This window comes from Dasypus novemcinctus, chromosome 20 (genome assembly GCF_030445035.2).
Source record: "Dasypus novemcinctus isolate mDasNov1 chromosome 20, mDasNov1.1.hap2, whole genome shotgun sequence".
Taxonomy (NCBI): domain Eukaryota; kingdom Metazoa; phylum Chordata; class Mammalia; order Cingulata; family Dasypodidae; genus Dasypus; species Dasypus novemcinctus.
In genome coordinates, this window is record NC_080692.1 from 44962627 (window position 1) to 45034715 (window position 72089).

Below are 72089 nucleotides of genomic sequence, written 5' to 3' on the forward strand. Positions count from 1 at the left end.
ACATTATTTCGATCTGGAGGCGGTAGAATCAAGGCCTAATCCCACAGTTCTCATACCAGGCTGCATATTAGAATCACCAGTTGCAACTTGTAAAATCTGCTGCTGCCCTGGCCTCACCCCACAGACTCTAACTGAATGGTTTAGATTAGGGTCTCAACCTTGGTGACTTCTTAAAATGTCATGTTCTTGTCAACCAGCTTTGAGTACCACTGGCCACCCAGCCTTTCTATCTCACCTCCCTCTCTCCTACATAGACCTCTTTGGATATGAATCCTGGAAGCACACTGATTGTTTACCTTAAAGGAAGAAGGGGGTGGGGAAAGGACCAGATGGATTAGTTTGCTAATGCTGTGATGACAAATACTACAGGATGGATTGGCTTGAGGAACAGGAATTTCTCGTCTCGTGGCGGCTGGAGGGCCAGCAGCAAGGCCCTGGCAGGCCACGCTTTCTCCTGGAATCCGTAGCCTCTGGTCTGGCTCGCCTCAGTCCCTGGGGCTCCCTGGCTTGCAGCTCTGCCTCTGTCACGTGGCCATCTGCCACATTCTCTGGCTTCTGCTCTTCTGACTTCTGGAGTCTTCTTCATGAGTCTGCCCGGATTTCCTCTGCCTTGTAAGGATTCTGGTTATAGCTGTTAAGGCCCACCCTCACTCAGTTTGGGGTCATCTAAACAGGATCTCTGAAGATCCTATTCACACACGGGTCTATACCTTAACTGAACGTAACATCTCCAAAAGACCCATTTAACAAATGGGTTCACTCCCACAGGACCAGTGGTCAGGACTTGAACGTGTCTTTACAGAGGACGTGGCTCACTGCCCAACAAGAGGAGACCAGGTTTCAAGAGACACCATGTGTCTGCCTGCCTAGGGTATGAAACAAGGAGGCGAGCAGTGCCTGGGTCCAAAGACACGAAAATCCTCCACCACGAACAGGGTTCCAGGAATGCCTGAAGTTCTGACCATGACATTCACGACCCTTCATTCCTAGGAAGGAGCAGGAAAGGGAGGGGCAGAACAGGACATGTACCAGACAGAAAGCCCATGCCCATGACCCCTTAGCCACGAGAGACCAGACATGGGGCTGGATTCTGATGTTTTTGTAGGATTCCTGATGAGGTCTGGGGCAGTAACCTGAAACACACCAATATCTCTGCAGTGAAATGTATTAACATTTACCGTCAGTAGAAAATATAAAGTTTAAAAGTAGCCCTGTGTCAGTGCAGAAGAGATTTGCAGCTGAATGAGTTCAGGTCAGGTATTCCCATCAAAAGAGTTCAGAACAAAACCTTCCATTTCCAGAGCTTTATGGAGTTCAGAAGTGCAGATAAGGGATTAAGACCTACACTTTGAATATTACCTAAATCGGCACCACTCTCCTGAAGGCTAAGAAAGCCAAGATATCCTACCATGTAATAACAATCTCCTAAGCACCCACTCTGCTTCAGGTACTGCCAGGGTTCCTGGGCGTAGGAAGAACGCCGTGTCAGGGTGTCTTTCCTCAGTGGGGCATACCTTTTGGTAAAGAGTGCTGGTGTGTCAAATGACATGCAGTGAAGCATTCAAGGTGCTCTGTGGTGGGCATTTGTGGTGTTTGGTTAAGGCACAAAGGTCGGAGCCAGATGGCCCAGACCCAGCCTGGAAGCCAAATCCCCATACTCCACAACATGGGAACATCGTTCAGAAATAAATTGAAAAGCCATTTGTACAAAGGTAACTCCTGTTTAATGGTGAAATGTTGTAAGATATTATACAGAAGACAATAAAAATTGCCTGTCATTCTCCACCCTGAAACAACCGCCATCATTGACAAGGTGCTCCCTCTTGGGTGCAGTGTGGTGGAGAAGAGTGTGTGTTTTAGACTGGCACTTCCTGGATTTCACGCTCTCTTCTCACTCTTCTCACCAGCTGTGTGGGCCTTGAGCAGGTTACGTAATTCCCCAGTGTCACATTCCTTTATCTGTAAAAATGCTGTAATAATAATGAATGCCATAGGGTTGTCATAAGGGTTCAAAGAGATAATACAGTGTAAAGCACTTAGAGCAGTGTCAGGCTCACAGCTCAGTGACTATGTGTTATTCATTCAACTACCTCTAAGCATGTGCTGGGCTTTCAGTTGCCAACTTCATATTGTTACCACCCGCTCCTAAGGCAGCCTTGGCATTGCAGCAGGGTAGTCAGATTTGGGATTAGACTCTGCTTCAGAGAGAAAGTGATCAAAGTTTGGAAGGCAGAAGTGTGGGGAGGCATTACTCTGGGGAAATTGCAGTGGCCAGATACGGAGGCAGTTGCAAAGCTCCTCAGACTTCTTGGCCATTCCATCCTGCTGCTGCAGATAGAAGCATTTCCAGAAACTTGTGCTGCAGCAGGTTCCCAGGGAACTTCCCAAAGCCACCTTCTAATTCCTATACTAAAACTTTTTATCCCTGTAATATTTAAAGCAGCTCTGTTTTCTGATAGATGCAGTTTTGGTACTAGAAGTGGTTGCAGGGGAAGGGAGATTTAAGAACAGGAAACCTGGAATTTGTTCTATACTCGATTAGATTTTGAAGGCAATAATGGTCCCACTGCCAATGGAACAGAGCATTACTTCTCCATGCCATCCTATAGCAATATAGTTACTTCAGTCATCCTCTCTCACTAGTCAATTTTCTATAGAAGGCAAAGACTTGAGAAGCCAAATAGTTGCTGCAATAAAACATTATAAAACTGTATATCCTAAAGTATGGACCACAATGTAAGCACAGATGTCACCTTGTTTGAAAGCTATTGTCTCAGAGTCTGTACATCAGTTTCAGTAAATATGATATGAATAAGTTATAAGATTATCGCTGTGGAAGGCAAAGGTTTTATGGTGGATGTGTGGGAGTACTGTATATTGTATACATGAATTACTGTGATCTAAGGCTCTTGTGAAGAGAAGCTCAATAATTAGGAAAAAAGAAAAGAAAAAGATAGGATGTAGAATTTTTCCAAATCAATACGTATTCTATATCTAACCTTTAAACTCATCGCTATATTCCATTTTACTAGTAAGGGAACCTGACATTATATTGGGCTTCACTTTTCAGGAAGTTTTGGATCACAGAGTGGTTCAACAATGGCAGCGGAGGAATACTGGTATGGGATGTTATTGACAGGCAATATATGGTTGACAGGAAGTTATACAGGGCATATGTCCAGGGTGCATGATAATGTTTGGATATACTCATAGTAGAAACAATTAAAAACAACAGCTGGGGGGGGTACTGGGTTACTGGCCGGGGGGAGCTCTGTCGTGGTCCCTAGGGGAGCAGCGGCAGTCCCCCAGGTGCAATGGTAAGGACCAGGAAGGAATGAGGGTCCAACAGTGAGCCCCTGATACTAATGACTATGCCTGTGAGCCTATACGCCTGAAATAAAAACAAGGCCTAGAGCAGCACTGTGCCTGCGAGTTTCCTCCTGACAGCCTTCATGTTACTCAAATGTGGCCAGTCTCGAAGCCAAACTCAGCATGTAAATGCAATGCATTCCCCCCAGCATGGGACATGACACCCGGGGATGAGCCTCCCTGACACCAAGGGATCACCACCAAGTACCAGCTGATGATGCAACTAGAAAATGACCTTGAATTAAAGGTTCAACGCGGACCAGCAGAATATCCCTGTCTACATATAATAACAGGAGTTAAAAATGCTGTTTCACCTAAATTAAGGGGGAAATGGAAAGGACAAATGAGTTTATATGGCTATGAGTCTCTAAAAAAGAGTCTGGAGGTTGTCAGAAGGGTTGCCCTTATGCACACCTGAGCAGAGTCTCAGCGACAGATAAAGTAGATACAACCCCAGGTATTGGTCCTTTTGAGGGCTAAAGAGACCCACAGGTTCTATGGTCATGGCAGATGGGGTTCATTGCCATGTCAGTTGGCCCTTCTTTGGAGCTGGTGTTTCTGCGAGATGGAGCTGGACTCAGATGGGATCCCTTTTCACAAGACTTTCATGCTACTTTACTGGAATTGTAGTTGGTGCTGGGGCTTAAGATATATCTAGGGGATTTGAATCTCTGGACTGACAATATGATAGCCAGGCCCTGAGCCTCAACAGACTCCAGCTCCTACAATCTGATTTATTGGACTCACCTCACTCAGCTAAGATGGAGTTGAAGAAGGACAACCACCACACCATGGAGCCTAGAGTGCCTACAACTGAAAGCAGGAGGATTGCATCCAATATCCATGTGGAATCTAAACCCCCTCTTGACATAGATATGGAATGGACACAACCAAGCCAAGGTCCACAGGAAGGAGGAATATAGTAAGGATCAGAGTGGACTTAATGATATCCTATTCATGAACTATTGTGGTTAATAATCGAGAAAATGACTGGAATTGTAGTTGGTATTGGGGTTTAAGTTATATTTAGGGGATTGAATCTTTTTACTGACAATATGATAGCCAGGCCCTGAGCCTCAACAGACTCCAGCTCCTACAATCTGATTTATTGGACTCACCTCACTCAGCTAAGATGGAGTTGAAGAAGGACAACCACCACACCATGGAGCCTAGAGTGCCTACAACTGAAAGCAGGAGGATTGCATCCAGTAACCATGTGGAATCTGAGCCTCCTCTTGACATAGAGGTGCAACGGACACAACCAATCCAAGGACCACAGAGAAAAGGTGGCATTGGAGTGGGAAAAGTGGACATGGTGGCTGATGGGTATGGGGAATGGCAGGAAGAGATGAGATGTGGAGGTGCCTTTGGGACTTGGAGTTGCCCTGGATGGTGCTTCAGGGGCAATCACCGGACATTGTAAATCCTCCCAGGGCTCACTGGATGGAATGGGGGAGAGTGTGGGCCATGATGTGGACCAATGACCATGAGGTGCAGAGATACCCAGAGATGTACTTACCAAATGCAATGGATGTGTCATGATGATGGGAGTGAGTGTTGCTGGGGGGGGGGGAGGGGTGCGGTGGGGGTGGTGGGGTTGAATGGGACCTCATATTTTTTTAATGTAATATTTTTACAAAATCAATTTAAAAAAATCGAGAAAATGTGGCATTGATGTGGAAAAAATGGTCATGGTGGCTGCTGGGTGCGGGGAAGGGGAGGAAGAGAAGAGATGTGGAGGCATTCTCGGGACTTGGAGTTGTCCTGGGTGGTGCCCCAGGGACAACTGCCGGATGTTGTATGTCCTCCTATGGCCCACTGGATGGAACGTGGGGAAGTGTGGGCTATGGTGTGGAACACGGGACATGGGGTACAGCGATGCCTGGAGATGTACTCACCAGACACAATGTATGTGACATGATGATGCGGGAGAGTGTTATTGGGGGGGGAGTGGTGGGGTGGGGGCGGGGGGGCGAATGGGGACCTCATATTTTTTTAATGTAATATCTTTTAAAAAAATGAATAAATTAAGTAGAATTTGGAAAAAAAATAAAACCATTATAGGAGGGAAGCAGACTGGGCTCAATGGATAAAGCATCTGCCTACCACATGGGAGGTCCATGGTTCAAACCCAGAGCCTCCTTGACCTGTGTGGAGCTGGCCCACGCGCTGTGCTGATGTGCGCAAGGAGTGCCCTGCCACATAGGGGTGTCCCCCACATAAGGGAGCCCCACGCACAAGAAGTGCACCCAGTAAGGAGAGCCACCCAGCGTGAAAGAAAGTTCAACCTGCCCAGGAGTGGTGCCGCACACATGAAGAGCTGATGCAGCAAGATGACACAACAAAAAGAGACACAGATTCCCAGTGCTGCTGACAAGGATAGAAGCAGACACAGAAGAACATACAGCGAATGGACACAGAGAACAGACAACTGAGGCGGGGGAGTGTGGGACAAAATAAATAAAAATAAATCTTAAAAAAAAAAACATTATAGGGACTACAATGGAGTAGAAAGCCTGGGACGGACTGGCTGCTTCTCACTGTGCTAGACAACTTAGAGGAAAGACAAACGGGTGAAATTATTCAAGGCCAGGTAAGAAAGCAGAACTCATCTGTGGACTGACTAAAAGATTAACTTATTTCTTGTAGCACAAGATCAAAATTTCTGAACACCAAATCCAAAAACTGATTTTGGGGTACCAGGATTAGCATTCAAATTGCACTTGTAATCTTGAAATATCCTTATGGTAAAGTAAGGAAAGAAGTAAGATTCTGAACATGGGGGTGGTAAATGTTGGAGATTAAATGATGTCCCCCACAAAAGACATGTTGGAATCTTAACCTGCATTCCTGTGCTTTTGAACCCTTTTGTAAATACAACCTTTTGAAGATGTTATTGTTAAAGTTGTGGCCAAATAGAATCAGGGTGGGTCTTAATCGTTGTGACTGGAGGGCTTATTTTTAAAAAGAACATTCAGACATTTAGTCATTAAACAAATATTTGTTAAGCACTGATCAATAAGTCGGGCAAAAAACAATAAAGCTGCCACAAACTAACTAAATAAAAATATCTTCCCATCTAGAGGGTGGTATAGGCAATAAACAATACATGGTAAATAATATAATAATTGCTTATTTGTAAAATACATTACCATGTGAAATACGATAAGTATTGGTCAAAAAATAAAAAGGGAAGGTGTGACAGGAGAGAGCATGAGGGAGAAGCTGCAAGAGGCCTCACCAAATGGTTGACATTTGAAGAAAGACTCAAAGGACATGAGGGATATCTGAGCAAAGAGTATTCAGGAAGAGGGAATAGACCTTGAGCTGGGAGAGTGCAAGCAACAGAATTAGACCCTGAGTGCGAAGACCCAAGATGGAGCTAGGCTGAGAAGTTGGACGCTCAGCTAGGAGGCCAGGGGGGCTGAGCGAGGTGGGAGGGAGGAAGTTAGAAGATGAGGTCAGAGAGGTAGTGAGGGGTGGACCCTGTAGGAGCTTGGCGGTCCTTCTAAGGAGGTTGGCTTTTTCTCCGAGGGAAATAGGACGCCATTCGATGGTTTTGAACAAAGGAGTGATGCAATTTTCTGACTTATTTTGTAACAGAACCACTCTGGCTGAGCAGAGGGCAGAATAGGTAGGAGCCAAAGGCTGTAACCCAAGCAAGAGATGATGGCAGCTGGGAGCGGTTGGGAATAGTGTAAGTGGTGACGAGGGGTTGGGTTTTGGATATATTTTGAGATGGGAGCAATTCAGATTCTCCTACTTTTAATTTGCATTTCAGTATTACTGAGTTGATCATATGGATGGGCCATATGTATGATTTCTTTGTGATTTTCCAATGCATTGGTTACATTATAACAATTGAAGCCAAATGAAGAAAATAATTTTGCACTGGCTTTTATTTAATCAACAGATTCAATTCTTCAGAATCTCCAAGCAGGACACACACAGCCTTTCAAATTACATTGCATTTTGTCTTTGAAAGTCTCTTTAACAATTCTAGCCCACCTTAATCTTTACTTTAAAATACTTGGTTTGTGTTATACAATTCAGAACATAATATATAATTTCCTTAAACTATTTTAAATCCTTATATTCAAGGTCTGTATGATACCCTGCACAGACCTTGACATATGGTAACTGTTAAATAAAGTTTTGTTACACTAGTTAATGTTGAAAATTAAAGATAAAATCACCTGGGACAGTTATGGAAAAGAAGAGGCCTATGCTAGGATGGGTAAAAAGGATATTCTATGTGTAAGCATGAAATATTTACCTCCAAATATCCTCTATGTAAAAATTGTAATCTCAAAGATATTTTCCTGTAGGAATATGATACTAGCTAACTTCTCTGGGCAATATACTTTTTTGTAATCCATTCTCTGCCCCCAACTCCTTTGCCCATGATTATTTTCTCATTGCTGAAATTTCAGCTTAACCATTATTCACCAAAAAGCCTTTTTCTCTTTTTATGATATCTAATATTGGCCCCGTCACTTTGTCCCACTACTTCCTTTTATTTTCTTCATAGCATTTATCTCAATCTGAACTTATATTATATGTCTGTATCCTTTTTTCATTCCCTTTTTAAAAAATTTATTGAAGTATATCACTCATACATAAACCTACATAAACCTACATAACTGTATATTAATAGTTGTAAACTTACAAAACAAACATATATAACATCATACAGGACTCTCATAACTCACCCTACTACCAATAACTTGAATTGTTGTTAAACCTTTTTAATTAATGATTAAAGAGCATTGTCAAAATATTAGTACTAAACAAAGTATTTTCCCCTAACCAATACTATTATTATTATGTTTATATCATTTATATATGAACATACATAATTAAGTGTATGGTAAAAAGTTGTGAACCTACAAAGCAAACATGCATCCCATACCTCAACCTTCCACCTACACCTTGCATTGTCATGAAAGGTTTGTTACAAATTATGAAAGAATATTGTCAAAAATTTACTACTAATCATAGTCCTCATCTTACACTTGGTGTGTTTCCCCCCCAACCCACCCTATTATTATTTTTTAAATATATTTTTTATGACAGAAGTTGTAAACTTATAAAACAATCATGCACATGTGCAAAATTCCCAAATAACACCCCAATGTGGTGTGTCATTGGCTACAGATAAAATAATATCATCTGATTATTGCCATGTCCATAGTGTACATTTGGCTCACATTTTCCATACTGCCTGAGTATCAACACAGTACATCTTTTGCATAGATGCAAGAATATTATATTATTACTACTAACCACAGTCTATAGGTCACTCCAGCTGTATTTTTGCCATGCTTCTGCACATTCCCAACACCTTGCAGTAGTGAAATACATTTGCTCTAACTACCAAAGGACACTCATGCATCTGTACCATCAACCACATTCACCTCTTGGTTTACTGTGCTATCCAGTTCCTAGATTTTTCTCTAGCATTCTGTCAATTGGTATTTACATAACTGGACTACCATTTTCAGTCACATCCCCATTTATAAACTAGCTGTTATTCACTGTGTTACCATCCACTCTATACATTTGCACACTTTCACAGTAAAGCTAATTAAAGATACTACATACATTAAACATCAGTAGTCCACTCAGTCCTCCTCTTATCTCCTTTAAGAATCCACTACCTACCACCAGGTCTTGAAGATATTTTCCAATAATTTCTTCTAGAAGTTTTATAGTTCTTTTATTTTTAGTTTTTTGATCCATTTTGAGTTAATTTTTGAATAAGGTGTGAGATAGGGGTCCTCTTCCCTTCTTTTGGCTATGGATTTCCAATTCTTCCAGCACCATTTGTTGAATGGATTGTTCTGCACAAGCTGTGAGAGTTTGATAGGCTAGTTAAAAATCACTTGACCATACCTGTGGGGGTCTGTTTCTGAACCATAAATTTGGTTCCATTGGTCTGTTGTATCTGTCTTTAGGCCAGTACCATGCTGTTTTTACCACTATAGGTAGGTATTATGATTTAAAGTCTGGAGATGAGGGCTGACTTTTCATTCTTATGATGTTTCTGGCTATTCAGGACTCCTTACACTTCCAAATAAATTTAATGATCGTGTTTTCAATTTTTTCTTTAATGCTGGTGGAATTTTTATCGGGATTGCATTGAATTTGTATAGCACTTTGAGTAGAATTAACATCTTAATGATATTTAGTCTTCCAATCCATGAGCATGAAATGTTCTTCCATCTGACCCTCCTCTTGACATAGAGGTGCAATGGACACAACCAATCCAATGTCCACATAGAAGAGGTGGCATTGGATTGGGAAAAGTGGACATAATGGACAAAGGGTATGGGGAAAGGCAGGAAGAGATGAGAGGTGGAGGCGTCTTCGGGACATGGAGCTGCCCTGGATGGTGCTTCAGAGGTAATCACCGGACATTGTAAATCCTCACAGGGCCCACTTGATGGAATAGAGGAGAGTATGGGCCATGATGTGAACCAATGTATATGAGGTGCAGAGGTGCCCAAAGATGTACTTACCAAATCCAATGGATGTGTCATGATGATGGGAACGAGTGTTGTTGGGGGGGGGGAGAGGGGGGGTGGGGGGGTGGGGTTGAATGGGACCTCACATATATATTTTTAATGTAATATTATTACAAAGTCAATAAAAAATAAAAAAATTAAAAAAAAAAAAAAAAAAGAAATGTTCTTCCAGTTATTGAAGGCTTTTTAAATTTGTTTTAACACTGAGTTGCAGTTTTCTGAATACAAGTGCTTTACATCATTGGTTAAGTTTATTCCTGACTATTTGAGTTTTTTCTGTCATATTTTATTTTCACCACTCTTTTGACACTTTTAGTTACTTATATTGATATAGTTTTCATTTCTAGACTCTCTTCCAGGCCCCTCTCTCCTGTCTTTTCTTTTCAGGCTCCAGCACACCCTTTAGTATGTCCTGAAAATCTGGTCTGTTGCTTAGAAATTCTCTCAGTTTCTGTTTATCTGTGAATATTCTAATTTCATCCTCATTTTTGAAAGACGGTCTTGCTGGTTATAAGATTCTTGGCTGGAAGTTTTTCTCTTGTAGTATCTTAAATACATCAGACCACTGTCTTCTTGCCTCCATGGTTTCTGGTGAGAAATCAGCACTTAATCTTATTGGGTATTCCTTATATGTTATGCATTGCTTTTCTCTTGCTGCTCTCAGAATTCTCTTTTTGTCTTTGGCAATTAATATTCTGATGAGTATGTGTCTTGGAGTTGGTCCATTGGATTTTTTTGGATGGGAGTACATTGTGCTTCTTCAACAGGGTTGGGAAATTTTCTACCATTATTTCTTCAAATATTCCTTCTGCCCCTTTTCCTTTCTCTTCTCATTCTGGGACACCCATGACACGTATGTTTGCATGCCTTTTGCTGTCATTTAATTCCCTGAGACCTTGTTCGATTTTTTTCCATTCTTTTCATCATCTGTTCTTTTGTATGTTCACTTTCAGAGGACATTTCTTCAAGCTCACCAATCCTTTCTTCCACCTCCTCAAATCTGCTATTATATGATTCCAATGTTTTTTAAATTTCATTGATTGCAACTTTCATTCCCATAGGCTCTGCTATTTTTCTATGCATGCTTTCAAATTCTTCTTTGTGCTCATCCAATGTCTTCTTAATATCTTTAATCTCTTGCCATTTCATTGAATTTATTAAGGAGATTTGTTTGAACACCTGTAATTAGTTGTCTCAACTCCTTTATGTCATCTGGAGCCTTATCTTGTTCCTTTAACTGGGCCATAGCTTCCTGTCTCTTGGATGTGGATTGTAATTTTTTGTTGATGTCTTCGCATCTGGCTTACTAGAGTATTTTTTCTGAGAGCAGTTTTTCTCTTTAGTTTAGGACTTCTTACCCCTTCTCCTTTGCTGATTGTGCAGTAGGAGGCAAGCATGTATTTGGTGCTGGAAGCTGTGGAGGTTCAAGCTGCCCTCATTGTGCCAGGGACCAATGAAGTTTCTTCCAACTTTCTCCTTTGTAGGGGTAGGGACAGAGTCACAGCTGTGTGGAATAATCCAAATGCAGGCCTGGACTGTAGTTGCCCAGAGAGACTGATGAAGCTTCACATCCCTTTTTCCCCTGCCTGGGGCAGGGATGGAGCTGCAGGTGTGGGCAGCAGTCTATGCAGTGTGGGTCCAAGATGACCACAGTTGCCCTGAGACTTCTGATTTCAGTCAATGCCAGCCAAAGTTACCTGCAGTTACCTGTATAGGCTGGTGCAGGGCTCCTCAGGCTCCTGCCCACCAGAGATAGGAATGAAACCTAGGCTAGGGCTGCAGGCTGATCTGCATGAAAGAAACTAGTTCCTGCCAACACTGAGAGTTTCAGTCAGCCTGGCTTCCCCTCAGGCTGGGGCGGAGTCAAAATGATGGCCTCCGGCCTCTTTCTGACTTGGGCTGGTTCACACCTGAGCTGTTCCCAGGGTTATATCCCAGCCAGGTAAGTCCACCAACCAGTAGCTAAAATCAGCAGCCAACCATCTCCTCCTCCCCTGTTTCTGGGAAATGGAGCCTCCAATTCCCATCACAGAACAGCTCCTGGGGCAGCTCGTGCCACCAGAATAGGATAATCACCAGCCTCCGCAGCCGGTAACTTCCCGGAGAGGTTGGCGCAGGTCCCTGCAGCTTCCTCCCTGCTGGAGGTGGCACTGGGGCCCAGGCTAGAGCTGTAATCTGACCTGGATGGGAAGAAGCCGGTCCCCACCAGCACTGGGATGTTTAGGCCACCCCGCTTCCCCTCATGCCAGGCGCAGAGTTACAGTGGTGGCCACAGGCCTCTTTCTAGATTGGACAGGCTCAAATTTCAGCTATTCTCAGGATCGTACTGTAGCCTGCTTTATTTATTCATCAGTAGCTGAAACTGGTGCCCAACCGTCTCTTTCTCCCCTGTTTGGGGGAAGTGGAGCTTTCAATTCCAGCTGTGGAACAGCTCCCAAGGCGGCTTGTGCCTCCAGTGGAGGATGGGCACCGGCCTCCAGGGCGTGGAGCCTCTACTTACAAGTCTTCTCTTTAGATGGGCAGTCTCCTCCTTCCACTCCTTCAAGGATGTTGCAGGATGCTCTTCTGGTCTCTTGGAGCCTCCAAAGAGGTGCTTCAGCAAGCTCCGGAGAGCTCTGGGTGTTTGCTAACTGCCCTGTAGCAGGAGCTGACTCTAGGAACTCCTTCCTGCGCCACCATCCTTCTGGTTCTCTGTATCCTTTTTTAATTTTCTTGTCTTCCCACTAATATAAATTCTGTGTGACCTTGTTGTCTTACTCACTGCAGTATCACTAGTACCTAACATATATCATAGGGACTCAATAAATGTTATATGAGAGAAGTATTTTTGATCTACCTGCAAGAAACCTTAGAATCAAACTTATAGCCCACGCTATAGCCTATCTTTTGTTAATTAACTTCAATTCTTCCAACATTTCTGCTCTTATTTCCCTTTTGTATTATTTTATATCACTATGTTATATACATCTTTGTAAAGGGTCATAAACACTTTTTGGAGAAAGCAGTGTATAAACACACAAACAAAAATCAAGGTTTAAATATCAGGAGTTATTCTCTAAAAATGCATTTACTTTATAATGGACCTAAATTAAAATGTAAGTATTTAAACAATAAATGACCATTACATTTGATATTCTTTCTAATGGCCTATATATGCTAGTTTGTTTTTTTCCAACTATAAGAGCATCCCCCTTTGCATGATCCATTACCTGTTTGTCTTTGCCCTGCTCTCTGCCGCATGGGACTGCCCTCTAGAGTGACATCACTCAGGTGCCCTGGACATCTGGCTTGCAGCTGGTTTTCAGCCAATGGCAGGCACCAAAAGGAGGCTGGAGGATGGGAAGAGAGGGAGACTGGGGATTTCTCATCCTGGACTTCCTTCTTGCCTGTGTAGCAGTTTGATAAGTTGTGAATTCCAAAAATAGATATTGAATTATGTTTGTAAACTGGTCTGTCTAAAGTTTCACATTTACTTAATTAAATTATGATTAGGGCTTTGATTGGGCCACATCAGTAGGGTAAAACACATGGCAGAAGAAAAGTGTTGGAGTTTTGATGTTGGTGTCTTGAGCTGGAGCCCTGGGAAGTAAGCACACAGAGGAGGCTTGGTTGTGAGGAAAGAGAAACAAGCCCCAGGAAGAGAGGAACCCAGGAAGCCTGAACTGTGGCAGATATTGGCAGCCATCTTGCTCCAACATGTGGCAACAGACTTTGGTGAGGGAAGTAATTTATGCTTTATGGCCTGGTAACTGTAAGCTTCTACCCCAGATAAATGCCTTTTATAAAAACCAACCAATTTCTGATATTTGCCATCAGGACCCCTTTGGCTAACTAATACAGAATTTGGTACCAAAGAGTGGGGAAGTGCTTTTGCAATGACCAAAATGCTGGAAAGGTTTTATAAATGGATAAGAGGTATTTTTTGGAGAAATTGTGAAATGTTTGATGGAAAAGGCCTAGATCACTTTGAAGAGACTGTTGACAGCAATATGGATGCTAAAGAGACTTTTTATGAGGATTTAAAAGTAAATAATGAACCTATATCAGGAAGCGGGCTTGGCCCACTGGTTAGGGTGTCCATCTACCACATGGGAGGTCCGCGGTTCAAACCCCAGGCCTCCCTGACCCATGTGGAGCTGGCCCACATGCAGTGCTGATGCACACAAGGAGAGCTGTGCCATGCAGGGGTGTCTCCACGTAGGGGAGCCCCACGTGCAAGGAGTGCGCCCGGTCAGGAGAGCCGCCCAGCACAAAAGGAAGTTCAGCCTGCCCAGGAATGGTGCTGCACACACGGAGAGCTGACACAACAAGATGACACAACAAAAAGAAACACAGATTTTGGTGCTGCTGACAACAACAGAAGCGGACAAAGAACACACAGCAAATAGACAGAGAACAGACAACTGGGACAAGAAGGAGGGAGAAATAAAATGAAATAAATAAGTCTTTTAAAAAAATGAACCTATTGGAAACTGGAAGAAAGGCAATCCATGTTTTAAAGTGGCAGAGAACTTAGCAACATTAACTTCTCATGTTTTATGGAATACAGTATTGGAAAATGGCGAGCCTGGGCACTTAGCTGAAGAACTTTCCAAAGTAAACTTGGAGGATGCAGCTTGACTTCTTGCAATTTACAGCAAAGTGTTAGATGAGAGACATACACTGAGGAGTGAACCATTGGGCACAAAGAAATAAGAAATTGATTCTGGAAATGCCAAGCCTCTAGAAATTAAGTCCCCAGAAGACAGTGCTCCATTTGAGGACTTAACTAAACTTGGACCTTGTAAGTCAGGGTTGAAGAGGTAGTTATCTAGGAAAGATTTTTGGGACATCTTGCTGTCTGATGGCTTGGCTCCCTGCTTTTTGCATACTAAACCAACAAGCTTTTTGAGAGAGCTGTATGAACAAAACCACTGTCAGCTTGGACCAAAACAGACATGGAAAGGGGAGATTGAAGGAGAAATAGCTTTAAGAGGAAAACCATGGAAGCTGAGATCTGGAGTCAAGACATCACCTTGGGCCAAGAGAGGAACCCCACCCTTGTCTACAGAGGCTGAGTCTGCCCCAGCAGCTGAAGAGGGTGGATGTTCCCACGCAATGTTCAGGGAGAGTTCCACCTCCCCACCCAGGGTACAGAGAGGGTGGGGCACATTCCCCAAGGATTAAGGTGGTTAAGGTCAGCACCCCATAAGTCTGGGAAGGGTGTGCTTGTCCCCCATGGATTAGGGAAGGCCAGGTAGTCAACTCATTGCTCTGAGCATTTTGCATCAGCATCCCTCTTGCTGACTAATATACCTTGGCTGTGTTCTAGCAATGCCTAGTTCCACTGTAACATTAGTTCCCATCAGACCACCTTCCTGCCACAATTCCTACTTCCTTCAGGAACATCATTCCATCCCCTTATGATCAGACTTAGGATTGTAATGGCGTCCCACAGTTGCTAGCCCCAAGGTGACCTTATTGTCTTCCTTAGCCCTGCCACACTACTACAAAGTAGTTAAATCTTTTGTTATGCTATCTTCCTGCCAGGACCCTGACTAATTCAAATAATTAAAAGTTCCTGTCTGTGCGTTGGTGAAACAGGAAAGCAGTTAAACTGCTCCTAACCATATATCCATTCTTATTGAGCATATTGATTGTTCATGGTATACACAGGGCATCTTTACTCTGTTCACTACCCTGGTGCATAAGACACAGTCCTTCTCATCCAAGGGAGCATTTAAACAAAGGGAAAAAGACATAAATTACTCTATGTTCCCTGATGATAACAGGGACTGTTATCCATTGCAGCTGAGGTTCCAAATCTGAGAACAAGTATATTCATACCACTTTGCAGAAGGTCTATGAGATAACCCAGAAAATGACTGCAACATTTAGTCGTCATTACCTCAAGAATACATAAGGCAAGGAAAGAAGAGGATATCAAGAGAACTTTATTGCAACCTATTCCTGAGCCTGCTGACAGTTAAGCCCTTCAGGAACTAGTATCTGACTCATGTTTAAAAAACAGTCTAAACATGAAAGAATGTCTGAGCCTTTGTTGGAAGATTAAAAACAATTCACCACACTCAACAAGAATGGAGTAAAGGTTTATTTTCCCTGAACCCAAATGCAGACTCTGATGTAAGGACCTGGCTTAGAATGGCCTTGAAAGAAACTCTATCCAAAACATTAAACAATATAAAGTGGACTTGGGGAACCCAGAGATTGAATGGAAAGTACAAGTGGCTTGTGGATTGGAAACTGGAGCCAGAGTTATCAGTGCAAGAATCTCAGAGGAGCCTATTTGAGAAAAGATCAACACATGGACAGCTGCCCTCATGCCAAATTCCACTCCTGTAGGAGCCCCAAGACCACGAAGTGAATGGAAAGGGTTAAGTAGAAGGGCAAGGTAGGAAGAATAATAAGATTTCTCAGACTGAGGTGTGGGAGGAAAATAGTCTGAATTGAATGAAAGATGGAAGATTTAATATTAGATTGGACTCTCCTTTTCAATATGCCTAGAAAATGAGATATTTACTCCAAATGAAAAATGACAAGGAAGAATTTGGGATTAACCCAAAATATCACAAAATGTGAGAAAAGGAGATTCAACTGAGCTGGAGAAAATGCAGAGATATGAAAAAATAAAGTTGCTTTTTGGTTAGCCCCTGCCTCATCCACCATATTCAATAAATTGATTGACACTATAACTGAAGGAAGAATAAAATAAGTGTGATAGAAGAAGACCTTATGTTTGTATTTGGCTTGCGTAAGACTGGGACTACCCAATCAACAGATTTACCCACACTCATTAAATCAACCAGTTCCTAATTAACTATTGGTCAAAACCATATACAAGAGGAGACCAGAAGAGCATCCTGCAACATCCTTGGAAGTATTGAAGGAGGAGACTGCCCATCTGCAGAGAAGATTCATGAGTCGAGCACTTCACACTGCAGAGGCCAATGCCTATGGCACAAGCCACCCAGGAGTTATTCTGTGGCTGGAGTTGGGAACTCCATTTCCCAAAAATGGGGGGGAAGAGATGGTTGGCCACTGACTTCAACTACTGATTAGCAAACTCAGATGGCTAAAGTATAACCCTAAGAACAGTTAACGTTTGAACATGTCCAAGTCAGAAAGAAGCTTGTAGCCACCATTTTTATTCCACCCCACTCATGAGGGGAAGCCAGGCTAACTGAAAATCACAGTGAAGGTAAGGACCACCTTCTTTCACCCAGATTGGCCTGCATCCCTAGCTTAGGTTCCAGCCCCATCTCTGGCAGGAAGGAAGCTGGTAGGACCTGCACTGGCCTATCCTGGTAACTACAGGCACAGTCTGCCAGCACAGTCTGAATAATCAGACACCTGGGGCTGCATCCCCACACCCCGAAGATAACAGAGGAGCTGGGTTTCCTCAGCTTCTCTGGGCAAGTGCAGGCATTTTCATTCCACATGAACTGGTTTTTTGAGCACCTTCGATTCCATCTCCACCTCTGCCCCTCACACTAGGATAGGAAGGGGATGGAGTTTCCTCAGCCTCTCTGGGCAATGGCATTCACTTTCAGCCTACAGGAAGTGAACTGTTGAGCCTCAATATTTCAGATCCTACCTGCTAAAGGACAGAAGGGACAGAATGCCCACAGCCTCTCAGGGCAATCACAGGCATATTCAGCGCACATGGGTTAGATTTTTGGGCACCCCAGAGAGTCCATCCCTACCCCCAGTTGGAGGGAGGCAGTGCTATGTCAGTCTACCTGGGCAACTGCAGTCATTATGGACCTGCAAGGCATAGATTGTTGCCCATACCTGCAGTTCCATCCCACCCCAAGTAGGGGAGGAAGGGGTGTGAAGCTTTTTCAGTCTCTCCAGGCAACTACAGACAGTCTTGTCCTGCCCAACTTGGATTATTATACATGGCTGCAGCTCTATCCCTATGCTTGGCAAAAGAGAAAGGTGGGAAGCTTCACCAAATCCTGGGATAACATGGGCAGCTTCAGCCTCCACAGCTTACAGCACCAACTACATCCATAGCCCTTATTACACAACCAGCCAGGGAGAAAGGGCAAGAAAGCTCTAAAATAAAGAGAGAAACTGTACCAAAAATGAATACATCTGGTAAGCCAGATGCCAAGACAGCAACAAAAAATTACAATCCATACAAGAAACAGGAACAAGAGAAGCCCACAGATGACATAAAGGAGTTGAGGCAACTAATCATAGATATTCAAACAAAACTTAATAAATTCAATGAGCAGGCGGCAGACTTGGCCCGGTAGTTAGGGCGTCCATCTACCACATGGGAGGTCCACAGTTCAAACCCTGGGCCTCCTTGACCCGTGTGTAGCTGCCCCACGCGTAGTGCTGATGCGTCCAAGTAGTGCCCTGCCACGCAGGGGTGTCCCCGCATAGGGGAGCCCCACGCGCAAGAAGTGCACCCCATAAGGAGAGCCACCCAGTGCAAAAGAAAGTGCAGCCTGCCCAAGATTGGTGCTACACACACGGAGAGCTGACACAACAAGATGACACAACAAAAAGAAGCACAGATTCCCGTGCCACTGACAACAACAGAAGCAGACAAAGAAGATGCAGCAAAATAGACACAAACAACGGACAACCAGGGTGGGGGGGGGAGGGAAGTAAATAAATAAATCTAAAAAAAAATAAAGTCAATGAGATGGCTAAATAGATTAAGTATATTAAGAAGACACTGGGTGAGCATGAAGAATTTGAAACCATACATGGAAAAATAGCAGATCTAATGGCAATGAAAGGTGCAATGAATGAAATAAAAAATACACTGGAATCATATAACAGCAGATTTGAGGGGAAAAAAGAAAGGATTAGGGACCTTGAAGACATGGCCTCTGAAAGCAAACATACAAAAGAACATATTAAGGAAAGAATGGAAAAAATTGAACGGGGTCTCAGGGAACTAAATGATGGCAAGAGATGTGCAAACATATGTGTCATGGGTGTCTCAGGGGAGAAGAGAAGGGAAAGGAGGCAGAAGGAATATCTAAAGAAATAATGGTAGAAAATTTCCTAACCCTACTGAAGAACATAGATATCCATTTTCAAGAAGTACAACATACTTCCATGTGAATAAATCTGAATAGACCAACTCTGAGACATATACTAATCAGAACGTCAAATGCCAAAGACAAAGAGAGAATTCTGAGAGCAGCAAGAGAAAAGTAATGCATAACATATAAGGGATACCCAATAAGATTAAACGCTGATTTCTCATCAGAAACCATGGAGGCAAGAAGATAGTGGTATGATATATTTAAGATACTGCAAGAGAAAAACTGCCAGCCAAGACTCTTATATCTGGCACATTTTCTTTCAAAAATGAGAATGCGTTTAGAATATTCACAGATAAACAGAAACTGAGTTTATAACAAAGAGAATGGCTTTACAGGACATACTAAAAGGTGTGCTACAGCCTGAAAAGAAAAGACAGGAGAGAGAGGCTTGGAAGAGAGCCTAGAAGTGAAGGTTATCAGTTAAAGTAACTAAAAGTTTCAAAAGAGTGTTGAAAATAAAACATGACAGATAAAACCAAAAGTTCAAAATGGGTGAAATAAGAACTGCCTTTATGTAAAAACATTGAATGTGAATGGATTAAACTCCCTAATCAAAAGACACAGACTCACATAATAGATAAGAATATATAAGCCATCTATGTGCTGTCTGCATATAGAGCAAGGATACCAATAGACTGAAAGTGAAAGGTAGGAAAAAGATATTCCATGCATGCAATAATCAAAAACAAAGCTGGGATAGCTAAACTTACATTGGATAAAATAGACTTTAAAAGCAAAACTGTTATTAGAGATAAGGACAGACATTATATATTAATAAAACGGACAATTCACCAAGACAAAATAACACATAAATGCATGTGCACCTAACCAGGATGCCCCAAGATACATGAGGCAAAAACTGGCAGAATTGAAGGGAGAAGCTGATATCTCTACAATGAGTTGGAGATTTCAATATACTACTCTCGCATTGGATAGAACATATGGGCAGAGGATCAATATAGAAACAGAGAACTTGAATATTATGGAAAATGGACTAAACCTAATAGATATACACAGAACACTGCACTCCCAAAACAGCAAGATATACATTCTTTTCAAGTGCTCATGGATCTTTCTCTAGGATAGACTATGTGTTGGATCACAAGCAGATCTCAATAAATTCAACAAGATGGAAATGATACAAAGCACTTTCTCTGATCATAATGGAATAAAGTTGGAAATCAACAAGAGGCAGAAAAAGGGGAAATTTGCATATTTATGGAGATTAAACAATAAATTCTTAAATAATCAGTGGGTCAAAGAAGAAATTTTTAGAGAAATCAATAAATATCTTGAGAAGAGTGAAAACCAGAACACTATACATCAGAACCTATAGGATGCAGTTGAAGGCAGTGCTGAGAGGGAAATTTATAGCCCTCAATGTTTACATTAAAAAAGAAGAAAGAGCTAAAATCACTGACCTAACTACATAGCTGGAGGAACTAGAAAAAGAACAGCAAACTAATCTCAAAGCAAGTAGAATGAATGAAATAACAAAAATCAGAGTAGAAATAAATGAAATTGAGAGCAAAATGCAATAGAGAGATTTAACAAAACCAAAAGTTAGTTCTTCAAGAATATTAACAAAATCAACAAGCCCTTAGCTAGACTGACAAAGGAAAAAAGACAGAAAATGCAAATAAGTGAAGTAAAACCTGAAAACAGGGAAGTTACTACTGATGCCACAGAAATAAAAGAGATCATAAGAGGTTACTATGAATAACTGTATACCAAAAAACTAGAAAATGTAGATGAAATGGAAAAAATCCTAGGAACGTACAATCTACACTAACCCTTGAAGAAATAGAAGAACTCAACAAATCAGTCACAAGTAAAGAGATTGGAACCATCATCAGAGAACTCCCCAAAATGAAAAGTCCAGGATCAGACATTTTCACAGATGAGTTCTACCAAGCAATGAAAGAAGATTTAATACCAGTCTTACTTAAGCTCTTCCAAAGAATTGAACAAGTATGAGAACAAACTCATACTTTGAAGCCAATATCACTCTAATACCAAAACCAGATAAAGATATTACAAGAAAAAAAATTACAAATTCATTTCTCTAATGAATACAGATGTAAAAACCCTCAATAAAATGCTTGCTAATTGAATCCAACAACACATGAAAAGATTTATTCATCATGATCAAGTGGGTTTTATACCAGGCATGCAAGGGTAGTTCAACACAAGAAAATCAGTGTAATACACCACATTAATAAATCAAAGAAGAAAAATCACACGATCTTACTGATTTACACAGAAAATGCTTTTGGCAAAATACAGCATTCTTTCTTGATAAAAACACTACAAAAGACAGGAATTGAAGGAAACTTTCTCAACATGAAAAAGGCCATATATGAAAAACCCACAGCTAGCATTGTACTCAACAATGATTAAAGACTAAAAGCTTTCCCATTGAGATCAGTAACAAGACAAGGATGCCCACTGTCACCACTGCTGTTCAATATAGTGCTAGAGGTTCTAGCTAGAGCAATCAGGCAAGAAAAAGAAATAAAAGACATCCAAACTGGAAAGGAAGAAGTAAAACTTTCGCTATTTGCAGATGATGTGATCCTATATCTAGAAAGTCCCAAAAAATCTACAACAAAGATGCTGAAACTAATAAACTATTTCAGTGGAGTGTCAGGGTATAAGATCAAAATGCAAACATCAGTGTTGTTTCTGTACAACTGTAATGCGCAATCTGAGGAGGAAGTCAGGGAGAAATTCATTTACATTAGCAACTAAAAGAATTAATTATTTAGGAATAAACTTAACCAAGGATGTAAAGCACCTGTATTCAGAAAACAACAATGCATTGTTAAAAGAAAGCAAAAAGGCTAAATAATTGGAAGAATGTCCTATGCTCATGTATTGGAGGACTAAATATCATTAAGGTAACAATTCTACCAAAATTGATATACAGATTCAATGCAATCCCAATAAAAATTCCACCAGCATTTTTTAAACAAATGGAAAACATTATTATCAGATTTATTTGGAAGGGTAAGGGGCCCCAAATAGCCAGAGACATCTTAAAAATGAAAAGTGAAGTTGGAGGACTCTCACTTCCAGACTTTAAATGATATTACCTAGCTACAGTGGGAAAAACATCATGACATTGGAATAAAGATGGACACATAGACCAATGAAACCAAATTGATGATTCAGAAACAGACTCTCTCATCTATAGTCAAGTGATTTTTTACAAACCTGGAAAACCCACCTAGCTTGTACAGAACAGTCTATTCAAAGAATGGTGCTAGAAGAACTGAATATCCATAGGCAAAAGAAAGAAAAAGGACCCCTGTCTCACACCTTATACAAAAATTAACTCAAAATGGATCAAAGACCTAAATATTAAAAGCAAGAACCATAAAGCTCCTAGAAGAAAATGTAGAAAACATCTTCAAGACCTGGTGGTAGATGGTGGATTCTTAAACCTTACAATGAAAGCACAAGCAGTGAAAGAAAGCATAGACAAATGAGACCTCCTTAAACACTTTTGTGACCCAAAGGACTTTGACAAGAAGGTGAAAAGGCAGTCCACTCAATGGGAGAAAATATTTGGAACCACATATCAAATAAGGGTTTGATTTCCATTCTATATAAAGAGTGCAACCAATTTAAAAATGGGCAAATTTTAAAATAGGCAAAAGATTTAAACAGACATTTCTCCAAAGAGGAAATACAAATGGTCAAAAGCACATGAAAAAAATATCTCATATCACTAGTTATTAGGGAAATGCAAATTAAAATGACAATGAGATATCATCTCACACCACATAGAATGGCCTTTATTTAAAAAACAGAAAACAAGTCCTCTAGAGAATACGGAGAAATAGGATCACTCCTTCACTGTTGGTGCAGCTTCTGTGGAAGACAGTTTGGCGGTTCCTTAGGAAGCTAAATATACGACTGCCATATGATCCAGCAATTCCTCTACTAGGAATAAATCCCAAAGAACTAAAAACTGTGACAGGAGCAGACATCTGTACAACTATGTTCATAGTGGTGTTGTTCAAAATTGCCAAAAGATGGAACCAACCCAAGTGTCCATCAACCAATGAATGGATAAACAAAATGTGGTATATACATACGATGGAATACTATGCTGCAGTAAAAAGAAATGAAATCGGGACACATATGCTATCATGGATGAATCTTGAAGACAATACGCTAAGTGAAATAAGCCAGACACAAAAGGACAAATATTTCATGGTCTCATTAATATGAACTAAATACGAAGAGTAAGTGAATGGTGTTAAAACCTGGAGTATAGGTTATTAAGAGGAGGGCTGTGAAGAAGTACTGATGCTTAATGTATGTAGAAGTTTTAATTAGTTTGACTGTAAAAGAGTGGAAATGGATAGAGTTGATGGTAACACATCATAATGAGTAGCAGCTGCTTTATAAATGGGATTGTGGTGAAAACGGTAGCCTAGGGATACAAATGACAACTGTAAGAAAGCTAGAGAATAATCTATGGGCTGAATAACAGTGAATCCAGAGGTGGATGAGAATTGTGGTTGATGGTACGGATTCAAGAAGGTCCTTCTGTTAGCTAGAGCAGATGTCTGTCATTATTGCAGAGTGGAGAATGTGGAAAAGCATGGGAAAAATACAATTGGTGTGACCTATGGTCTGTGGTTAACAGCAATATTCTTGAATCCATGCCGAAGAAGTACTGTATTGATATTGGGGGTGTGGCAGTTTGATATTATTTATGAATTCCAAAAAGTGATGTTAATTATGTTTGTAAACTGGTCTGTTCCTCTGTGCATGAAACCCTTTCATTCAACAGTTTTATATTTACTTGATTATGTTACAATTAGGGCTTTGATTCAATCCTGTCATTAGGGCGAGCAGTGTTGAGTTCCCCCACCCCGCCCCACCTTGGTGGGCTATATAAACTCACTCAAGGAAAACACAGGAGATACAAAGAAGTAGATCCACAGACAAGATATGCAGAGGAAGAGAGCTCCATAGACAAAGGAGAGAGCTTTGATCCTGTCACCCCAGGAAGAGAAATGAGCCATTTGCCTTGTATTTTACAGCTGACCTTGTAAAGAGAACAGAGCAGCTAAACCTGGAAAGAAATGAGCCCTGGGAAGAGAGATGAGCCCTATGCCAGCCTATAGATGAGATCGGAAGAAGCTGGACCCACAAAACCTTAAGAGGGAAGAGGAGGGCTGAACCCTTGCAGATGCCACCTGCCATCTTGCTTGAACACATGGCAACAGAGTTTGGTAAGGAAGTAACCTTGAGAGGGACTCTTTAGAATGTTGTAACTGTAAACTATACCCCAAATAAATACCCTTTATAAAAGCCAACCGATTTCTGATATTTTGCATCAGCACCCCTTTGGCTTATAAAGGGGTTTATGGAGAAAGTATGCCAAACATAAGCTATGGACCATGGATAGTGGTAGTAGTCTGATGATATTATCTCATAATCTGTAACAAATATTTCACCACAGTGTGGTATGTTGGTGAAGGATATTGTATGGGAATTCTATACATTTGCATGATTATTTTGAAAGTTCACAACCTCTATAATAAAAAATATATTTTAAAAAAATAATAGGGTAGGGAAAAAATACACCAAATGTAAGACATGGACTATAGTTAGTAGTAATATTTTGATGACACTCTTGCATAGTTTGTAAAAATGTTTCACAACAATGCAAGGTGTTGGTGGAGGGGTGATGTATGAGACCCCTGTGGTATGTTATGCATGTTTATTTTGTAAGTTCACAACTTATACTATGCATTTTGTTTATATATGTTCATGTATGAATGATATACTTCAATAAAAAATCCTTTTTAAAAATTCACATACGAGATGAAAACTTTATTTAGTTTGCCTGTGAGAAAATTTTTTTACCAAATTACCCAAGGGATTCTAAGACGTTACTCAAGCTTATAACAAAATTTGGAGCACATCTTGTTATTGTTGCTGTTAGCACTCTACTTTTGCATTTTCTTGTATGTCAACAGTCTCATATGATTTTACATTTTCTGGATTCAGCATTCAGGACAGTCAAGCAGCAGGCAATAGATATAGTAATATTGCTTTCTATTCCTAGTAGGAGTATCAGTAGTAATAGTAGTAGTAGAAGTAGTAATAGCAAAAGGAGATTTAGCAAAAGTAATCATAATAGTCATAATATTTTTTAAAGTTTTAAGTTCTTATGATATAGTAGACATTGTACATGTCACATCTTCTAAAAGTTTAATAAGCCCGTAAGATACTAAGTAATATTGTTTTATTTTCCAGACATTTGATTTGCTATCAAATCTAAGTAAAAGAAAAAAGAACATGTCTAAACTGGAGGAGGTCATTAGTTTAAAGTCAAAGCAGATTTCAATGATTTTCCCTTTCCTAGCACTTAGCATATTATGTGAAATAACTGATATTAAATAGATTATTCAATCTATTTGTTGAATGAATTAATATTGAAAAATTTTTTAATGAATGTATAGGAGACTGAGTTTTCGTAATTTGGGGTTAAAGGTTATATAATATAAAATAGGATTTAAGTTCTTGAAGTTCTACATATCTAAAACAAATTTAAATTCCTACCAACTATTTCATCCCTTGCGGTTTAGCAATATATTTATTCACTGCTAAAAGTGATAATTGAGGATATTAAAATCTTGACAATGAGGATGGCCTAATTGAGGTTAATATGGGATCATTTAAAATCTGATTGAAGTTTTAACCGTGAGAGAGAGATTAACATTTGACAAGATTTTTTTCAACTTAAAAACCTAAGGCAACCCAGCAATAAGGATTTCATCAGAATGGATGAAAATAGTGAACCTGAAAACAATGGTTTCTAGTAACGGCTATGAAATAGTTGTAATGCAGGTGGTCCTTCTGCGCAATTCCAGAAGCCCACTGTGAGGTAACTTGCGCTGTCTGTCCATTGTGTAAATTAAGCAAACACGCACTCATCTCATGCAAAATTCAGCTTAAATTCTCACCTCCATGGAGCTTTCCCTGACAGGCACAGGTCCAAGAAGATCCATCCTCCGTGCTCTCACATAGCTTAGTTTGTACCTTTAAATAAGCAAAGAGCTGAGCCAAAAAAATAAAAACACAGGGCAACAACATTCAGCATTTCTGGAAATGTGTCATAAGTTCATCCCCAGATTACATTTTTAGGATGGAATAGTGCACACAACTACCAGATTTCCATGAAAAAGAAATGGAAATGACCAGCTGCTGACTTAACTTCCTTCCCAGGAAACCTGCAGCTTGCTTGTTGTTCTTTATACCCATATAAACAAAGCCAAATAGTAAAGGGCTGTGTTGGTATTTGGGCTGTGCGTGGCTGCTAAGGAGTCCTAGATACTGTGTTTGTTTTCCAGAAGATTGCAGATTTGTGAGAAAAGAGCCAGAGCTTCAGCTGCAAGGTCTCTCGCTTGTTTCCAGAAGAACGTGGAAGGCAAGCCCTGGTCGAGGCCCGGGCCCTTCTCCCTCCTCGCAGTGAGCGCTCTCCCTAACTCACGCCTGTCTGCATGCCCAGCTGACTTCACCTTCCCTCCGTTTTTGAAAGTGATGCGAACCAAAGGAAGTGCTATGTTTGCACACACACCTATTTATCTAATTAACTAAAATACCCAAAAGCGAACAAAAATTGTCCGCAAAGGTAAAATTGGGAAATCAACAGACTAAAGAAAGAAAGATCCTCACATCTCACAACATAATCTAAACATCAGACTGCAAGGAAGAAGAACTAAAAGTAAGGGAATAATTTTGTGCATTTCACTGGACTCTTTCTAATGGGGATAATAAAACCAAATGTCCAGTTGTACTTTTGAAATAGCAGTGATTTTTTTTGTGGGAAACCTTTTAAAATAATTTTACTCCTGTGGTGTACACACTATTTTTTTTTTTTTTTTAATAAAATGCTATCTCTATTTTGCAAAGGGAGAATCTGGGATAGGAAAAAAAACACAAAACAGTATCATCAGCTGGCCATGGACTCAAATTTCAATTATTCTAAATTTCAATGTATTGTCATATAATTCAGTTGTAAGTAAAAATCTTCCCTTGGAAACAAAGACACCTGGGTTTGGACCCAAACATTTGACTGCCGCTTGGACACTGTAGGAGGTTATTTTCTAATTTCTCTTAGCCTTTGTTTCCTGTTTGGGGTAATATTTTACAGAATTTGGGAGACAGTTTACAACAATATATGAAAAGCACTTAGCTACAGTGCCAGTTAGCAATAGCTATTGTGGCTATCTTGATTTGTGCTGGAAAACAATCACATCTTTTAGTTACATCTGATTCAACAAAATGATCTGGAAAAACAGTGCCTAAGGGAGTCACCATTAGATAAGATCTGAATCCAATGGTTCTCTAGGCTCCAGTTGTGATGGAGGCATGCCCTTAGGTTGCCTCTGTGGAACAGTTACAGCTATTACACTGATCCTAATAAATAATAAAGTGTGACTGATACAAAAGTAATTTATATTCATGGATTAGCTGGGTACATAGGTTTAATAATATTGACATTACAGTAACATGCTTAATAGCACATTGTCACAGTATCATCTGTTAAGTATTTCTTACCAATGCATTTCATACCCTGCCTAATAATAATTTGTTAAAGGCAATGTAGCTGCACATATTAATTCTTTCATAAATGTGAACATCACATTCTTGAATGGCACATGGCTTAATTCATGATAACTTGGGTTGTGATTATGTGAATAGCAGCAGCCTCATCCGAATGGGAAGATTGCACATTTGTAGCCTTATTACAGTTGGGAAATTGAAATGTGAAAGGAGTGACAACTGCTGAGATTTGCAATAGAAAACATTTGGCTAAACACAGTGTAACTGTCCTGTGTCACCCTTGCCACTTAGTCCTTGCTATTTCATCTTCTAACTGAGATGTATAGCAAGATGGGTAAGAATGGAATGAAGCTATGATTCTCTTCTTCCTAACCAGGATGTGTTTAACTGCTCTTTCACCTTGCCTGATTCAAAATTAATGGAGCTCAGTCAGGCACATTTTTGTCTATCTCACGTTACTAACAGGAATTTCTTACAGTTCATTCCCTTATTCAATAAGCATTAATTGATCACCTGATATTTGCCTGGCACTGAATTAGACACTTTCATCCAAGATGAAAGAGTGATTTTTTTACCTATAAAGTATCATAATCATGGATAGAGATTATATCCTTCAATAATAAAGGGCAGAGCTTGTATCCTTTCATCTAGAGACTGAAGAGAAAGATTGTAGACAAGATTCAGCAACAGCTGTCAAAACTTCTAGCTGTAAAAAATGCATTTACTTATGATTTTTACAAGCTTGTCAAGCAGGTTTTTTGCCTTCTAAGTAATCTTATTGTCACAAAATGCAATAAACTACAGGATCAAATAGAAGTGCTTTAAATAGTTGACATTAAATGTGGAGAACAGGTCTGATTCCATGTTTCCCTCATTATTCATCCTTGAAATCTTGCTAATAAGAACTACGAGATCCATTTCAAAATATTTTAATTCTTTATTACTTGTGGTTTTGCATACTTTATACAAATTATCTCCTGAGATAAAATTGATAATCTTGAGAATTAAACAAATTAATCCATTTACTCTTTAATTGGGATATCCCTATCTTATTGAGAAGCATCCGTAGAAAGGTAATAAATAATTCATTGTTCTTTTATTTGTGTATAAAGATATTTTTGTTGCTATCCAGTTGTGAATAATAAGAATAAGAAGAACAGATCCTATTACATCTCATTTTTTTCTTCTTTCCTCTTAAACAGTATCATTCCTTGAGATTTTCAATCTTTTCATGACTTTTTCACACTCTAAGCTCTCACTTATTTCTAGAAAAAAAAACAATTACCCATTAATCATGCAAAATAAGGAAAGAAAGTATCATTATTGATTCCATATTAGGCAAATTATCTCATTCAATCATCACACTTATTTCCCAAGTTATTTTCATGATGAACACCTGGGTTTCAATACTGTCTGTGTTACTTTAGGCAAGCTGCCCAATTTCTCTGAATTTCACTTTTATTATCTATAAAATGGGAGTATGGATCTCTAGTTTACAGCCTTGTTGTGAAATTAAATGAATTAGTATATCAAGGAGCTTAGCATACTTAGGGGCCCAAAATCAGCCCTTCATGCTAATTATGATTTTTATAAACAAACAAGGCAGACAATATAGTCCAAAACATATCCAGCTGCTCCTACAGCTTTGACAGATTACTGATTGATATATCATGAATTATAATAATCTCCATATAGTCTTGGTGTAAATACAAGAATTCTAGACAAATGTGTTTGGACTAGCCTATACCAAAGCTATATGCTTTGAGACCAAATTCAAGTCAACTGATGAATTTCTTAGTATGGAATTTCAGGCATCATTTTTCACTGGAAAAGTGATCATTCTTGAGGAAAGTGGGTTTTCCATCACCCTGTCTACAACTAAGTAGCTGAATATTGCATCAGTTCCTGAAATCAACTTTAGTGGCAAAAGCTTATAAAATAGGGAAGGTTACACTGTACTTCAATGGCATATCTAAAGAGAATGTGTCTATAGTCTTTATTTTAAACTAATGGAACCATAAAGATGATATGGCTTTCAGAAAGATCCCATTCTTCCTTTTTCCTTCTTTAAGATTTTTAGTGCAGAGAAGCAGATGTGGCTCAAGCAATTGTACTCCCGTTCACCTACCATATAGGAGGTCCAGGGCTCAATACCCAGGGCCTTCTGGTGAAGACAAGCGGGCCCACATGGCAAGCTGGCCTATGCGGAGTGCTGGCCTGTGCGGAGTGCTGCCCATGCAGGAGTGCTGTCCTGTGCAGAAGTGATGGCCCATGTGAAGAGCTGACACAGCAAGATGATGCAACTAAAAGAGACACAGAGGAGAGACAATAAAAGACGCAGCAGACCAGGGAGCTGAGGTGGTGCAAGAGAATGATCGCCTCTCTCCCACTCTGGAAGATCCCAGGATCGGTTCCCAAAGCTGCCTAATGAGAATATAAACAGACGGAGAAGAACACATTTGAATGGACAGAGAGAGCAGACAATGGAGGAAGGAGGGAGAAATAAATCTTTAAAAAAAGATTTTTAGTGCAGATAGTTGAGTTAGTTATATTTTCTCATTCATGATACAATATCATCACATTTGTTCATCTGCTATTTCGTATTATTGTTATTTTTCTATCTTTATTCCTCAAGGCCACTCCCAATCCTATCATTCCCATGGGCATCTGCTCTGACACACCATTTAAAAAAGCTGACCCTTCACCTTCACTCTCATTGTTTAATTTTTGTTTTTGTTTTTGTTTTTTTCCCCAAATTCTACTCAATTTATTCATTTTTTAAAAGATATTACATTAAAAAAATATGGGGTCCCCATTCACCCCCACCGTCCCCACCCCACCACTCCCCCCACAGTAACACTCTCCCCCATCATCATGACACATCCATTGCGTCTGGTGAGTACATCTCCGGGTATCGCTGCACCCTATGTCCACACCATAGCCCACACTCTCCCACGTTCCATCCAGTGGGCCCTGGGAAGACATACAACATCCGGCAGTTGTCCCTGGAGAACCACCCAGGACAACTCCAAGTCCCGAGAATGCCTCCACATCTCATCTCTTCCTCCCATTCCCCGCACCCAGCAGCCACCATGGCCACTTTTTCCACACCAATGCCACATTTTCTCGATTATTAACCACAATAATTCATGAATAGGATATCATTAAGTCCACTCTGATCTTTACTGTATTCCTCCTTCCTGTGGACCTTGGCTTGGTTGTGTCCATTCCACATTCATGTCAAGAGGGGGCTTAGATTCCACATGGATACTGGATACAATCCTCTTGCTTTCAGCTGTAGGCACTCTAGGCTCCATGGTATGGTGGTTGACATTCTTCAACTCGATGTTAGCTGAGTGGGGTAAGTACAATAAATCAGAGTGTAGGAGCTGAAGTCTGTTGAGGTCAGGGCCTGGCTATCATATTGTCAGTCCAGAGATTCAAAACCCCTAGATAAATCTTAAGCCCCAGCACCAACTACAATTCCAGTAAAGTAGTATGAAAGGCTTATGAAAAGAGATCCCGTCTGAGTCCAGCTCCATCACGCAGAAACACCAGCTCCAAAGAAGGGCCAACTGGCATGGCAGTGAACCCCATCTGCCATGACCATAGAACCTGTGGGTCTCTTTAGCCCTCAAAAGGACCAATAGCTGGGGTTGTATCTACTTTATCTGTCTCTGAGACTCTGCTCAGGTGTGCACAAGGGCAATCCTTCTGACAACCTCCAGACTCTTTTTTAGAGACTCATAGCCATATGAACTCATTTGTCTCTTCCATTTCCCCCTTACTTTAGGTCAAACAGCATTTTTAACTCCTGTTATTATATGTAGACAGGGATATTCTGCTGGTCCGCATCGAACCTTTAATTCAAGGTCATTTTCTAGTTATGTCATCTAATTTTTGTTCTTAGCACTACTAAAATTTGCCTAATCTATTTTATGTTTGTTTATATATTGCCTGTTTTTTCAACTAGTTATAATCCATGAGGATTAGAATTTTATTTGGTTTACTAAAGTATCCCTAGAAGGTGACATATGAATATTTGCTCCATAAATATTTAATGAATAAGTATATCATCAGATCTGTACATTTATTATTTTTTTAAGATTTATTTATTTCTCTCCCCTCCCCCCTCCCACCCCCATTGTCTGTTCTCTGTGTCTATTTACTGCGTCTTCTTTGTCTGCCTCTGTTGTTGTCAGCGGGACGGGAATCTGTGTCTCTTCTTTTGTTGCGTCGTCTTGTGTCAGCTCTCCATGTGTGTGGCACCATTCCTGGGCAGGCTGCACTTTCTTTTGCACTGGGCGGCTCTCCTTACAGGGTGCACTCCTTGCGCATGGGGCTCCCCTACACAGGGGACACCCTTGCGTGACAGGGCATTCCTTGCACGCATCAGCACTGCACATGGGCCAGCTCCACACGGGTCAAGGAGACCCGGGGTTTGAACCGTGGACCTCCCATGTGGTAGACGGACGCCCTAACCACTGGACCAAGACTGCCACCTGTACATTTATTTAAAAGATATTTTACTAGTACACAGAGCAAACTATTGAAAATTTAGCAGCTTAAAGCAAGCATGATTATCTCACAGTTTCCATGGGTCAGAAGTCCAGGCCAGCCTTCTGAACTCAGGTGCCCAGCAATCAAAGTGGCAACTGGGCTGAATTCTTATCAAGAGTCTTGACTGGGTAATAACCCATTTCTAAGTTCATTTGGGTTGCTGGCAGAACTCATTTCTTTGTGGCTATATTAATGAGGGTTCCAGCTAGAAGCCATCCTCAAGTCTTAGAGGTCAACTGCAGTTCCCTGCAAGGTGAACTTCGTTTGAATAGGAAATTCACAACATGGCTGTTTTCTTCTTTAAGGCCAGCAGGATCATATATATTGGGAAGGGGAAGGGTGGTATATAGTAATCTAATCATGGGAGTGATATCCCATCACTTTTGATACGTTCTATTGGTTAGAAGCAGGTCACAGGTTCCCCCCATACTAAAGAAGAGGGCATTATACAAAGCATAAAAACAAGGAGATGGCAACAATCTTATATTCTGTCTATCAGACAGAATATATTCTGTCTTCTCTCTGGCCCTCAATAATGTGTCCCTTCAATGGGCAATTTACACTTACCCCTTCACAAGGTACCTGTCATAGATTCCTAGATGCTGAAACAAATTCCTTATGATGGGTCTGGCTTACAACAAAAATATATTGGCTCACAGTTTTGAGGTTAGGAGAAGTGTCACTATCAAGGCATCAATAAAGTAATATTTTCTCCCTGAAGATTGTGATGTTCTGGTGTTGGCTCCTGGTGAACCTTGGGTCTTTGGCTTTTCTATACATAGCAAAGGATACAGTGTTGTCTTCTCCTTCTCTTCTGGGTTCTGTTGACTTCTTGCTTTGACTCCTCCCGTGTGCCTTTCTCTCTTCTCCAGAAAGCCTCCCTCCAGTTATAGGATTAAAACTCAATCTGATTCAGTTGGCCTTACCTTAACTAAAAATAACATCTTCAAAAGGTCCTACTTACAATGGGTTCACACCCACAGGAATGGGTTAAGATTCAGAACATGTAATTCAACATACCAGAGTTATATCCCAAAGAGTATAATCTCAAAATCCAAAATATCAACATATAAATTAGGCCCAGATGTGAATAAAGACATATTGGGTATAATTTCTCTCCATTTGGTAACATGAGAAAGTAAATAGATAAATTATCTTCCCTCATTTGTCCAGAATACAATGGTCAGATAGGCATAGAATAACACCTGTAGACATTCTAATTAAAAACTAGGGAACCAGGAAGATACAAAGGAGGCACTGGTCCATAGCAGTTCTGAAACCCCTTTGGGCAAATGCTGGGTGTTTCACTATTAGAATTCAATACCTGTGAATAATTTTCCATGGCTCTGTGTTCTGCTCTCTGGAATTTTGGTTATGACTTCAAAGTCACCTTTCCTTTTTCATAAAAAAACTGAGTTGTTTTCTCAAACTGCTTCCTGACAGAATTTTGGGGATCCAAAAACTTCCTTTCACTTTGTATTCTCTCTATCCTTTTCAGTTCAGGCTGACAGTTTTTCAATTGAAATAATTTTTTATCAAGTACTTTGTGGGCCTTCTATGGAATTCTCTGAAATCCAATCCATTATACAAAAAATAACTCTACAGATTTTTTCAAGATAATCCTTCCCCTGAGATAGCTGTGGAACAGCAACGTCCTTAAGCTTCCTGGAGGCCCACTGGTTTTATTGAGAAAAATCTGTATAGATTTTAATTTCTTGAAAATGTTCTTTGTGTCACTGAATACTCTTGATCTTTCTGAGGGAGAGCATAAGATTGTACTTCACATCTTTGTCTTTTCTCTAGAGCCTGCTTTTCTGTCAGTCTTTCTCTTAATTTTGGTTTCTTTTGCCATCTGGAAGGGCTGAGAATTTTCAAAATTATCAAATCCTGTTTGTTTTTCTTTTTTTAACAGTTCTTGCCTCAATTTATTTCACTTATCTTTCAAGCAGCAAGAAGAAATGAGGTGGCATCTTCAATACTATGTTTGGAAATTTATATATGCGTGTATATATATATATATATATATATCTCCAGGTCTGTTACTTACAAGTTCTGTTTTCTACATAACCTAGGAGATAATTTCACTAAGCTTCATGCCACTACATGACAAGGACTCCCTTTACTCTAGTTCTAATAAAATGTTCATCATTTCTTTCTGAACCCTCACCATCCTTAAATTCCACATTTCTACTAACCGTCTTTTTAAAGTATTTAGACTTTCTCTATCCTGCTGCTCAAAATTATTCTGGGTTCTCCCCCACTGCCTGATTATAAAGCCTCTCCAACATTTTTAGGTATTTGTTATAGCAGAACTCCTTTTGCACATACCAAAATCTGCATAGCTTTTCATTTACACATAACAAATTACCAAAAGTTTAGTGACATAAAACAGCACATTTATTATTTCATAGTTTTCATGGGTTGGGTCTGGATACAACTTAGCTGGATCCTTTACTCAGCATTTCACAAAGCTTTGATCAAGGTGTTAGCTGGGCTACATTCTTATCAGGAGCCTTGACCAGGGAAGAATTTCCTTCCAACTTTATTCAAGTTGGTGTCAGAATTCACATCCTTATGATTTTATGACTAAGGACCCCAGCTTTTTCATGGCTGTCAGCTGAAGGTAGGCAAGGAGTAAACACTTCAAACTCGTTTTCCTTCCTCCTTCTTATCTCCCTGTGTCTCTCATGAGCAAATCCAAACCAGAAGCAAGAAAATAAGAGAACCTGTCGATGTATTCCACAAAGGTAAACTTTCCAACACACAAATTGGGGTGAAGAATAAAGCTTGGATGTATGAGTGTATGGAAGGGAAAATGTCCAGCACAGCCAACCACTTTTTCCTTTCAGCCTACATATTTGTTATTTTCTCAGAAGATAATTAGCATCCACAACACAAAACGTTATCAGTTACTATATTATCACAAGAGAAGAAAGTTCAGTCTCACTCCCAGAGGAAATTTAAAATTTTAGCTACACCAATGTTCTTCACACTAAGTAGGAAGAAAAAGGGGGTTGAGAAATAAATAGTTAACATAAACATAGGTGATACAGTCCCCACTTCAATACCTGATTGTTTGGTTTAGGCTAAACTGATAATAATGGGGGCTTTTTATGCCACCCATACCACGCACTCCTTATCACCTGTCATCTAGTCAGATGCACAGAATCCTTTGGTAAATGGGCTAGGTCAAAAACTCCAGCCAACATTTATCGTGACCTGAATATTTATCATGATCTGAGTGGCATGTTGGCCATTTCTTTATTCAGTTGCCACATTTTCCAGTATCTGGACTATTGGACAAGGGACAGAAGGCATGCAAGTGAATATGGTCTTAATCTCCTTTGCTCCATTATTTAGTAGCCGTTCAATATTCCCTTCAAAATTTGAATCAATAACCACCCGCCCCCCAACACACACACACACACACACACTACAATGAACACCCTTGTCTTTTTATTGGTTCTGGCATATGAATAGGCCAAAGAAGCTGGAGGACAATTTCATCTTCTTTTGCAAAATAATGACTGTTCCCATAGTAGCATATTCTTCCCTTGATCACTAGGACCTCCCAAACCAATAAGCCCAATGTTGTAGGGATAGGAAACAAAATCCAGTAAGTGAATCATTTGATCTAATATTTGTGCATTCTGCATATTGGGGAACCATCACCATGTATTGGCCACTGGTTTGAGACATATCATGCATTTTAGAAGATGTACCTCAACCTTGACACTTGAAGAGGGTTGACTTTCCACTGCCAGTAAATTCATTAGTCTATATGTCACTGACTTCCAGCTGCTTCCAGCTTTCTGGACACCTTGTAAACACCAGTAAATCCTATGGACATTAGCCAATTACTGAACTTTTCTGACCATAAAATTTCTTCTTCCATTGGAGGCAACAGTGTGTGGTATATCACAGAAATAGAGGAGATGTTTTTGAGTTCATAAATGGTGGTGCCAGAAGAGGCACTGCAGACAGGCAAGGAAAATCTATATCTTGAATATGTACCTATGTCTGTGATTAAAAATTGTTGACACTTCATGATTGAATGACTCCAGTGCAATCAATCTGCCACAGGCACTTCCAATACCTTTGTTTCTCTGAGTCATAGATCTTAGTGGCAGAGACCTGGCTTTAACTGCATATATCTCTTGTTCTTGAGGCTTCCCAAAACCTATGATCCTGATTCTACTTCTGGAATGGCAGCACAACCTACTCCATCATGTGCTTCAAAGAATGCAATTAAGAATGTGAGGAGACTACACAGGTATGGGAGAAAACATTGTAAATCATATATCTGATAAGGGATATAGATAAAGAATAGTATCTTGAATATACAAGGAACTATGACAGCACAATAATAAAAAGAAAACCTAATTAAAAATGGGCAAAGGATTTGAATAGACATTTCTCTAAAGAGGATGTATGAATGGCCAATCATCACAGAAAAGATGCAAACATTTTTAGCCACCAGGAAAATGAAAATCAAAACCACAATGAAATACTTCACACACACTAGGGTGGTTATCTTTAAAAGACAGATAATCCATATCTTGAATATGGTGTTGGAGAGGATGTGGAGAAATTGTAACTTTCATTCACTGCTGGTGGGGCTGTAAAATGGTGCAGATACTTTGGAAAACAATTGGGCAGTTCTTCAACTTGTTAAACATAGAGGTACCATACGATCCAGCAACTCCGTTCCTAGAAATATACCCAAGAGGGACAAAAGCACATTTCCATCAAAAACCTTTACATGAAATACTCATAATAGTATTATTCCTAATAGTCAAAAATTGGGATCCAAATGTTCACCAAGTGATAGATGGCTTCTTTCACGTAACACAATGTTTTCAAAATTCATCTATATTGTAGTTTTATTGCTGAATAATATTCCATGAATAGCGATTAGGAGGGGCATCCAGTCAGCTAAGAAGGGTCTAGGAGAGTGGAGACGTGCAAGTCAATGAAGAAAATAAGTTGATGGTGAAGAAATAACCAACTCTGTTAAAGGAGAGGTTGATTAAGAGTGGATTTTTTTTTTAATGTAACATTAAAAAATAAAGACAAAAAAAAAAAGACTGGAGCTGCAAAATGACAATTGGATTTGTCAGAGTTAACCTTAAAAGAGTTCTTTGAGTGAAATAGATGGTTTGAGTTCAAGAGAGTAGATAGGGGTGTGGGGGGCAGGAAGTATAACAAGGAAATGAAGAAAATATTCACAGAAAAGTCTGAGGGTATAGGGAATTTTTTAATCTATGGCAGAACACATTGGGAAATTTTGGGCATCCCTGGGAGAGATAGAAGATGAGGTCAGAATAGCATAACTGACTTTTAAAGAAGTAGAGTTTGCATGGCTAGTTTAAGTTTACAAAGCTTGTGTTTACAAAAACAAGTGTACCTGGCCTTCCACACATTACAAACTAGTTTGCAATACTTGAAAGGACAGCATGCACCCATTACAACCCCATTTGCCACCAAGAAGTATAGATTTGAAAGTTTAACTTTTTCATACAAACTGTGTTTATGTGGGAAGATAAATCAGAAGCCTGGTCACGTTGCGCTGAGATGCTGTATTCATTACCATTATTTCCGTTTCATTTTAATATAGCCGAGAGCCTTTCTCCCACACATAATCCATAAGGCTTGTGCATGTGTTTGCCAGTGGACCACTGGATGGGGTCGTGACGGCTCATTCTTTACTCTACTTCGATCTCTGGCCTGTTTGATGGCACTGTCAACACGGGGGTGACACGATGCCAAGTATCGTTGTGATTTTTATGACCTGGACATCTGTCTAGTACGTCCTAGACCAGGACCACAAGTTCTGTCACAGAGGCCATGGAAAAACTGCCAGATGGTAATGAATTTTAGCCACTGTTGCCTTCAGCTGGATACAAACAAATGACCAGGGGGAACCAGAGTCTCTGTCTCCCTTCTGATCCTCTCAAGTCAACCACTCCTTCCAGGGTGAGATGAGAAATGCAAGGCCAACGTGGAAACAAACCTGAAGAGGCGGTTTAAGCGTTCAGGTGGATCATTTAGATAACACGGCCACAAGTAAGCATTTTTACACAGATCCTGAATCAAATAACTGGTGCCTTTGCAATCCTTTACCATTTCTCCCTTCATCTGAAAGGGCCAGAAATAGAAACAATAAAATTTTTGCCACATTTGTCTTCCTGTGTTGCTAACCCCAAAATGGAAAAAAGGTTATTACAATTGCCTCACTCACAACAGTCATAAAACTAATGTATAATAAAATGACATTTAAAAAAATCAGGATTGTAGCCAAGGAATAGGGCATTTTGTTCTGATAAACTAATTTCCTAATAGAGTGCTTTCCTCTTGTTTTTGTTTTGTTTTTAGTTCAAGTCTTACTAACTGTTCCAAATGCGTAAGCACTTTACCTCAGTAACACAGTAAAAGGAAATGACAAGTGAATGTTTCAGGGAGCCTTACACTGGTCATAATTAATCTTAGGATGGTAGAGGAGAGTAGACTGGGCTTGTATTTAACCTTGACCTTGGTTTTTTTCATTCAGCTTTAATATGAGATTGGATTACTGTAATTTTTTCTCCCAAAAAAATGAGGTAAACAAAGTACTAGCTCACTTATAGTCATGAGTAGTTGGTGTTCCAACTAATATATTACAGCTAATTAGATGGTGGATTGATCTTCTAAATTCACTTTCTGTATCTACATCCATTAACAAATTATATGGACTGGTGGTAGGAACTGTGCAGAAAGATGATAGACTAAATATAAAAAGGCCCACTTTTCAGGCACTTTCCTTTTTAACATGCCCTCCAAATCTGAAGACCCTAACTGCTTTCTTCCACACACCTTGGGGTTGTACAGAAAATCTCTTCCCTGACAAATTATGAAAGGCATATCACAATCCTGTCTCAGTATATGGCTATTGGAAGTTTTGGTGAGGTTTCAGTATGAAATGTTAGTTTGAAGGTGCTAGAATTTAAGGATTATATAGAGAATAGAAACAAAAAAAGTGATATCAAGTTTTAAGTAAATAGAGGCAGTGAAGAAACAGCCTAGAGGATAATAGTTTCATAATTAAATTACCTGTCTGTGTAGAATTTTCCCCACACAGTTCTAGGTTGAATTTTTTTTAATGCTTGTGATATTTATTCCTCTATATTTGCTTGTGTACATACCAGATTTCATCAAATTTAAGACTCACTCAAATGTAAGAGTCACCATCTTTTCTGTATTTCTAATTAAGAAAAATTTTCCAGTTAAACTATGATACAACGTTAATATGTCATCAATTCTGAGACCTACCTTTATTAGAAAGATGTTAAAATGTGTGAACCCTGGAGAAGTGCAATCTTAGAATCAAAGACAGACCATATATTATGATGAAATACGTCTTGTCTCCTTTTGCCAGGCTGCTATGACATAACAGGGTTCCATTCCAGACCACCACAATAGAGGTAATGGCAATAAAGCAGATCACACGTGTTTTTTGGTTTCCTAGTGCATGTAAGAATTATGTTTACACTATACTTTGTCTAATAAAACAACATACATACCTTAATTAAAATTTGACAGAGAGGGAAGCGGATGTAGCTCAATCGATTGGGCTCCCGTCTACCATATGGGAGGCCCTGCGTTCATGTCCCAGGGCCTCCTTGTGAAGGCAGGCTGGCCTGCACCCGCCGGAGAGCTGACAGCCGGCCCCGCAGAGAGCTGGAGCAGCAAGATGATGCAACAAAGGGAGATCAGCAGACACAGAATAAAGGGCAGTGAATGGACACAGAGCAGGCAGCGAGCAAACGGGGTGGGGGTGATAAATCTTAAAAAAAGTGACAGAGACACAAAATGAGCACATTGTTGGAAAAACAGTGCTGATAGACTAGCTTCCCAGAGGATTGCCACAAACCTTCACTTTGTAAATAACACAGTATCTGCGAAGCAAAATAAAGCAAACGCAGTGAAAGGAGCTGTGCCTGTACAGCGGGCGGGCTTAAACAGCGGGAGTTTGTTGACTCGGAGCTTTAGGGGCCAGAAGTCCAGGTCAAGGCCCGGCTGGGCTTGCCGGCTCCAGGGCTGGGGGCTCTGGCCACCGGGAGTACTTTGGCGCCTCGGCAGCCTGTCGCACGGCCCTGTCCTCTCCCTTCTCTTCCGGCTCCTGCTGCTCCGTGTTCCCCCGACTTCCGGGTCTCCACAAGGCTGGTTTCCGGCCCCTCCCTGTGGCTTTCTTTGGCTCTGTCTCAGTTTCTTCTGCTTCAAAAGGACTCCAGTAATTCAGACTAAGGCCCCACCTCATTTGACGCCGACACACGTTTTAAAACAACATCTTCGAGAAGTCCAACTGCCAATGGGTTTCCCCCCTCAGGAATGGGGGTCAAGAGCGTGGCAGGGGAGTGGACGTAGCTCAGATGACTGACCGCCCGCGTCCCATGTGCAAGGCTCCAGGTTCCACCCCGGCACCTCCTGAAAAAAAGAGCACGTCCAAATTAGTGTGCGTCATTTAATCCACCGCACCCCATCTTATTTTTCCCACTGGCTTATAAATGCCTGGAAGACAGAAATGTGTCTCTTCCATCTTGGTGGTATTTCCTCAGGGCCTTCTATGTAACATATGCCAAATAGATGGATATTTGTTGAACAAATGAATCCTTAAGAAGCTATCTCTACATACAGTGAAGTTACAATTAGAAACCATTAAGTATTCACTGGAAATTGCTTAACTACTCACCACCTATGGGGATCCAAAAAACCATAATCCAAAGTATATTCTTCACAATCTGAAGAGCCAATCATCTGGGAAGAAATATGGGGATTAGGTAAAAGAATTGCCAGGTATTTATGTAAGAGAATGCAAAGGGGAGTGACATGGGCTCAAGGGCAATAGAGAGTGATTATCAAAATTATTGATGACCCCAAAGGGTTTTTTTAATGTAGGCGTATTTATTGATATTTGCCATATTAAAAGTTTGAACAGAAATTTTAAGTAAATTATTAAAATACAATTAAAACCCCATTACATATTAACAGCAATATTTTATTTTGATTAAAATAACTATATTATCCAAAACAAAAACATTGAGTGAAAAGAATGGCATTGACATTTCTTTAAGTATTTTCAATATATGGCTTAATAGAAGACAGCTGGATTCTCACATCTGCTTCCACAGTCAGTCTCTTGGGATATCACACATCACATAGCCTCTGGAAAATTCCACTGTATGCTCATAAGAGGATGACAGAGAAAAAGAAAAAGGCAAATAATGTCCAAGTAAGATTATTAAAATTGTTTTGATACCCCTGAACCCCTGAGAGGATCTTGGGACACTCCCCCTCGTGGAGAGAGGAGAGTGCTGAGGGTGGTAGAGTAAGAGAAACTTAAACAGAATTTTTTTAAGTATCTACACTGGGAAAACTTGAAGTGTAAAGGCTTGAATTTGAGATGTCTTGAGTCATTTAAACCTTCTGCATTTCAATTTCATTATCTGAAGTCTCCAAGTTGTTGTGGGAACATAATGGGGAGGGGACAAGAGAGAGAGACGCTTTGTGAAATATAAAGCCTCTTATGCTTGCTATTATTTTTTGTTCAGCAGGACCCTGAATTGTGATGTGAAGGATGGGCAATTAGTGTATGGGTGGTCTAGTGGGGAAGGAGTAATCCATTTTACTACCATGGTCTGCTTTAGTCCTCATCGCACTTGTCTCCTGACACTGTTTATCCATCTCTCCCCTTTCCACACTCTCTTTATTTGACTGCCAAGCAGAATACCACTCTCCCGTTTTCCTCCTGGCTGCACTTTGTCAGTCATCGTCCCTCTGAGCAAGTCCTGTTATAGTTGTCCAGGGCACTCTTCTTGTCTCTTCTCTGCTCCACGGACACGCACACCCTCAGTGATCTCATCCCAGTTCATAACCTTAAATAGCATCTCTTTGCTGTTAAATCCCAATTTTGCATCCCTCAACTAGACTCACCAACTACCTATTTTACAAATCTACCGGGAGGTCCAAAACAAACCTCAAATATAACTCGCCTAAAGCCACACCCCTGCCTCCTCCTCCCTGGCCACATCTCCTGCTCCGTGGCCCCTAGTTCTCTCCGGTCAAGCACAGACCTCCCTGGCGTTCCCACATCTGAGGCATGCTGCTCCCTGCAGCCTTTGCACAGCGCTGACCTCCACCTGTAGGGTTCGAACCCCGACTGTCCCCAGGGCTCCCTCCACATTTAGTCTTTGCTCTGATCCCACCTCCTCAGTTGGGCCTATGAAGCACTGCAAAATAGTAAAAAATGCTATGCTAGGCTCTCTACCTCTTCCTGGCACTCTCCTACTTGTTAGTGATATTATCATTCTATAGTGTGCATTAGAATGCTTATATATTGTAGAATCATTTTATTTATCATGTCTTGTTTTCCCTTGGGCTCTTAGTTTTGTCATTGTCTTTCTACATAAGCTCCATAAGGACAAGAATTTTTGCTTTTGTCACTGATATATTCATATATTCCCAGAGCCTAGAAGAGTGCATAGTAGGCACTCAAATGTTTGTTTAATGTGTAAATGTTTAGATCAAAATCTGAAAGGCACTGTGGCTGGAAGCAGCAGAGAATGCCTAGGGTGAGGATAAAAAGACAAATTAGGGTAAATGGGGGCTGGGGGAGACAAATATGCTAGGTATAAGCTCAGCTTAATTGAAGAAGCATGTTCATGTTGCAGAGAAGTAGAGTGAAAAGTGTTCTCAAGAAAGAAATCCTTAAAATAGGATTTTGTGGGAGAACATGGAATCTCCTTCCATGGTGACCACTAAAATAATAGAGCTATTTCTCAGCTATTTTAAGTGGCCTCTCTCTGGAGGCAGAGGCTGAGTGAAACAATTTCTTGGTTCTTCCCAGTTCTATGTCTTGTAAAACATGAATATGAATTTCAACTCTTGAAAAGCGAGGCCCTCCGGGTCTAGTATATACCCACTTTGTTGCCTAATACGTATGACATAGGTAAGTTGCATAAACCTTTTTTTGACAAACTGTCCATAGTAGAGTGAATGGAGGTGAGTGAGATTGAGGAGGATCTGAATTGTCTTCTTTGGAGGTTAGAAGCTAATTGCTTAGTTATACTTTGGTTTTGCCAAAAAAAAAAAAAAAAAAAAAAATGCTGGCAATTGGGTCTCAATTTCGAAAAAATAATTAAATGCCTTGATAGTTTACTGCACCATTACAAATATTTCCTAATCCTCAGTAAAGATAAAATCTTCAACAAGAGAGAACCTGTGGAGTTATGTTTGGTGATTAAAAACTCAGTAATGAATGTTCATGCTCTTGTGGGTTATCTCAGATCCTTAACATTATTTTAATGTCATTTTTAATGTGAATTTCCATGCTATTTTAATTCATTAGTCATGGGCTATCATTTTTCGAAGTAATTACTGTAATTTCATCAAATGACATAATTATAGTAAATACTTTGATGTGATTACTATAAATATGGAAAGAGACACCCGAAGGTGCAATAATGTCACACGCTAAGATATTTATGATGTGTAAAGACAAATTATGATGACATTTATGACATGTAATAACATCATTGAATTCTATGTTTATGTTGTATAAAGAATAATGGTATAAATAGAAGGGAAAATTACATCATGTAGATTCATTTCCTTTATAAATAATATAGAAACTTGAGAGTTCTACAGGGCCTTAGGTTCAGATTAATAGATCACTGCCACTTTTTAGCATTTTCCCCTTTGAGCCCTAAAAATGACAATGCTATTTTATTGGGGGTAAAAACCCTTTTTCTCTTTGTAAGCATAGTCAAAGACACACAGCAGAGACACAAAGAAAACATATTTAATCTTGAAAAAATCTCCATTTGAAGAGTTGAAAGATAACTGATATATATATAGTATTTATATATTAGGGAGAAAAGTTAATGATCAGTTTTGTCCATTCAGACTAATGGGTCACTTTAGTATTTTCTGAATAAGGAGTCATCTTGACCATTTGGTACTGACTAAGGCAGATGTCTATTTAATTGAAAGATTTCTTCTCTTGACAGATTAAGTTTTGAGTTTGTGAAGAAGTAATTTTATGTCTACATTCTGTCAATTGGAAAAAGGCGAAAATAGGTTTTAAAGGAAAAAAGGAAAGTAGAAGACCACACATCTGAAGCAACACCTAAGTTTTTTAGCCTATTTAGGTCCTATTAGAACAAGGCAGAAAAGTCCCTTAAAAATAACTCCTACCACAAAGGTGCAGAGACGCTGCATACACCGATTAGTTTATTTGTGGAATAGTGGCCAAAGTGTTCCGATATCAGAAAAAGATAACCTTATTTAATGAATCAACTGAAGGGGTTTTTAGAGCATTCTCTTGACCTAGTCACATATTGAGCCTGGACTTGACACTGAGTTAGCCTTACCTTTCCGTCTATGCTCTGGTGTGTTTTAGAAGAACCTTTCTATTCTGCAGCCTTACTGATTCTCATGCTCTCGATAATGTCATAGGGCATGAGAACTTTATTCCAGAAACACTTGCTTCCAGGTGACCACAGCGATAACGTTGTTAAGTGTTTTGCCACATATGGAGCATGGGCCAGTAGTCAATCTGAACTCTATTTCCTTGCAGGTTTGTAGCCTGCAAGTACCACGGATCCCAATTTCTACATTTGCATGGATTCTTAATTGCAAACAACAGAATCCGCTCCAGCTACTTTAAGAAGAACCCACATTTATTAAATCAGATTGTGGCGTTCACATTCGGGAAATATCCAAACAGCACCGCTGGACTGCTTGCAGGCATAGTACCACTTCCACAGGCCCAGTCCACAGAACCCTTTCCTAAAACGTGGGCAGAGAATTTTGGAAAGTTACCGCAAGGACCTCTGCCACCGCTACATCCATCTGAGAGCTCAGGGTCCCTTGCCATGGTCCTCTACACCTATCAGCAGAGCGGATTCTGAACTCACTCGATCCTCATGCTGCTTTCTGCTCTAGGGAAGACCTTCTTCCTTCTGAATTTGGGGACCCAGCTCCCATGACTGTGCCTCATCTGTGTAGGAGACAGAAAGGTAAGGCCTTGGCCTCTACCTTGGAAAAGAGGAAATCATAATGTGGGATGCCACCTTAAAATACAGGAATGGTTTTCAAAAGTTTCTGGACTGACTTAAACTTTACAAATGTCCATTACATCTGGGAACTACTTTATGTGGCCTCGAGTTTAGAAACCTAAGAGATATTTTACACTGTGCCCAAACCATCCCCCTCAGGACTTATCTTTTTTTTTTTTAAGATTTATTTATTTATTTATTTCTCTCCCCTTCTTCCCCGCCCCGGTTGTCTGTTCTCTGTGTCTATTTGCTGCATCTTCTTTGTTCGCTTCTGTTGTTGTGGGCAGCACGGGAACCTGCGTTTCTCTTTGTTGCGTCATCTTGTTGTGTCAGCTCTCCGTGTGGGCGGCACCATTCCTGGGCAGGCTGCACTTTCTTTCGCGCTGGGCGGCTCTCCTTATGGGGCGCGCTCCTTGCGCGTGGGGTTCCCCTGTGCGAGGACACCCCTGCGTGGTATGGCACTCCTTGCACCCATCAGCACTGCGCATGGGCCAGCTCCACACGGGTCAAGGAGGCCCGGGGTTTGAACCGCGGCCCTCCCATGTGGTAGACAGACGCCCTAACCACTGGGCCAAGTCCGCTTCCCCAGGACTTATCTTTTGATAACATTGCAAAAGCACCTGCATACTTTTGAGTTTGCCCCGGTAACTCTATTTGCCTTTTGGAATCAGGTTGTGATGACTAGAGATGAGCATGCAAATGGACTAGTCTCCGAAGAGTTGTGAATTGCTAAAGTAAAACGCCATGCTAAACTAAATGCTATGGCACCTGTCATAACACTTCCATTTGACTTCTACTGAATTATCACTAGTCATCACCACAGTATGTTTGCCACAGAATTGACCAATTCGCGTGGAATACAAGCTCAGGCACAGTTTCTGAGCCTGGCTTCAACAGGCAGGAGAGTCGGGGCCAGCCGGTCCCGGAGGCGGTCTCGGCACTCAGGTTCAGCGTCTCTGCCAGCGGTTTTCCCTGAGGAGAAAACGGCCACAGGGATTCAGGAGTGCGACAGAAGGAGCTGTGCCCACACTCGAGCAAGGACCCTGTTTCTGGCAGAGTTTTCCACTAGCCTAATTCAAATTTAAGTCATTTCCCTGATAGAGAGCCCACTTCCCAGCCCTTCCTACTGAGGGTACTGAGAGTTGAAACACAAACAAAATAGGAGGAAAAAGTAATGCCTACAACTTGTGGAATTTTCCAGACACTTCGGAGCAGAATATTTAAAATCGATTAGATATTTAGTTTACTGTAGTGAAAAATAACAGGCCGGCTTGGGATAAAATCTTGTGAAATAATCGGGGAAAGAAAGAAAGAATAGTATTTCCTTTTCAAAGTATCGAGAAGCGAATAGCAGGATATTTCAGAACGTATATGTTTAGGAAAGAGATGATAAGCAAAGTTAGAATTTGCAGGAAAAAACGGGAGAACAAAATATATTTCTAAGTAACTGTTGGTTTTATACAGCAGAATATTCTCTTAAGTCTACTATCATTTGACAATGCCGAACGTCTCTTGAGCCTGCTCTCTTGTGAAAAATGATCCACTCCCAGCCGCACTTCCATTTTGCCCTATGTGGTTTTTTATAAGCCACATTACATCAATAGTCTCTTAATCACCAGAATTACTTGCCATTTAAAGTCTAAATGGTGTAATTGTAGCCAGCTCTTTTATTTTCCACTTTACCCCATTTTAAATTAGTTTTATAGCGCCAGACTGTTTTGGAGTTTTGATTGAAAGTTCCACTTCCTTCAGACTGCTTTAATTAAAAGACACCTGAATTGGAAAGACTTTCTGAGTGGGTCGGTTAGGACAAGGGCGCCCGCTGGATCTGCGGTCAGCTACCGGGTCCCCTGGCCTGGGCCTGTGGCTTCTGCGCGGGCTCCGGGCCTGCCCTCCCGCACGCCGCCCTGGACAGAACATCTCAGCTCTCTGGCTTCTGTTTTCCTTCTCTCTGGAATTAAGAATGGCAGATCAGCCTGCTTTGTCAAACTGCGGCGATGTGACAGGGGTATGTTGGAAACCAGTCGAAAGCGTTCTCCTCAGGAAAATCAAACAAGCCCCTATTGTGTTTTAGGAGTGAGCTCAATTGCCTGATTTATGCTGTCACATGTTTGTAAAGAGTGTAAATTGATTTTTGCTCAAAACAGACTGAGAAGCCAAAGTGCTTGCCAAACACAAAATCACTAACCTCTCTGGAAAAACCCTCCCCAGGCCTCAGAATCGGAGGGACTGTAACTGCAAAAGTCAGACACTTGGAGGAGGCAGCCCCAGCCGGGAGGGCGGCAAGGAGGCCTGCTCGCCCAGAGCCCCACGCGCTGGCGAGCAAGTCTCCGCAGGCGGGCAACGGTCAGTTCCTTTCCAAGCGGACTGACTTTCAGCACAGCCAGCCTGAAGTAGCTTCACACATATGTGTTCTCAGAAGTCTATTTTCTCAAGACAGATCTGCTGTATTTACACAGGCTCATTTTTTTTTTTTTCCTTTTTGGCTTAAAATGTGTAGTCGACTTGTGGTACACTTGGAAGGTTTTTGAGAATTAAAAAAACAAAAAAAACCCGCTAGCAACGGGACACGCCCTCTCGCTGCGTTTAAACGCCACGGCCAGGGGTGCAGGGCCTGCTCTCGCCAGCCCTGGGTTCGAATCCCGGGCCCGGGGCTCCCCGCGCGGCGCTTGCCTTCGGCGTCTGTCGAGGGGAGGCAGCAACGGTTTTCACCTCATGGGGGGCTGTGAGGGTTGAGCGAGGTGACACTCGTCAAGGTACGCGCTGGGCACCGCTTACTAAGGATTCACCCCAGCCGCTGACTCGTTTTGTCCTTACTGTTTGAACGAGAAAGAGGCCAGCGTGGCCCAGGCTTCGCACGGGCCTTCCCGCGGTGACCGAGCAATCGGGGGGTTCCAGGGACGCGGGGCGCTCGGGGCTGAAAGCCAGGTGAGTCCCTGGAAAGCTGGGGCGGTCGGTCACTCTAGCCTTCACCAAGAAAGAGACCCAGGCAGTCAGAACCGTGCCAGAGGTCAGTGACCCTGGAAGAGACTCGAATGGACCGTAAGCTTTTCCCTAGACCGTCTAGCCCTTGGCATCACAAAGCAGATGCAGCTCCCCATTCATTTAATTCCTCCACAGATGAAATGAGCCAACACTGAGCAGATGTTCCCGGAAACGTTTATTGAGGATCTACTACATGCACGGTATAATCGGAATGACCAATACATGACTTCATAAATGAGATAAAGTGTGATAGTGTTTACAAAAAGTCAAGTGCAAGTTACAGGAAGTGGACAAACGTAGCATGGCTTCAGATATGCTTAGTGTCTACATATCCCAATCTATCGCAGATTCTTTGAAGACGGATCATATGTATCTGCTTCACCTATACGTTGTCAGTATCGACCACAGTATCTGGTATATGCTAGTCGCCCTGTAAGCATTCATCAAATGAAACATTATATGGCATTAAAAGCATGCTCCTTCAGCACAGTCACAGTATCATCAATTAAGAGCGTTGGTGAGAGTTACATGCCTGAAAGATGGCCAGATCGAGTCGCTTGTCTAGCAGTATGTGTGTATATGTACTTGTGTGTGCGTGTGCGTGTGAGTTTGTCGGTCAGGCTGTCAGGGTAGAATCTGAGCTAAAGATAAAGATCTGAGAACTGTCAACATACATGAAGTTGGTGAACTTATTTTCTCATATCTTCTCTGGATATGTATAGATAGGATGACAGGCAGAGTGATAGAAATAAGGTTTTTATAAATAAAATTGACTTATTAGAACATTTTTAGATTTGAAAAAAAAAAAAATGCACATTTATTACAGCATCTCCATGTATCCCGCATCCAGTTTCCTCTATTAACATCTCACATAAGTATGGTACATTTGCTACAATTAAGAAAGCAATACTGGGAAACGGACTTTGGCCCAGTGGTTAGGGCGTCCGTCTACCACATGGGCGGTCCGCAGTTCAAACCCCGGGCCTCCTTGACCCGTGTGGAGCTGGCCATGCGCAGTGCTGATGCGCGCAAGGAGTGCTGTGCCACGCAAGGGTGTCCCCCGCGTGGGGGACTCACCCCACGCGCAAGGAGTGCGCCCGAGAGGAAAGCCGCCCAGCGTGAAAAGAAAGTGCAGCCTGCCCAGGAATGGGGCCGCCCACACTTCCCGTGCTGCTGATGACAACAGAAGCGGACAAAGAAACAAGACGCAGCAAATAGACACCAAGAACAGACAACCAGGGGAGGGGGGGAAATTAAATAAATAAATAAATCTTTAAAAAAAAAAAAAGAAAGCAATACTGATACATCATTAACTGACATCCAGACTCTATTCAGACTTCTTTAGTTTTTTACCTACTGTCCTTTTCTTTCTTCCAGGGTCACACCCAGGCTACCACATTGCATTTAGTCGTCATGCTTCCTTAGGCGCCTCTCGGCCTTGACAGTCTCTTACGCTCTCCTTGTTTTTAATGCCCTTGATATTTTTGAGAAGTTTGCATTTAAGTTACTTAAACTATTGATTGTTAGTTATATTTGTATGTTCCTGGTTATTCTAAACATTACAACATGCGTCCTTGTCTTATGAAAATGTGATTCATATGATTCGTTTTACCACTTTACTAATACTGCTAGAAACTGAGGACACTTTAGATCCATTTATCCCACCCTACCTCTGCATTATTCTCTTGCATTTTAGTTGTGCATACATTTTAAATACCCCCAAAATTATTGCTGTTGTTCTGAATGATCAGCATTCATTTCTAATTGCCACATACCTATCCCCTCTGGTGTTCATCACTCCCTCCCTTATGTCAAATTATCTGTCTGTGATCATTTTTATTCCTCCTGCACTGATAAATAAAAATTTTGTTTGTTGTTTTGGTTTAGTGTGGGTCTGCTTTTGAAAATTCTGTTTTTGATTATCTGAAAAAGTCTTTATTTCACTTTCTTTTAAAAAAAAAAATTTATGTCCCCCTCCCCCATTGTTTGTACTCTCTGTGTCTGCTCATCTTCTTTTAGGGGGCACTGGGAACCAAACCTGGGACCTCACATATGGCAGTCGCTTGAGCCACATCTGCTCCCGGCTTGTTGCCTCTCTCATTGTACTTCCTCATTGTGTCTCCTCAGAGCATCATCTCATTGCATCAGCTCGCCATGCCAGCCCTTCATGTCAGCTCTTTGTCTTCCTTGTTTTCTTCGGGAGGCACCAGGAACCGAATCTAGGCCCTCCCATGTGGGAAGTGGGTGCCCAACTGCTGGTGCCACATCCATTCCCCTCACTTTCATTTTTGAAGTAGATTTATAAAGTTGGCTGATCTTTTTCTCTCAGCACTTAAAATCTCATTTTCTTCTAATTTTCATTCTTTCTCTTGAAAAGTCAGATGTCATTCTTATTGTTGCTACTTTGAAGGTAATGTGCCTTTTTTACCCCTATGATTGTTACAGATTTTCTCCTGGTCTTTAGTTTTCAACAGCTTTACTCTGATATGCTGGGAAGAGTTTGCTTTGTGTAAAATGAGATTCCTTAAACTTTTTGAATCTATGGGTTGATGTCTTTTTTAACCCAATGAATAATGATTCTGCTCCATTCTTATCTACTTTCTCTTCTGAGCTTCCAATTATATGTTTATTAAAACATATCTCTTAGACTCACATACTTTTAAAATAATACTTTCATTGAGATATAATTCACATACCATAATATTCCCCCTTTTAAAGTGTACAACTCAGTGGATTTTAGTATATACACAGACTGGTGCAACCATCCCTACTGCCTAAGAGCAGAACATTTTCATCAACCCCAAAGAAATCCTGTTCCCACTAGCTAGCAGTCACTCCAATTTGTCTCCTTACTCCAGGCCCTGGCCACTATCAATACATTTTGTTCTAATGTGATCAAATTACAAATACTTTTTTTCTTTAAGATTATTTAACTTTTTAAGAAAATTAATTGAAATGAAACAGAAAGACTTGTTGAATAAGAATACTTTATATACAAGAGGTAATTGCTCTAAAAGATTTTTCTTATGTTATAGCAGTAGAGTTCCACTCCTTTAGCTTTCCTTCTTCTATATTTTAAGTTGGAGTTTAGCCCCATTTTATGCAGTCTGGCTGGGAGTGTCAACCAAGATGCCCTGACAAAACTGGACTAAGAAATAAAAATGTTGTTTAGCAAAGAAAAATCTATTCCTTTTCCCAAATATTTGGGGAAAAACTGTCTACTCAGATTCTTTAACCCTTTTTAAAATTATATGATTTGTCTTTGTATTTTTAAGTTATAAAAGTTCATTATATTTTCTGGATATGAGTCCATTACTAAATATATGGTGTGCAAATACTTTCTCCCATTTTGTGGGTAGTTTTTCACTTTTTTGAAGGAGACATTTGAAGCATAAAAGCTTTAATTTTGATGGAGCCCAAGCTATCTGTTTTATCTTTTGTTGTTTGTGCCTTTGGTGTCATATCTAAGAACATTGCCAAATGCAAGGTCATAGAGATGTGCTTCCATGCTTTCTTCTGAGTTTTATTGTTTTAAATCTTATACTATGTATATAATCTATTTTGAATTCATTTTAATATATGGTATGAGGTAGGGGATTCAACTTCATTCTTTTGCATGTAGATATCCAGTTATCCAACTTTCACTTGTTGATCAGACTATTTTTTCCCCTCCTTTAATTGTCTTGACATCCTTGTTCAAATAAATTGACCACAAATTCTTGGGTTTTTATCACACTTTTTGTTTTCTTCCTGATTCAGTTTGTGAATTAGCTACTTCCCTTTCATCTAGTTACCCAATTATATGTTCTGATCATTTCATTTTGTAATTAAATCCATTCATTTCATTTTTATTTCTAATTGCTATGTTCTAGTGTCCCTTCGATATTTTTATAAATACCATAATATTATTAAATTCTACACCCTTGCATCTATTTTGTTCATCTTTCTTTTCTCTTCCTAACATGCAAGTCATAGTTATTTTTAAATATTCTGCAGATTTATGGGTCTACTTCTATTATCTATTTTATCTCTTGCTGATTTGTTTTGTTGTATCTCTATGTCAATTTTAGACATGATTTTGCCCAAGACTATTCCTTTGTTATGTTAAACAGATAGAGTAAGGGACTGATTGCCTCAATCAGGAATTCAATGGACCTGGCAGTGTTGCAATTTTAGAAAGACTCAATCTACTTTGTTTTTTTTTGTTGTTTTTTTTAAAGATTTATTTATTTTATTTAATTTCCCCCCCTCCCCTGGTTGTCTGTTCTTGGTGTCTATTTGCTGCATCTTGTTTCTTTGTCCGCTTCTGTTGTCGTCAGCGGCACGGGAAGTGTGGGCGGCGCCATTCCTGGGCAGGCTGCTCTTTTCTTTTCATGCTGGGCAGCTTTTCCTCACGGGCGCACTCCTTGCGCGTGGGGCTCCCCCACGCGGGGGACACCCTTGCGTGGCAAGGCACTCCTTGCGCGCATCAGCGCTGCACATGGCCAGCTCCACACGGGTCAAGGAGGCCCGGGGTTTGAACCACGGACCTCCCATATGGTAGACGGACGCCCTAACCACTGGGCCAAAGTCTGTTTCCCTCAATCTACTTTGGGTTTTCTCCTGTTTCAAGGGCATAGCTCCTCTGGACCGTTAATTTTGAGCCAAATGACACTTTCCCTCAGTAGTTATGAAATATTTCAGGAAATCCAGTTCTACCCTTCTGAGTTTCTTGTGTTTGAAGACTCAGATTTTCCATTTTAGCATTCTAGTCCACACATTACCTCTAAAATATTTTGCTGGTTTCTCTTTCTTCTCTTAAGATCTTTGTGTGAGTCAAGCCAAATCCTCAGCTTGCACCCTACAGTGGCAAATGCCTCTAGGACAAAAATGGCTATAGTAGTTCAGTTTTCCTACAAGATGTCCTCTCTTGTCTGAACTTTTAGTGCTTCTAGTCCTTATTTCTTCTACAGATTTCATATGCCTTGTGGCAGGTTGATATTTTTTATGAATTTTTAAAAATATATTCACTATGTTTGTAGACTGGTCTGCTCTGTTCCTCTGGGCATGATACCCTTTAATTATATTAAATCCAAAGGTTTTACATTTACTTGATTAAATCAAGATTAAGGTTTTGACTCGACCAATCAGTAGGGTGTGCCACAGAGTTGAACCCTGCCCCCTGGGTGAGCTATATAAACAGACACTCAATCAAGGAGACAGGAGTAGATACATAGAAAAAGATTCACAGAGGAAGAAAGAGAACTTCACAGACATGGAAGAGGAGAAAATTTTGTTCCTGTGGCCCCAGGAAGAGAGATGAACCATTTACCTGATAGTTTGCAGTTGAAGAGAACAGAGCACCTGAGCCCTATGCCAGCCTACAGCTGAGATCAGAAGAAGCTGGGCCCACAAAATCTCAAGAGGAAAAAGAAGAAAAAGGAAGGCTGAGCCCTCATAGACGTCAAGCACCATCTTGCTTCAACACATGGCAAATGACTTTGGGTGAGAAATCAACTTGAGTTGGACTCTTTAGAGCCTTATTCCTGTAAGCTTTCACCCCAAATGAATACCCTTTCTAAAAGCCAAGAAATTTCTGGTACTTTGCATCAGCACCCCTTTGACTGACTAATACAGAATTTGATGTTGGAAGTGGAATGGTGCTTTTGCAATTACCAAAATGCTGGAACAGTTTTATAAATGAGTAAGGAGTATTTTTTGGAGGAATTGTTAGATGCTTGATAGAAAAGGCCTAGATTGCTTTGAAGAGATTTTTGGTAGGATTATGGATGCTAAAGAGACTTTTGATGAGGCCTTAGAAGGAAATGCTGAAACTACTGTTGGAAACTGGAGGAAAGGTGCTCTGTGTTTTAAAGTTGCAGAGAACTTAGCAAGATTGACTCCTGATGTTATATGGATGGAAGAATTTGAAAATGACAAGGTTGGACATTTAGCTGAAGAGCTTTCCAAATTAAACTTGGAGAATGCAGCCTGGCTTCTCCTTCCAGCTTTCAGTAAAATGCTAAGCAAGAGAGATAAACTGAGAACTGAATTGTTGGGCACAAAGAAACCAGAAATTGACTCCAGAAATTCCAAGCCTCTGGAAATCAAGTCCCTAGATGATAGTACCCCATTTGAGGAATTAACTAAACTTGGAACTTTTAAATCAGAATTGAGAATGCAGTTATCTAGGAAAGACTGTGAAAGTCTTACTGTCTGATGACTTGGACCCCTGCTTCCTGCATGCTAAACAAACAAGCTTTTTGCAAGAGCTCTATGAACAAAACCACTGTAAGCCTGGACTAAAACAGAAATGGAGAGGAGAGATGGAAGGAGAAGCAGCTTTAAGAGGAAGACCATGGAAGCTGAGGTCTGTAATTAAGACATCATCTTAGGCCAAGAGAGGAACCTCACCCATGTGTACAGAGAGGTAGTTTGTCCCAACAGTTGAAAAGGATGGATGTTCCACCCTGCTGTTCAGGGAGAGTTTTGCTGCCCCAGGCGACAGAGAAGGTGGAGCACATTCTCCAAAGGTTGAGGGGAATAAGGTCACCATCCCATAGATCTGAGAGCAGTGGGCCTGTCCCCCATAGATTAGGGAAGGCCAGGTCACCAAGTCATTGCTCTGAGAGGGTTGGGCCTGTATGCCAGGGATTAGGGAGAATGCTGTCTGTACCTCACTGTACTAAAGGGGTTGAGACTCTACCCCAGAGACGGGTAAAGTGTGGCCATCACCCCAGAGTTCTTGGAGTGTGAGGTCTGGAGCTCAGTTGCTACCCAGATTCTTGATGAGGATTGAACCAAGAAAATGGCCATTGGGCAAGCCTGTAGAAAGGGTGGGCCCCCATGAGACCAAGCACTAAAAGAAACCATCATCTTAAGAATGGCTCTCAGACTTTGAAATCTAATGAAGTATGCCCCATAGGTTTTCAGAACTGTAGGGGACCAGTGACTCATGTTGTCCTCCAAAATTCTCCTTATGGTAATGCACATTTTTATCCTTTGTCTGTCCCTTTGTGTATGGGAAGCAGGTAAATTTTAAGTTTCAAAGGTCTACAGCCAGAGGGGAATTTACCCCAAGACAAACTGATTGTGATATGATTTTGTACATAACATTATTTAAAAGGCTGTTGTTGTTTAATATGGTAATTTCTTTTTTGGAATTCAGAGGGTGGAGTATGGCAGTTTGCTATTATTTATGAATTTTTAAAAAAGATACTGATTATGTTCCTCTGGGAGTGATTCCCTTTGTTTGTCTTAAGTTCAAAGTTTTGCCTTTACTTGATTAAATCAATATTAGGGTATTGATTCAGCCGTGTCAGTAGGATGTGACTCAGGGTTGAGTACCCACCCCTTTGGTGAGCTATATAAATGGACATTCAATCAAGGAGACAGAAATAGATACACAGGGAAGTGGATTTGGCTCAACTGATAGAGCATCTGCCTACCATATGGGAGACCCAGGGTTCAAACCTGGTGAGCTGGCCCACACACAGTGTACACAAGGAGTGCCGTGCCATGCAGGGGTGTCCCCTGCATAGGAGAGCCCCATGCACAAGGAGCGCACCCCTCAAGGAGAGCTGCCCCGCATGAAAAACGCAGCCTGCCCAGAAGTGGTGCCACACACGTAGAGAGCTGACGCAGCAAGATGATGCAGCAAAAAAGAGACACAGACTCCCAGTGCCGCTGACAAGAATGTGAATGGACAAAGAAGAACACACAGTGAATGGACACAGAGAGCAAACAATGGGGACGGTGGGGAGAAGGGGAGAGAAAAAAGAAATAGATATATACAGAAAAAAAGATACGTAGAGGAAGAGAGAGAACTCCATAAATACGGAAGAGGAGAAAACTTTGATCCTGCAATCCCAGGAAGAGAGATGAACCATTTGCTCGATAGTTTGCAGCTGAAGAGAGCAAAGCAGCTGGGCCCTATGCCAGCCTACAGCTGAGAAAGGGAGATGCTGGGCCCATGAAGCCTCAGGAGGAAAGAGGAAGACTGAATCCTCACAGACATCGCCTGCCATCTTGCTTCGACATGTGTCAAATGACTTTGGGTGAGAAATCAACCTTGAGTTGGATTCTTTTGGGTCTTGTTACTGTAAGCTTTTACCCCAAATAAATAACTTTTATAAAAGTCAACAGATTTCCAGTACTTTGCATCAACACTCCTCAATATATACCTCTAAAAATAGACTTTTTTCCCCAGTCACCCAGCTCTTTATAGTTTATTGGTTTGAGTGTTGGCTTGCTGTTCCTACTAAATCCCCTTGGAAACAGAGTATTATACAATATCCCTTCTTATTCCACTAGCTCTTTCCATTTTCCCTATAAAAATTCCAGCCCCATTCAGTTCCTTCTAGTTTCTCCTATTTTCACGAGTACTTCTCAGTCATTTCACTATACCAAAATGTTACAAGTGCATTGTTACACTATGACATAGAATTTTAAAAATGAAAATAGTTGAATGAATGTATATATAATAATACTTTTTTTCTATTCCAGCTAACCATTATATTTCCATTATAATTCTGAGTTGGCAAACTAAGTTTGAGAAATTCTGTACTGTGTCCTGACTGGAAATGACAATTCACAGTTGCATATTAAAAAGACTTTGCTAGGAATTATAGTAGAGAAATTGTTTGACTCTATTTTTAGATGATATGTACTAACATCTTACCAAACACATTTTGGGAAGCGTTATTAGTAGAGTATGGATAATATCTACACTATGAGCCTCTAATATGATAAATTTGAGGATAACTATGTATATCTAGATACCCAGCCTTTACAAGGAATGATCTAAAATGGCTTACAAGAATATATATAATTCAATACAATAATGTAAATTGAAAGTAGAATGATTGAAGAAAAAACAGGGGAGAGTATATGGGGACATTAAACCAAGAATGGCGCATAAAATACATGATAAAATGTATAGCATGTTTGTTAATGATGAGTAATAAATTTCACTCAAGATTCTGATACTTACAGTGGAAAAAAATTGTTAGGTGATATCCTCACAGAATGCTGTTTTCATTATTTGTGGGGAAGCAGATGTGGGTCAAGTGATTGAGCTCCCACCTACCACATGGGAGGTCCCTGGCTCAGTTCCTCCTAAAGAAGACAGCTAGCTGGTACAACGAGATGACGCAACAAGAGACATGACAAAAGCATAATGAGAGACACAACAAAGCAGAGAGTGGAAGTGACTCAAGTAATTAAGTGCCTCTCTCCCACATCAGAGGTCCCAGGTTTGGTTCCCAGTGCCTCCTGAAGAAACAAGGAAGACGAAGACACACAGCAAGTGCAAACAATGAGTGGGTGGAGAGAAATAACTAAAATAAATCTTTTTAAAAAAATTATTATTCCTGCCAGTATCGCAAAATTACTTGTACTTTCACATATCTTCTTTCAACAATACAATTAGATGGAATTTAGCAATATTTGTTTTATGGGTAAGGACACTGAGAGTTAGGAAAATGAGTAACTTGCTCAAGAAAGTATAGCTACTAAAGGACATTAGACTAACAGATAATGACTCCATACAATGTGTCAGGCACATTATGTTATAAATCACAAACTTATCATCTCTGAGAGGTAGATATTATCCACACTTTTAAAATGATACAGTAGGTCTCAGACTTCCAACTGGCTTTTGTAACAGAAGAGTAGTTAATAATCACAGCTTCAACCTCAATAGGTTCAGTAGTCAAATTAATCTCAGCACTAGAATTTACTTATGGAAAAAGCATGAAGAAAAAAATTTTTCTCCCAACCAAAATTTGCAATAAACTCTGAAATAAACAAGATTTGTGAAGTCATATTCAATATAGCCCTATAAGATATAAGTTTTGGGAGGATGTGCCAAGGAGGGAGAGAGAAAATGTTTGGGAAGACATGTGCTTTGATTTCTAGCTTGCAACTGCCTCCAGATTTTTAATAGAAAAACTACACTGGGGAGCCCATCAATGATAAATTGGCCACCATCTTTGGCTTCTGTTGATAGTTTGGTCTTGTCTCAGCATAAAACTGCGTTCAGTGTTGCCAGGGAAGTCTAAGGTCAACACAGGCAACTTCTCTTTCTTTGTTAAAGGAATCTCGTTGAACTCCACAGCTCAATTTAGCAGCAAGCAAAAATTCTAGCAAGTGATACTCTGGTGTTTCCTAAGCTGTTCAACCAAACTTACCTCTGCAGTGATTAAACTTTTGACCTATAAAATCTGGGCTAGGGCCCAAATGGAAAAACTGAAATAAAGAATCTCAGTCCCATTACTACTCTTGCCCTAAGCTCTGGCTCTTGGTGAGTAATTGGCATAAGGGAGAATTATATCTGTTCTTGGTAAATGCTGGCTCACTTAGGTTTCTTTTGAGGTGAAGCATATCTTTCACAAAATTGAAACTCAGAAGTCTTACTTCGTTCCTTCAAGTGAAAGCATAGGAGGCCTATAGAATTTTCACAATGACAAATGTCTTCCTGTGTACTTGTCTTTCTCCTCTGACTAGATTTTCTCATTTCTTTGTGCATAAAATGAGGACAATTTCTACAAATTAGTGATTAACTGAAATGAAAATTCTAATGCCAAATGTAGCTTCCCATATAAATCACATTTTAATAAACTTCAAGAGAGGGATAATGTGGGAGAGAGGAAGGGATTCTCAGCTGATGTCGATTTTTTAAAATATACACAATGTAAAACCTAACTTTATTAATTTATCTTACACAAAACATCCATTGATTATAAATTTCCATAAATACACATTTATAGTTATATAATGCATGCTGTGTGTATGATTTTAGTGTGTTCTCTTTTTAATTTTCTTTTCTATTTTTACTTTATGGGAGTTATGTAAAAGCTCCTCCTCTGTTATTTTGCTATTGTCACTCTCCTATTCTCACAACTCTGACTCAGAGAAATCATCTTACAATCTGGTATATAGATTGCTATATTATTTTTCCATGCTTATGTAATTATATTAAACAAATATATATATATGCAAACATATACACACATAGGAGATATTTGGGTCTTTGATTAGTTCATAAAAACATAATGACAAAATGACAGTATACATTTCTTGCATCTTGCTCTTCTTTAACGAAATCCTTTCAAGTCAACTGGTAGGGCACTAATCCCTTCTTTTTAATGACCATAGAATATTCTAAACATATAACTTAACATAATTTATTCAACCATATCTTCATTCAATTATTCCATCTGATCCCAGGTTTTAAAAAATATTCTAATAAGTAGGAACAATGCTGCAATAATTATTACATTTGGTCATACTGTTATTTCTGTATTTTATAGGATGATGTCCAAGAGAGGAACTCCTAGATCAAACACGTATCACTTAGAGCAGGGGAGGTAGTTGTAACTTGGGCTCTGCCACCTTCAGCAACCCCCTGGCTCACCATCCTAATCGGCTGGAAGGAGCAAAGAGTAAAGAGGAGCATGTACCACGAGGGGATGACTCGCAATGAGCAATTTTCAAACCTGCTCACATTCATTGGCTGGAATACAGTCGAGTGAGGCTGGTAAACAAAATCTAGCCACGTGCCCAGGGAGAAGGAAAAATGAACATCATTGACTGTGTGTGTGTGCATGTGTGTGTGTTAGTAGATAATGCTAATTTGCTTTGAAGTAATTCTGTAATTCCATATTTCTTCGTGGGCTGGAAATAAGTGCTATAGGTCTTTTTAATCTGGGGTACAGCAATAGTTGCAAAGTAGCATCTCATTTTTTTAAACTTTAATTTACGTTTGTTTTTCTGATAACAAGCAAATGCGAACTTCCTTTCAAATGTTTGCTGGCCACTTGGATTTGCTTCTCTGTGAATTTCTACTTTGTATACTTTGTCTACTTTTTAATTGAATTTTTTGTTCCCTTCTTATCAATTCGTAAGAGTTTTTGTTATATTATAGTTAGTAAGCTCTGAGTTGCAAATATCTTTTCCAAATCTCACATTTTCTCTTTACTTAGTTTGTAGTAACTTTTCCCAAAAACATATCACATTTTAAAATAATAAAATAACTATCTTTTTTCTCTTATGTTTTCTGGTTTACCATTTTAGTTTAAAAAATTTTTCTCCACTCAGAGTGTGCATTTAGTCTTTTACATTTTACATGCGATTTTATCGTACTTCGTAAAGTGTAAATCTTTAATCTAATGGATATATTTTCAAGGATTTCTTTTTATATTTATCCCCCCTCCTTGTTGTTAGTGCGCACTGTCTGCTCTCAGTCTGCTCTTTGTGTCTGCTCATCTTCTCTTTAAGAAGCACTGGGAGCTGAACCTGGGACCTCCAAGGTGGGAGAGAGGCTCTCAATCACTTGAGCCACCCACTCCCTGACTTATTGTGTCTCACATTGTGTTTCCTCTTTGTATCGCCTTGTTGTGTCATCTTCTTGCATCAGCGTGTTGCATCAGCTTGCCATGCCAGCCTGTTGCACCAGCTCCTATCTTGCTCATCTTCTCAAGGAGGAACCAGAAACTGAACCCAGGACCGCCCATGTGGTAGGTGGGAGCTCAATCGCTTAAACCACATCTGCTTCCCTAAATGGTATTTTTATAGGAAATAATAAAATGATGTGTGTGAGTAGAAATGTGAATTTATAATAGTAAAATTGGATAAATTCAAACAAATTTTTGGCAGAAAACGGGCCTGCGTGGTGTAAGATAGGGTCCAGTATTATTTTCTTCCAAATGCTTAAGGACCTATCCTCTAATTTCCAGTTTCCAAAAAATATATTTCAACCAATAGTTAAAATTACCATGTCATTTTTTACCCCATTGGTCCTCTCTTGGAATGTATGAAAACAGATCAATAAATTCACCATAAAAGCCTCCCGAGATCTTGTAAGGAAACAAACATCACAACAGATTGTAAAGAAGAGATGTTGCATCGCATGAAGGCTTATCCAGAAACTGATCAAATTCTATGAAATTCATCACTTGCTCTCACAGGAAAAAACATAACTTTAAAATGTACCTACAGACTTCACATCCATCACTTGAAGTCTCCTTTTCTCATGGGTTAACACTTACACATGGACACATTTTCCTCTTTTATTCCTTGCCTGTATGTGCAGGAAGTAACTGTGACCCATCGATTCTTTTCTTTCATTGTCAAAGAACAACGTCAAGGTTAGAAACCACTGCCAGTCACCTAACTCTGGGGTGACACTTTCACTTTATTCTCTCAAACGTCCTCTGCTTGGGCTTAGTTGGGCAAATTGAATGATAAAGATCTAAAATGTCACAAAGAAATGCTCTTGTTAAAAAATTCGCATTTACATAATCAGAAAAATTCAGAACACAAGGGGAGGATAGCACATTTTAAAATATCAGAGTAAACCAGGGTATTCTTTCCCCAATCAGCTTTAAGCAGCTTCTGCTAGATTGTATGCTAACGGAGCCCTCACACACAGAATGTCACTGACATGAAGAAATTCTAAGAAAAATTTTTAAATGAAGTTTGATTTTCCTGGCAGACATTGCTAAAGCTATCCCAGTTCAGATGTTTCGAGCACAGCTCTGAATTTCAGCACTTCTCTAGTTTCAATCTCTTCCACAGGCATATCTTTATTTAATCATTTCAGTTTGAAAGGCATATTTGTTGTCCATTTTAAGCACATTTCTTTCATTATCACTTTGTCACCCGAAAATAGTATTTTCTTGAGGGCTCATTTTTATTTAGCAAAAATGACCAGAATGCCCTTTAAAAGTTGTGAAACCTCCTTTTGAGTATTTTCAAATACCTAGAGCCACAGACGCAATGACTTTCAGAATGGTTTAACTTGTATTCATGTAACAGGTTAAAATATATTAGAAGAAATAGAAGCATGTGTGTGGTAGGGTGGTGATTTCTTAATTGTAAAATCTGGAACCATTCAAAGAACCTGCTTGGCAGGAACCTCTTATCGAAAGCATTGTCTCGTCTAGTGCTTAATTACTGCCCAACTAGGAAAGGCACCAAGACTTACCTAGTTTCTCATTCTTTGTGTTGTGCTTTATGTTTGGAAGGTAGCTGGATTCAATAACTTCTCAGCTATTAAATATTTTTGCATCCAAATGTAAGAAAAACATCTCTTTCAACTGTATGTTATGAGAATGACATATATCTGCTTGGGTTCTGGAGACTTGGGAGAGACCAAGAAAAGTGAAGGTTCCCCTTCCCTGAAGAATGAATGTGAGAACAGACACTGGGGGCTGGTGCGGTGTTTCTTCAGTTCCATGAAGCACACTGAGCCGCAATTTCCTCATTGCATTAGTTATCTATTGCTGTGTAATAACATTACCACAAATTTAGCACTTAAAACAACATCCACTTATTACCTCAGTTTCTTTGAGTAAGATTCTGGGCAAGCTTAGCTGGGTCTCAGGCTTCAGGTTTTCACCACACTGCACTGAGCTGGCTGAGCCTGTGGTCTCATCTGTGACTTGACTAGGAAATGATCCACTCCCAAACTCACTTGGTTGTTGACAGAACTTAGTTCTTTGTAGGGCCTTGAAGACCTCAGTTCTTTGCCAGCTGTCGGCCAAAGGCTGCTCTAAGTGTCTTGTACTTTGCCCTCTTCATGGGCAGCTCACAACATGGCAGCTTGCTTCTTTAATGCCAGCAAGAGAGAATCTCCTCATGAGACTGGCTTGAAATCTTATGTGACACTACCAAAGGGGTGCTAATGCCAAATACCAGAAATTAGTTAGTTTTTATAAAGGGTGTTTATTTTGGGGTAAGAGCTTACAGATACCAGGCCATAAAGCATAAGTTACTTCCCTCACCAAAGTCTATTTTCATGTGTTGGAGCAAGATGGCTGCCAATGTCTGCCAGAGTTCAGGCTTCCTGGGTTCCTCTGGGCTCAACTCCTCTGTTTTCTCCATAAGGTCAGCTATAGAGTAGGAGGCTCTCTAGGCTTTGCCTTTCTCCACAAGGTCAGCTGTAGACTATCAGGTGAACAGCTCTGTCTCTCTCCCTAGGGTTTCTGCCATGTCTAAGGAGTCGTTTTTATTCCTCTGTGTTCTTCTCCTGGCTCAGGTCCTCTCTTCCTGGGACTTGCTTCTGTTTCCTCTGTGAGCTGACTTCCTGGGACTCCAGCTTAAGACTTCAGCATCAAACTCCAACATTAAAACTCACAACATCAGAAACCCCCAACTCTGTCCTTTGCCTTGCCTTTTATCTGTGACTCCCCACCCACCAAGGGGTTGGGACTCAACGCCCTAATGACATGGCCCAGTCAAAGCCCTAATCATAACTCAATCATGCCCAGGTACAGATCAGATTACAGACATAATCCAATATCTATTTTTGGAATTCATAACCATATCAAATTGCTACAACCATGTACACTAAATGCACATCCTGTCATCTTTGCAGTATTCTGTTGATTAGAAGAAAGTCACAGATGCCACACACCACCAAGGAGTAGGAGTCACACAAGGAGGCAAAATCCAGAAAGTGGGCCATTGGGACTATCCTTGGGTATGCCTGCCACACTCACCTAAAGAAAATTTGGCATAGAAATAGCTGCACTACCTCTCATACAGAATTGTTGAAAAGGTACAAATGAGATTGCTTATGACCAGAAATCCTGAAAGAGTTGTGTGTTTTAGGGTATTGACATAATGTTTTGCAGATCTGCAAGATGTGCAGACCTGCCTGGAAATGTTGCTGTCATAGGTACAAACATAGGCTGTCTGTGGGGAGAGCCCAGTGGTGCCAGAAATCAAGGTTCCTGCTCTTTTGGCATCTGAGCAGGCAGCCATGAGGTCTAGAAGAACACATGGATACCATTCTGCTAGACACAAGGAAAGTCAGCTTGAAGCTTCCTGATTACTTTTGCCTAAAGTTAAACCTAATCTTAAACACTTCTCAATGCTGTGAGCTTGAATTGTAGCCATGCGTAAGTTTGTTTCTTAGAACATTTGATTTTTATTTCTTAAACCCAAGCTCTCTTTAATTGCTGATCATATTTTATATTATCTATGCTATTTTTGTTGTTTTATTCATTTAGGTCTAGCTTTTAAATGTTTAAAATTTTATCACCTTTGTAATGAAAACTCTCATCTCAGAAAGTAGAAATGACTTCCTTATGGGACACACTTTGTAATTTTCCTTGGGCTTGTTGTGAGTTTAGTCTAGTTATAGGTCTGGAAGAAAACTGGGGTAGTGGGGGTGGGTAAGGAGAAGCATTAGAACTGTCTGACAGGTCAATTACCTCAGGGTCTTCCACTGTAGTTTCATCTCCTAAAATAGGATTAATCTCTTTAGGTGGATGTTGGAATGAGACTCCTCAGGGCAGGGAGGAGGCTGGTGGTTGTTTCTTCAGGGCAGAACATTACAGGTTTATCTGGTAAAGTCTAAGCAGAATTTAGGGTTTCACTGTCCCCACTGCCATCATCATCAACCCATATGTCTCCATCCCAATTCTGAGGATTCTACTCCTTTCCAATCGATGCCATCACTTTAACAGCAAACACCCTGCAAGGTTGAGATTTTAGTTTCCTTTGTCACTCTGCTATTGACACAATGAGACTCTGAGTCTGGTTTTCAGATATCGCAAGTCTGCAGCCACAAAAACAAGATTTTCTTTGAAGGCACACAGAGAAAGTTTTTCATTATTCATGTAGCATTTAAGTTAAGGATTTGAAGCCTTTAGCTCATTCCTTTCTTTTGTAACTGTATCCAGCATATTTAAGAACAGCCAGTCAACATCATTGTAACTTTTCACTCACAACCCTCTGTTAAGGTGTTAAAAACACTCTTACCCAGAGCCTTCTTTCTTATAAGTGTGGAAGTAATCATATTCAGTGATGACATTTTGTGTATCTCTATCACTAACTCATGCCAGGGACTGTCAGTGGCCTCTTGATTATTGGAAGGAGAGTCAATTGCGTCCTTGAATCTAATCAGAGTAGAGAGCTGCTTGCAAAAATCCCAGAACCAATTCAGTAATCCCATTAAGATTCTGTTTCTCAAGAACCACTCCCAAAACCAAGCTGTATTAGTCTGGGTTCTCCAGGGAAACAGAGTTCACAGGAGATATCTGTAAATAGTATGAGATTTTATTAAGTTGTCTCACATGACTGTGGGGATGCACAAGTCCAAATTCTGTAGGGCAGGTTGCAGCAAGCCAAATACTGCAGTGAAGGTCTTCGGTGCATTCCCCAGGAAATGCCGGCTTCTGAAGTAGTGATGGAAATTCTCTCTCAGAATGCTGAAATCCCTTCTTCTTTTAAGGCCTTCAAATGATTGGATGAGATGTCATTCATTGCTGAAGGCTTCTCCTCAGTAGATTGTAGATGAAACTAGCCATATATGCAAGCAACTCACTGATGATTAAAGTCCATGAAATGCCCCTGTATTACAATTAGTCCAGTGCTTGTTTGACCAAACAACTGGGCACCATTATCTGGCTGAGTTGACACATTCATAGCTTTATTCTCAATATTTTATTTTGAAAATTTCAATATGCAAAAAGTTTAATATCTCTTTACCCACCACCTAGATTTCTACCTTAAACCTTTTACCATACTTGATTTTTCATGTCCATCCATGTATTATCCCTAGATCTGTCTTATTTTATCTTATTTCATTTTGTTTCTTTTTGCATTTCAAAGTAAACTGTTGTCTTTCACATTGTTTTAACTGTATTATTTCCTTTTTAAAGTTTGTTCATTTCCTTCAACTATCTACTTTTTATTACCTTGTTACATAGAACCAGTAAATATCAACAAATGAAAGTTATTATTATTGTTGTTGTTAAACATTTGGACTTTAAAACCACTGTTATTTTCTCACAGCATATATTAACACCTCCTAAGTGATGTTATGTGATTAAATTTTAATTATTTCTAACCTGTGCCTTGATTGGACATATAAACATATGGAGACACATAAACAGATCCTAGTAAAAGAAATGAGAAAAGGAAGGAGTTGGGGAGATTTCTGGTAGGAAAGCACTCTCTCATATGAACTTCATAGATTTCATTTTTGAAAGCAACTCTATAGTCTTGGGCGTTCTGGTAAAAGTCCTCTGACGGGGAGCAGCAGAAGGTCCAGCTTCAGGGTTTTTTGGTGCAAGCCTCCTCCACTAGCTTTCCTCTGACCTCCTTATTATGAATATGACTCTCTTCCTTCCAGGTGTAAGTAAAGAAAGCTTTTCATGATAATATGTTGTAGATAAACTTACTTTAACTTTTCAGGGAAAGCAAGTCAAGGTTGACAAGGGTTGGAAATATTCCCAGCAAGGTATTTAGAGTGATGCAAGCTGTGCTTTCCTCTATGCTGAGAATTATTTTGCTGCCACAAGGATCTTGTAATAGGACATTTAAAATTGAATAAATCAACTAACCTTAGCTCCGACCATCCTTTCCTTCAGAAAGTAGAAACTTTTGACTTAATAGGTATGTTGCCTATTCAAAGTCAATGCTCAGGAAGAAATGATGTCATTTACACTTGCTGGGTGCCTTGGGTTAAAGTCCCAAACATGACTCCATTTTCAAGTGTATTTTTAAATTAAAAAATGATAACTATCCTGAATTTTCCCCCACAATATAGGTAAAAAGTAATAGTCTAACAATTTTTAAGCATATAAAGGATTACCTAAAGCTATGTTCTATATTCAAATGGCTGAAGAGTTCTTATAAAATTGATGAATTACTACGTAATACTTCATAATTTTTTAAAGAAAGGGATTTGGGCTTGTACTTTTTGTTTCTGAAACGAACAGATCTATTATTTGCAAGCCAAATGGTCTGGCTATTTCAGGGGTAAGATGATACACATTAAATAATTTTGAAAACCATATTAATGTAGTGACTCAGGGACTCTTTTCCCCAGAACCTACCTTGATCAAGACACTTGAACACCAAATAAGTTACCATTGAGGTAAGAATAAGGAGAATTTAATTTTGGTGGAGGTGATCTCAGAAGGCCTCGGGAAGGTGGGTTTTTTTAAAGATTTATTTTTATTCCCCCCCCCCCCTCATTTCCACTGTTGTCTGCTCTGTGTCCATTCACTGTGTGTTCTTCTGTGTCTGCTCTGGGTAACCCATCCTGAGACCTTCTGGAGTGGGAGAGAGGCGATTACTCTCTTGCACCACTGCATCTCCCTGTTCTGCTACATCTTCTTATTTTCTCTCCTCTGTGTTTCTTGCTGCATCATCTTGCTGCGCCAGCTCTCAGGGTTGGCTGGCACTCCTGCGCTGGGTGACTTTCCCACACTGGGTGACATTCCCACACACGGTGGCACTCCTACACAGGGCGGCACTCCTGCGCGGGGCCCGCACTTTGTGTGGGCCAACTTGTATGGTGGCCAGCCTGCCTCACCAGGAGGCCCTGGGCAGCAAACCCTGGACTTCCTAGGTGGGAGACAGGAGCTCAGTGGGTTGAGCCACATCCATTTCCCTTCATATATAGTTTTTAAACTGGGAGAGAACTGCAAGATCATCACTTTACAGATGAAAGGACTAATAATACTTGGAAAGGCTGACATAAATACCCCCGAGTCATATGTATGCACAGCTGGTAGTAAAGCTGACAAGTCAATAGTAGCAGGTAGGTGCTGTACTCTTTGCATTTTGTTATGCGGCTTTTATCATTAAAGATTTCCTAAGCAGAAGGGAGGGGTGTTGCCTGAGTCACAACTTAAGAATTGGATTGGGGGCAATCATAAATGATGGTCCCTTCTTCCTTTGGTGGGTATTCTAGGTACCTTATTTTCAAAACAAAAGGAATCTTTCCTGAGGCAAAGTCAACAGAGGCTTGGAGGAGGGCTCACCTGCCGTAAAGTGGAAGGGGAACAAAACGCCGGGAGCACAGATGAAAATGTGCACATTTCCTGGAAATAAATTGTACTGAAAAAAATGTCAGGCATTTTGACTCATTAATCTCATGAAAGAAAAAAACATTTAGAACGACTGACAAAGCAAATATATAAATGTTCAGAACAGCAATATTTCTAAAGTAAAAATTGAATGTTATCTAAATATCTAATTACAATGTTAAGATTTTAAATTAAAAAGGTAAAATATTACTTTTATTATATTCTCAATTTTGTCAAATATTCATGTGTAGATGTAAAAGATTTCAAAGGAGCACTGAATGTTAAGTTATTATTTCACAGTTTTTCCTCGTATTTTATACTTCCCATATTCTCAACACATTACTTTTAAAACTAGAGAGAAGTATATGTTCTTTAAAAAAAAAAGGATGTTCTCCCATACAGTTCCTTAAGAGAAATTATAATCTTTAAAAAGATTAATAATTAAAAGATCAATGGCAGTGGACTTGGCCCAGTGGTTAGGGCATCCACCTACCACATGGGAGGTCCCCGGTTCAAACCCCGGGCCTCCTTGACCCGTGTGGAGCTGGCCCATGCGCAGTGCTGATGCACGCAAGGAGTGCCGTGCCACGCAGGGGTGTCCCCGCGTAGGGGAGCCCCACATGCAAGGAGTGCACCCCATAAGGAGAGCCGCCCAGCACGAAAGAAAGTGCAGCCTGCCCAGGAATGGCGCCGCACACAGAGAGAGCTGACACAACAAGATGATGCAACAAAAAGAAACACAGATTCCTGTGCCGCTGACAACAACAGAAGCAGACAAAGAAGAAGATGCAGCAAATAGACACAGAGAACAGACAATAGGGGTGGGGAGGAGGGGAGAGAAATAAATAAATAAATCTTAAAAAAAAAAGATCAAGACATCTTAAATTAATATTCCTCTGTTTTCCAAATCTCTATTTTGGGTTAAACCCATTCTCAGGTAATAGAAGTAGAATGGTAACTTACGAGGTAAAACTGTGCTACTCTAAATTAAGATTAGCCCAGGTGAGCTGTCCTTTGGGAAATTTGCTGAACTACCACAAATTATAAAAATAATAATAATAATTCCTAAACTTCCAAAAAAGTTTACTGGTGCAAACGAAGGCAGTTTCTGTTTGTTTGAAGAGGACAGTCATTTTACATTTTGAAAACTTCCAGCATTTGTTATTCCTAAACTAACATTTATACTCTGAAAACTATAAGCCATGTATTATTAAAATATAGCCACAGTTATTTCCTTTTTTGTTGTTGTTGTTTTTATGGCACGAGATGCTTGGAGACAAAGCTAAAACTGTAAGAAAATTGAAAAAGATGGCTTCGAAGAACAGCTCCTCTGTGTCATTGATAAACTGATATATTATTATTCAAACAATTTGAATTCAGTCTTCAAAATGCAGTAGTTCTCTTGGAAAAACTAGGAGACACTTTGAGAATAATGCATTTTGTCCATCATCCACCTTCATCTGTCATTTGAATACTGATTTTTTTTCCTGAAAAAAAAAAAAAAGGAGAGAAAAGTTTCCCCCCTCTTTTCAACCTGCCGTCAAGGATGTCCTCACTGTCATTCTGGGAGTGCCTGCGCGATTTCCTCCTCCCTGCTAGGAGAAGACACTGACCTCCTTTTTTCAGGCTGAATAAAGCAGGTGAGGATGGCACTGCCCACCTCCTACATACGACTTCATTTTCTATCACGGGAGAGACAAAAGAGCGTTGAAGAATCACAGTCACTCCTACTTCACTTCCTCAGTGTTCCTTTTGGGTAGAATTTGGAAACTATGGTTAACATAAAGGAAAGTCTAAAATGTGCACACTTCCTCTTAAAATCACCCCATTCGTAAATTGTTCTGCTCACTGATGAAGGCAAGAAAAGAGAAAGGACAGACACTGAAACCTCAAGAGATAGAATGTGCTCCACAAAGACACTTCTTTTTGTGTCGTTCTTTTAGTATTTTTAAGTAAGAAAAAAATATATATATTATGGGAGGCTATAAAGATCTGCTTTCTGAGAGAAGGTTGTTGGGTTTTTTTCTTCACAAATGGTTAAAATTGCGTCTTATTTATTCAATTGAGTTTTTCAGAAAATTAAGCAGTAGTGTTTGTCTGTAAATTTAGAAGGAAAGATTAAAGAATACATGCATTATTTACTCAGATTAGGCTTATGGATTGAGTGAGACTGAGATGTAGTTTCCTAATGGTTTGCTCTGGGAGCAAGTTTCCTTATTGTCAGTGAGTGTCATGCTTCAAAATTTAGTAATAATCCCATTGAGTTAAAAAAAATCCTTTAGTGGGAGTGGAAGTGGCTCAAGCAGTTGAGTGCCCACCGCCCACATGGGAGGGGGTTTGGTTCCCAGTGCCTCCTAAAGAACAGAAAAACAACAAGCAGACAACGAGCATAAACAACAAGCAGATAATGAGTGAAAAACGAGCAGACAATAAGCAAAAACAAGGAGCAAACAGACGAGCGAGTCATTTCAGGGGGCGCAAGAAAACTCCTTTAGTCATTCTGAGTTAACTTATAAGCCCTAGCTCCTGCAAGTAAGAATGGAAGCCTCACTGGTGTGATATCATGCACAAGAAGCCATCATGTCCAGCATCCTTCCATCCACTATTTTACTTTCATTTATTCTATAAAGTGTGTTGCATAGTGCCATGTATTATCCCAGGCACTGAGAAGAGACAACCAAAAATGATAAAATCAGTCTAATGAGCAAGACAGGACTTATGAGAAAAAGAAATGGAACCATATTTTAAATAATATTTAAAAGTGTTCACAGCTGCCAGGAGATACAGCCTGCTCTTACGTTCCTCCTCGTCTGGGCCTGCTTAAAGGTGTCTCTCTGCCCCTCTGCTTACTTCCTTTCAAGACCATTGTCATTAAAGACATTTTTTTTTCCCTTTTTTGGACACTCATTACAATTAAATTCAGTGAACCATGGCATTTTAGAGCTAGATGGGATGTTTGAAGTCATCTAATGGAACACCCTCATTTTATAGCAGGAAAACAACAACACTGTCCCAGAGACGTTAAGTGACTTGAGCAAGGTCATAAAACTAGTTAGCTCCAGATAACTAAGCACCACCTATTCCAGGCATTGCCTCTGATACCTAAACTGCCCCTTCTCTAAGCAACCAAAATGTCCAGTGAATATACCCGACAGAGAGTTTTTTAGGGAAGGACGGAGCTTTCTTCTTTGTCTTTTTACTCAAAAAACAAAAAAAACAAAAAAAACCAACCCACGTTAAGTATGTTGGAGTGGGAAATCTCGAGAGCATGAAATGAAAAGCAACAATAAAGGCTATCGCTCAATTTCTTCATCATAAAAAATGTAAAGGAATTTGAGTATGAAAGAGTAAGAAGAGAACCAGGCAAGCAAAGCCTCCATGCTGCAGCCTGGAATTGTGGAGCTGTTCGAATGGCATTTTTCTGAAGTTGAATACTTGCCCTTTAAATTTAGCTGTGGAGCTGCAAGTTGAATCCTCCCTGTCTTCTCAAAGGCTCAGGAAAATCTATCACATGTTTCTCAATGCCTTTTAGTAAAGAATTGAAGTAAGAGGAATACATTCTATTTCTGCATTTACCTGGAACAGTAAGAAAAGAATAGCTGTGAGATGTAAGATGGGAATCAGATAAGGGTCCTGGGGAAATGGGAATTTGAAGTCACCAGGGGGATAATTTAAGTCTCCAGAAATGCGTAGAATTCCTGTGCCAGCTCTGCAGGTTTAGCATAGCTGGTCATCCTCTATTATAATAATTGGCATATTTGCCTGCCCTCTCCTCCCCGAGGCACACACTGGACTACAAGCTCCTTGAGGACAGCTCTTTTGCCCTTTCTGTATCTCCAACACCCGGCACCCCGTAAGTGCCACCAAAAGCACCTGTGGTTTTAGCGCTCTATCTGTGACTTACATCATTTTTATAGGGAGAACACATGGATTTTCCTTGATTAAAGCAAAGACAACTGAGTCTGTGGATGCCTAACATGGCAATGGAAATAACAGCCCAGGCAGCAAGCCGAGCAGGTGACATGGCTAGAGGAGGGGCCATCACTGAGCTGCCTCTATCACAAGAGCCAAAGAAGGGCA

The 72089-nt window shown here is 40.3% G+C and overlaps 1 long non-coding RNA gene across 2 annotated transcripts; it reads right to left on the reverse strand.

Moving 5' to 3' along the window:
- Positions 1–1717: 1717 nt before the first annotated feature.
- On the reverse strand, positions 1718–40024 carry LOC131274808 (uncharacterized). 2 transcript variants are annotated; one of them, XR_011646680.1, is made up of 5 exons: positions 39682–40024; positions 30749–30914; positions 29691–29865; positions 25960–26035; positions 1718–1970 (listed from the first exon to the last, which is right to left on the reverse strand). It is a non-coding gene; the product is annotated as an uncharacterized lncRNA (long non-coding RNA). The 2 variants fall into 2 exon arrangements; XR_009182106.2 differs by lacking the exon at positions 30749–30914.
- Positions 40025–72089: the final 32065 nt, after the last annotated feature.